This window comes from Pongo pygmaeus, chromosome X, assembly GCF_028885625.2.
Source record: "Pongo pygmaeus isolate AG05252 chromosome X, NHGRI_mPonPyg2-v2.0_pri, whole genome shotgun sequence".
NCBI lineage: Eukaryota > Metazoa > Chordata > Mammalia > Primates > Hominidae > Pongo > Pongo pygmaeus.
Genome location: NC_072396.2, coordinates 130,802,284 through 130,874,372, shown reverse-complemented (window position 1 = coordinate 130,874,372; position 72,089 = coordinate 130,802,284). Strand labels below are relative to the sequence as shown.

General features: G+C 34.9%; 1 protein-coding gene across 3 annotated transcripts; it reads left to right on the top strand.

Moving 5' to 3' along the window:
* The first annotated feature begins 17,819 nt into the window (after window positions 1-17,819).
* On the top strand, window positions 17,820-47,616 carry LOC129025308 (DDB1- and CUL4-associated factor 12-like protein 1). Of its 3 annotated transcripts, none has more exons than XR_008497205.2 (3): window positions 17,820-19,422; window positions 19,510-19,553; window positions 46,267-47,616. XR_008497205.2 is itself a non-coding variant. In XM_054473066.2 (2 exons), exon 1 carries the CDS (start codon window positions 18,009-18,011, stop codon window positions 19,398-19,400), a length of 1,392 nt encoding a protein of 463 aa, XP_054329041.1. In that variant the 5' UTR covers window positions 17,820-18,008; the 3' UTR covers window positions 19,401-19,422; window positions 19,510-21,925. The 3 variants fall into 3 exon arrangements, 1 of the variants encoding a protein (XP_054329041.1); XR_008497204.2 differs by lacking the exon at window positions 46,267-47,616 and adding an exon at window positions 20,834-21,925; XM_054473066.2 differs by lacking the exon at window positions 46,267-47,616 and having other exon boundaries at window positions 19,510-21,925.
* Window positions 47,617-72,089: the final 24,473 nt, after the last annotated feature.

Genomic DNA, 72,089 nt, shown 5'->3' with positions numbered 1-72,089 from the left:
TGTCTAATGTGTTATTGAACCCAACTAGTTAGTTCTTAATTTTAGATTTTTTTTTTTTGTTCTGGAATTTCCATTTGATCCTGTTTTCATCATTTTGAATATACCGAAGAAATTACCTATCATTTCAATTCTTTTATGCACATTCTTCATTTTCATATTAATTGAACTGTGGTTATTTTAAAATCCATGTTAGTTAAGACTAACATTGGGATCACCTATGGGTCTGTTTCTATTGGTCATTTATTTTCTTTTGTTATTTTTTGACATGTGAAGGAATATTTGAATAAATGCCAGACATTAAAAAAAAAAAAAAAAAAGAAAAGTTCTGCAGTCATCATTTTGGCTGATACAGTTTTCTATGTAACGGAGGTTTTATTTTATTGGGTAAATTCCTAGAAGTGAGATTACTGGGTAGAAGACGATATGTATTTTTAATTTCAGTAGATGGGCTGGGTTGTGTCCCCCAAAAAGATTATAATATCTTATATTTCCACCAGCAATATATCAGAGAATTTTTTTTGCATCCTTGGTAGCAACAGATGTTCTTATTCTTTATAAATTTGTATATGTCTTATAGATGAAGTGGTACTTTATTTTGTATTTACTTTGAATATTGCTATTTGTGAATGTGAACATCTTTTCATATATTTGTTGGCTGACTATATCCTTTGTCCTTTTTTACTCTTTGGTTGTTTGGTCTTTTTCTTGTCAGTGTGTTAAGACACACTTACGTATTATAGACTTTAACTTTTCGTTTGATGTATTTAGTACAGTGTTTTCCAAAACTATCATTTATCTAGTGGTTTTATTACATGAAATTTAGTTTTCAGCTTTTGTATTGTTGAATGTATATAGTGAAGGTTACTCTCGACACCTTAGATTGAATGTGATTCCATATCTACTCTGTTAGACTTTCAAGATTTTGTTTTATTTTTATATCTGTATCAGCTGGCATTATATGTTGCTATAAAAACAATAAGAAAAAACAGTGGCTTACGAAGATACCAGTTCTCTCTGGTGAGACTCTCAAGAGTATAGCTGCCTATAGACTCCAGTAGACATCTGACTCAGACATACTTTGGAGGTCAGGTGAAGGGAACCATATTCAGGTTGCCATGTTTCCAGAGTCCTCTTCTAATAGATACTCTTAGTGCCCTGCCAAGTTCCCCTTTAGGAAGCTGGTTCACTCATCCCCCAGTTATCTGGCTGTTACTATGTCAATTGCTCACAACTGCAACTTTCTCTTGAGGATTTCCCTGGGCTTAACAGGGCCACCTCACTGAAAATGACCGGATTGTCATGTCCTCAACAAGACAACTTTGGTGGTACCATTCATTCTAAATCTCCCTATGGAATTGAAGACAGGGTGAATAAACTCATATTTGTGCAGAGCTTCTTCCTCTGCCCTATCCTGTTTCCCTTGTGCCTTTATATGTCTTACCTAAGAGCACTTTCTTAATAAATCACATATAGTGTTGTCATAGTTAGCAAATAAAAATACTACACACTCATTAAAATTTTAGTTTCTAGCAAAGAAGGAATGGTTTTTAGTATAAATATGTCACATGAAATATTTGGGATGTATACGTACTGTAAAATTAATCACTGTTTATCTGAAATTCAAATTTAACTCGGCACCTTATATTTTAGCTAGCAACCTTATTTCACTTGCACAAAAATTCTCATCTCAGGCCCTGCTTCTACAGAACTCAACCTAAGTTACTGCTCACTGGTGACTATATTCAACTTTTTATACATTAGAAAATGAAATTAAGCTTCACTATTTAATATACAGATAGGTAATCTCACTAGATCCATCTGTTAGTCTGTTATATAAAGGGCTAGAGAAGCAGCCCTGAGTCAGAAGATTAGACGGTAGCACTTTAAGCCCATTTTGATATACGCAGTTTATGTAAGAGAGTAAACCCCCCTTATCCACATTTTCATTTTCCATGGTTTCAGTTACCCATGGTCAAGTGTGGCCCAAAAATATTAAATGGAAAAATCCAGAATTAAGTGATGTAAAAGTTTTAAATTACATTCCATTCTGAGTAGTGTGATGAAATCTTGCCCCTTCCCACTACATCTTGCCCTGAAAATGGATCATCCCTTGGTTTGATGTATCCACACTTTCCATGCTACTCACCTGTTAGTCATTTAGTAGCCTTCTCAGTTATCAGATTTTTAAAAATTGTAAATACAGTCATCCCTCCATATCTATGGGTTCCACATCCATGGATTCAGCCAACCTTGGATTGAAAATATTCACAAAAAAATTCTATCTGTACTGAACATGTACAGATTTTTTTTCTTGTCATTATTCCTTAAATAATTCAGTAAAACAAATTTTTTTACATAGCATTTACATTACATTAGATATTATAAGTAATCTATGCAGGACTCAAAGTATATGAGAGGATGTGTACATGTCAAATGCAAATACTACACTATTTTATGTAACGTACTTGAACATGCTCACATTTTGGTATCCCCACTGGGTTCTGTAACCAATCCCCCTGAGAAACTGAGGGACAATACAGTTTGGTCCTATGCACAGTTTCAGGCATCTGCTCACTGTGTGTCTTAGAACAGATCTCCCTCTGATAAGTTGGGGCTACTGTACTGAATATCACTGATGAAGATTTTTCCATGATAATAGATTTACAGTAACTTAAAGATGTATTATATATTTGTATTTTATTAAAAAACCAATTGTATCAAATTTGTCGACTTTTTCTTTAATGACAACTGGTTTTCAATATCATGTTAATAGATTTTTTTAAAACAAAACCAAAAAAAAAGAAACCACTTAATGTGACCCTTCTAGACATGGATAATTTACCAAAGAGTAAATTCTGATTTTGAACAAAAAGTTTTGCTATAAAGAGGGAATTTTGAAAATAAATATTTAAAATGTTTTTATCTTTATATGATTTTTCTCCTGAGTACAACTAAAGTGTATAACTTTAAAAAAAAACCTATCATTATGAGCATGTTAAAAAACAACTTTGGAAACAGTGTTTCTTTTTTTTTTTTTTTTTTTTTTTTTTCAGTGGTTGAGTGTTTTGAAGAGATCACACAGCAAACAGGTGGTGATGCGTAACATTAAACCCAGGGTGACTGCAGCAGACATATATGAAGCGGTTGGGTAAGAGGACATAAGTATTGGTTTTCCAGTGTTACTGAGAGCAATTTCAGAGGGATGGAGCTAAATAAGACACATTTATTTTTTATTTTTTAACTTTTTATTATGAAGTAACATTAGGAAAAGAACATAAGATATCATGCAACCCCAGATCTTGGTTTCTTTTTCTTTGAGACAGAATCTTATTCTGTTGCCCAGGCTGGAATGCAGTGGCACAATGCCAGCTCACTGCAACCTCAGCCTCCCAGGTTCAAGCAATTCTTCTTCTTATTATTATTATACTTTAAGTTCTGAGATACATGTGCAGAACACGCAGTCTTCTTACATAGGTATACACGTGCCATGGTGTTTTGCTGCATCCATCAACCAGTCATCTACATTAGGTATTTCTCCTAATGCTATCCTTCCCCTAGCCCCCACCCCCCGACAGGCCCAGGCATGTGATGTTCCCCTCCCTGTGTCCATGTGTTCTCATTGTTCAACTGTACTTATGAGTGAGAACTTATGAGTGAGAACTTGCAGTGTTTGGTTTTCTGTTCTTGTGTTAGTTTACTGAGAATGATGGTTTCTAGCTTCATCCATGTCCCTGCAAAGGACATGAACTCATCCTTTAGAAACAGTGTTTCTAAACTGTTTATAAAATATTCCAAATGAAGAGCTGTAGTAGATATCAATTTTTTTTTTTTGAGACAGAGTTTCACTCTGTCACCCAGTCTGGAGTGCAGTGGCACAATCTCCGCTCACCGCAACCTCTGTCTCCTGGACTCAAGTGATCCTCCCACCTCAGACTCTGGAGTAGCTGGGACTACAGTCGTGCACCACCAAGGCCTGCTAATTTTTGTATTTTTAGTAGAGGCAGGGTTTCACCATATTTCCCAGGCTGGTCTCAAACTCCTGGCCTCAAGCGATCCGCCTGCCTCCACCTCCCAAAGTGCTGGGATTACAGGAGTGAGCCACCATGCCCAGCAATAGCAAATCTTTTATAAAAGTACAAATTGCAATGCTGACCCATAAATTGGCAGGAACAACTATTGGGCTTCAAAGAAGCTGAAACTTTTTACCAGTGTTTCTTTTCAAAGTGTATGCATAACTGGTAGGTGGGATTAAAATGTGAATAATGATTTACTAAACTCAGTCAATAATACCCTTCTTCTAATTAAACCTATGTAACTTCATGAAGTGTCTTTTTCAGCTATGAAAGCCACTTAATCCAGACATGGGAAAAATAATAAACACTTTAAAAACTGAACATAAAACCAAATATTTGAATGGCTGCATCACCAAGAATAACCAAATTTTAAAATAATAATGAAGTATATTGAAACAAAAAAAAATGTTTATTTAGTTCAAAGACATTTCTTAAACCATACATTTTAAGAGTGTAATTTTCAATCATATTTATTAAATTTCATTACTCCTGGTCTAAAGAATCATGATTCCAGCACCTCACTGAAGTTATTAGCTTGCAGCCTCCTTAGGTATACTTATGAGGTGTCTGTAATGCTAAACGGGCTGCTTCTGCTAATTTATATTCAGTACCTGGCAATTGTATATGGTGGAGTGAAGAATGCAAAGGAAGTAGAATGGTGCTGCACTATATTTTTCCCTTTCTAGCACTGAAATGTTCTAATGGCCTCTGCCAAGTCAAAAAATGAGGCCTCACAATTGAAGGCACAGAGTCTTATATGTTAACGTTATGCCTACTGATAGAAGGGTGCTTATAGTTTGCGTTTTTTAATTTTCTGTCTTGATAACATATATAACTGGATATTTATGTATATTACATGGTTTCTTCCTTTTTTTATACTTTAAGTTCTAGGGTACATGTGCACAACGTGCAGGTTTGTTACATATGTATACATGTGTCATGTTGGTGTGCTGCACCCATTAACTCGTCATTTACATTAGGTATATCTCCCAATGCTATCCCGCCCCCCTCCCCTCACCCCATGACGGGGCCCGGGTGTATGATGTTCCCCACCCTGTGTCCAAGTGTTCTCATTGTTCAATTCCCACCTATGAGTGAGAACATGCGGTGTTTGGTTTTTTGTCCTTGCGATAGTATGCTGAGAATGATGGTTTCCGGCTTCATCCATGTCCCTATAAAGGACATGCACTCATCATTTTTTATGGCTGCACAGTATTCCATGGTGTGTATGTGCCACATTTTCTTAATTCAGTCTATCATTGATGGACATTTGTGTTGGTTCCAAGTCTTTGCTATTGTGAATAGTGCCACAATAAACATACGTGTGCATGTGTCTTTATAGCAGCATGATTTATAATCCTTTGGGTTTATACCCAGTAATGGGATGGCTGGGTCAGATGGTATTTCTAGTTCTAGATCCCTGAGGAATCGCCAAACTGTCTTCCACAATGGTTGAACTAGTTTACAGTCCTGCAAACAGTGTAAAAGTGTTCCTATTTCTCCACATCCTCTCCAGCACCTGTTGTTTCCTGAATTTTAATGATCACCATTCTAACTGCTGTGAGATGGTATCTCATTTTGGTTTTGATTTGCATTTCTCTGATGGCCAGTGATGATCAGCATTTTTTCATGTGTCTTTTGGCTGCATAAATGTCTTCTTTTGAGAAGTGTCTGTTCATATCCTTTGCCCACTTTTTGATGGGGTTGTTTGATTTTTTTTTGTAAATTTGTTGAAGTTCTTTGTAGATTCTGGATATTAGCCCTTTATCAGATGGGTAGATTGTAAAAATTTTCTCCCATTCTGTAGGTTGCCTGTTCACTCTGATGGTAGTTTCTTTTGCTGTGCAGAAGCTCTTTAGTTTAATTAGATCCCATTTGTCAATTTTGGCTTTTGTTGCCATTGCTTTTGGTGTTTTATTCATGAAGTCCTTGTCCATGCCTATGTCCTGAATGGTATTGCGTAGTTGAAAGTAAAGCACTCCTCAGCAAATGTAAAAGAACAGAAATTATAACAAACTGTCTCTCAGACCACATTGCAATCAAACTACAACTCTGGATTAAGAAACTCACTCAAAACTGCTCAACTACCTGGAAACTGAACAACCTCCTCCTGAATGACTACTGGGCATATAAGGAAATGAAGGCAGAAATAAAGATGTTCTTTGAAACCAATGAGAACAAAGACACAACATACCAGAATCTCTGGGACACATTTAAAACAGTGTGTAGAGGGAAATTTATAGCACTAAATGCCCACAAGAGAGAACAGGAAAGATCTAAAATTGACACCCTAACATCACAATTAAAAGAACTAGAGAAGCAAGAGCAAACACATTCAAAAGCTAGCAGAAGGCAAGAAACAACTAAGATCAGAGCAGAACTGAAGGAGATAGAGACACAAAAAACCCTTCAAAATATCAATGAATCCAGGAGCTGCTTTTTTGAAAAGATCAACAAAATTGACAGACCGCTAGCAAGACTAATAAAGAGGAAAAGAGAGAAGAATCAAATAGACGCAATAAAAAATGATAAAGGGGATATTACCACCAATCCCACAGAAATACAAACTACCATCAGAGAATACTGTAAACACCTCTATGCAAATAAACTAGAAAATCTAGAAGAAATGGACAAATTCCTGGACACATACACCCTCCCAAGACTAAACCAGGAAGAAGTTGAATCTCTGAATAGACCAATAACAGGCTATGAAATTGAGGCAATCATTAATAGCCTACCAACCAAAAAAAGCCCAGCACCAGACGGATTCACAGCCGAATTCTACTAGAGGTACAAAGAGAAGCTGGTACCATTCCTTCTGAAACTATTCCAATCAACAGAAAAAGAGGGAATCCTCCTTAACTCATTTTATGAGGCCAGCATCATCCTAATACTAAAGCCTGGCAGAGACACAACAAACAAAGAGAATTTTAGAACAGTATCCCTGATGAACATCAGTGCAAAAATTCTCAGTAAAATACTGGCAAATCGAATCCAGCAGCACATCAAAAAGCTTATCCACCATGATCAAGTGGGCTTCATCCCTGGGATGCAAGGCTGGTTCAACATATGCAAATCAATAAATGTAATCCGTCATATAAACAGAACCAAAGACAAAAACCACATGAATATCTCAATAGATGCAGAAAAGTCCTTTGACAAAATTCAACAGCGCTTCATGCTAAAAACTCTCAATAAACTAGGTACTGATGGGACTTATCTCAAAATAATAAGAGCTATTTATGGCAAACCCACAGCCAATATCATACTGAATGGGAAAAAGCTGGAAGCATTCCCTTTGAAAACTGGGCACAAGACAGGGATGCCCTCTCTCACCATTCCTATTCAACATAGTGTTGGAAGTTCTTGCCAGGGCAATCAGCCAGGAGAAAGAAATAAAGGGTACTCAATTAGGAAAAGAGGAAGTCAAATTGTCCCTGTTTGCAGATGACATGATTGTGTATTTAGAAAACCCCATTGTCTAAGCCCCAAATCTCCTTAAGCTGATAAGCAACTTCAGCAAAGCCTCAGGATACAAAATCAATGTGCAAAAATCACAAACATTCTTATACACCAATAACAGACAAACAGAGAGCCAAATCATGAGTGAACTCCCATTCACAATTGCTTCAAACAGAATAAAATACCTAGGAATCCAACTTACAAGGGATGTGAAGGACCTCTTCAAGGAGAACTACAAACCACTGCTCAACGAAATGAAAGAGGACACAAACAAATGGAAGAACATTCCATGCTCATGGATAGGAAGAATCAATATCATGAAAATGGCCACACTGCCCAAGGTAATTGATAGATTCAATGCCATCCCCATCAAGCTACCAATGACTTTCTTCACAGAATTGGAAAAAACTACTTTAAAGTTCATATGGAACCAAAAAAGAGCCCGTGTTGCCAAGACAATCCTAAGCCAAAAGAACAAAACTGGAGGCATCATGCTACCTGACTTCAAACTATACTACAAGTCTACAGTAACCAAAACAGCATGGTACTGGTACCAAAACAGAGATATAGACCAATGGAACAGAAAAGAGCCCTCAGAAATAATACCACACATCTGCAACCATCCAATCTTTGACAAACCTGACAAAAACAAGACATGGGGAAAGGATTCCCTATTTAATAAATGGTGCTGGGAAAACTGGCTAGCCATGTGTAGAAAGCTGAAACTGGATCCCTTCCTTACACCTTATACAAAAATTAATTCAAGATGGATTAAAGACATAAATGTTAGACCTAAAACCATAAAAAGCCTAGAAGAAAACATGGTTTCTTTCTTAATGGTTTTCAAACCATTTTTTAAATTTTGAAAAAAAAGTATTCATATACAATGTTTAGAAATAATATAGAGATCCAGTATACACTTTACCCAGTTTTCCACAATTAAAAAATAGCTATATATTTGGGAGCTCGAGGTGGGTGGATCACGAGGTCAGGAGATTGAGACTATCCTGGCTAACACGGTGAAACCCCGTCTCTACTAAAAACACAAAAAATTAGCCGGGCATGTTGGCAGGTGCCTGTAGTCCCAGCTACTTGGGAGGCTGAAGCAGGAGAATGGCATGAACCCGGGAGGCAGAGCTTGCAGTGAGCCAAGATCGCGCCACCGCACTCCAGCCTGGGTGACAGAGCAAGGCTCCATCTGAAAAAAACAAAACAAAACAAAACAAAAAGAAGCTATATTAAAATATCACTGTCAGAATACTGGCATTGATAAAGTTAAGATATAGAATATTTCCATCACTACAGTGGTACTATGGCCCTTTTATAGATAAACCCACTTCCCTCTCACTCCCACTCCCCTCCTTAACCCCTGTAACCAATAATTTCTTCTCTAGTTCTATAAATTTGTCATTTCCAGAATGTTATATTAATGGAATCATACTGTGCGTAACCTTCTGATATTGGCATTTTTTTAAATCAACATAGTTCCGTTGAGATTCATCTTAGTGGTAGCATGCATTGACCATGTGCTCCTTTTTGACTGCTGAGCAGTAGACAATATATGGATAAAGCAAAATTTACTTAATTATTCATCCATTGAAGGATACCAAGTTTGTTTCTAGATTTTGGCTATTACAAATAGAGCTGCTATAAACATCCATGTGTGAGATTTTGTGTGATATGTTACAATTTATTTAAGACAGATCAAGCTATAGACTGGTAGGAAATGTATGAAAACTGTATCCTCAACAACATACTAGAGTCTGACTATATAAGAACTCTTGAAACTCCTCTTTAATTAAATGTCTCTTTTTGTCATTTACCCATTTTATAATTGATTTTTTTTTTTAGGGTGTCTTGCTTTGTTGCCTGGGCTGGAGTGCAGTGGCTCGACCTTGGCTCACTGCAACCTCTGCCTCCCGGGCTCAAGCAATTTTCCTGCCTCAGCCTCCCGAGTAACTGGGATTACAGGCGCCCGCCATTACGCCTGGCTAATGTTGTATTTTTAGTAGAGGTGGGGTTTCACCATGTTGGCCAGTCTGGTCTCGAGCTCCTGACCTCAGGCGATCTGCCCGCTTTGGCCTCCCAAAGTGCTGGGATTACAGGCTTGATGTTTTGAGAGTTTTAAGAGTACTTATATATTCAAGACATGAGTCCTTTGTTCAGTATGCAGTTTTCATACATTTTCTCCCAGGCCATAGCTTGTGCTTTAGTCTCTTTAACAGGGTTTTTCACAGAGTAAAAACTTATAATTTTGATGAAGTTCCATCTATCAGTTTTTCCTTTTAAGGATGAATCTTTTGTTTCTAAGTCTACGGACTCTTTGCCTAGCACAAAGATTGCCTATATCTCAAAGATTTTAATCTGTGCTTTTTTTAAAAGAAATTTATGATTTTATGTTTTAAATCTGTGTGCAATCTATTCCTAGCTAGAGGAATCAGACAAGAGAAAGAAATAAAGGGCATCCAAATCGGAAAGGAGGAAGTCAAATTTGTTTGCAGATGATATGATCTTATATTTGGACTCCAACAAAAATCTATTAGAACTGATATATAAAAATTACCCTGAATTGTCCACTGTTGGCATATAGAAATGCTCCTGATTTTTGTACGTCGATCTTGTATCCTGCAACTTTACTGAATTTGTTTAAGAAGTGAGGTTTGGGTCAAGGTTCATTTTTTTTTTTTTTTTTGCATACATATGTTCAGTTTCTCCAGCTCTTTTTTGAAATTGCCTTTGTACCTTTGTCAAAAGTCAGCTAGGTGCATTATTGTGTGTCTACTTCTGGGTTATTTATTCAATTTTTGGATGTATCTATCACTCTGCTAATATCACACTGTCTTGATTATTGTGGCTATGTAGTAGGACTTAATGTGGCATAGAGTGATTTTTTCACCTTATTCAAGATTGCTTTAGCTATTCTGGGGCCTGTGTCTTTCCATATCAATTTTAGAACAAGCTCCAAAAATACCCTGCTGAGATTTTGGTAGGAATTGCTCTAAAACTATAAATCAGTGAGGAATGTTGACATATTTAATATGTTGTGTCTTCCAATGCATAAACATGGCATATATTTAGGTCTTAATTGATTTCATTCATTATTATTTTGTACTTTTCACCATACAGATCCTGTACATATTTTGGTAAATTTACATGTAATTATTTCATTTTATTTATGTGATTTAAATGGTATTTTGTTTTTAATGTCATTCTCTATTTGTTCATTGTCGATATATAGAAATGAAGCTGATTTCTGCGCATTCACTTTGCATCCTATGAACTTGTTGAACTCACTTATTAGTTCTAAAAATTTTGTTTTTCTTTCTCAGATTTCTTGGGATTTTCTACATAGGTAATCATTACATCTGCAAGTAGAGACAGTTTCATGTCTTTCTTTCCTATCCATACAGCTTTTATTTCTTTTTCTTGCCATATTATACTGGGTAAAAATTCCAGTTACAGTTGGGTAAAAGTGGTGAAAGCAAAAAAACCTTGTCTTATTTCTGATCTTAGACATAAGAAATATAATTCCTCACCTTTAAATATGATATTTGATGTAAATTTTTGTACATGTTCTTTACAAAGTTGATGACGTTCTCCTTTGTTCCCAGTTTGCTGAGAGTTCTAAATTACAAATGGGGGTTGGATTTTGTCAAATGCTATTCCTGTGTCAGTTGATATGATCATATTATTTACAAAATATTGTTGAGATGGTAGTTTACACTGTTTGATTTTCTAATGTTGAACCAGACTTGCATACATGGAATAAATCCAAATTGGTCATGCTGTATAATTCCTTTTATAGCTTGCTGGATTCAATTTGCTAATATTTTGTTGAGAATTACTAGCTACATAAAATTCATTGGAAAATATTCCCTCCTGCTATGGACTGAATTGTGTCTCTCTACAATTCATTATGTTAAAGCCCTAATAACCAATGTGACTGTATTTGGAGAAGGAACCCTTAAGAAATTAAATAAAGTTAAATGAGGTCATTAGGATGAACTCCTAATATGACAGTATTGGTGGCTGTATAAGAAGAGGAAGAGATGCCTCTCTCTCTCTCTCAGCCCTCAAACAAAAAAGAGGTCATGTGAGCACGCTGTGAGAAGGCAGCTATATACAAGCCAAGAAAAGGACCTCAGAATTAAACCTACCTTTCTGGCACCTTCTAGCCTCCAGAAATGTGAGAAAATTATGTTGTTTAGGCCACCCAGTCTACGTTATTTTGTTATGGCAGCCTGAACAGACTTTTTCTGGGAGAGGTTGTGTAAATTTGGTGTTAAGTCTTCTCTAAAAGTTTGTAGATTTCTCCAAAGTATTTGTGTATGGAAGTGACTTTTTATGGGGAGAATTTAAAGTATTAATTCAATTTCTTTAATAGTAATAGTGCTATCTACATTTTCTACTTAAAATTCAATAAGTTGTAGTAGTTTGTACTTTTTGAGGAATTGGTCCATTTTTTTTCTAACTTGCATTAATGTAGGTAAAAGTTGCTCATAATATTCCCTTATTATCCCTTCATGTCTGCAGGGCCTATAGTGACACCTTCTATTTCATTCCTGATGCCAGTAATTTGTGTTTTCTTTTTTCCATTCTGTCAGTCTTACTAGGTGGCTATTAATATTATTTTTTTGAAGAATCAACTCTTAGGTTCATTGGTTATCCCCATTGTTTTTTGTTTTCAATTAAATTCATTTCTGCTTATATCTTTATTAATTCTCTCCTCCTGCTTGTCTTGGATGTATTTTGCTCTTATCTGCTTTAGTTTCTTGAAATGAGAACTTATATTTCATGAGACCTTTGTTTCTACTGTAAGCATTTAATGTTACAAATTTCCCTTTCAGCACTGTGTGGTATATATTTTCATATGTTGTACTTTTACTTTCACTGAATTCTATACATTATTTCATTTCCATTGAGACTTTCCTCTTTGACCCATGGATTATTTACAAGCATGTTGTTTAGTCCTTAGAGATTTATTGTTTTTCTATTTGATTTCATTATGAGCAAAGAACATACACTGTGGTTTCAATACTTAAAATTTGTTAAGGTTGTTTTAAGGATTAGAATATGGTCTATCTTTGTGAATGTTCCATGCGTGCTTGAAAAAATAATGCGTGTTCTGCTATTGTTGAGTGGAGTGTATTATATATGTCAACTAGATCCAGTTGATTGGATTATTAAGTTCTATATGCATGCTTATTTTCTGGTTAGTAGTTCTATCAGTTACTGAGAGTAGGATCTTGATTTGTCTATTTCTCCTTTTAATTCTACTCATTTTCATTTCATTTTATTCAGAAGTCTCTTTAGTTTGGAACATAAACATTTAGGATTGTTATGTCTTCCTTAAGGATTGATCCTTCTAAAATTACGTAATGAACCTCTTTGACTCTAGTAATTTTCTTTACTTTGAAGTCCATTTTATCTGATATTTCTATAGCCTTTCCTGCTTTCTGTGATTAATGCATGCATCACATGTTTTTCTATCCTTTTACTTTTAGCCTATCAATGTCATATTTTTGGAGGTTACTTATTTACAGCATATTTTTGGATTATGTTTGCTTTTTAATCTACTCTGCCAATTTCTGTCTGTTGATTAGTATACTTAGACAATTTATACTTATGGTAAGTTTTGATATGTTTGGGCTTAAGTCTGCCACTAATTTGTTTTCTGTTTTCTCTTTCTTTTTTCTCTATCTCTTCTTTCTCACCTTCCTGTGGGTTATTTGAAATCCCCCTTTTTCTTGGATTCTATCTTCATTTTTACAGTATTTTTGAGTATATCAGTTTGTATTTTTGTAATTGCTCTAGGTATCAATATATACACATGTAATTTATCATAGTATACTGTTATCAGTGTTTTAGCACTTTGAATGAGGTGTATAGACCTTACTTTGTATAAAGTCCTTTTATTTCGCATACTTTAAAATATCATTTTCTTAAATATTCCTTCTACATACATTGAGTGCTGTATCAGATAGTGTCATAAATTTTCCTTCAATCATCAAATCTGATTTAAGAAACTCATGAGAAGTAGAAAAGCCTATTATGTTTAATTATGTTTTTACCCATTTGATATTCTTCTTTTCCTTTTAAAATTCCAAGTTTTCTTTTACGAATATCTTTCTGCTTAGACAACTTCCTTTAGCCATTTTTCAAGGGTAGTGTATTTTTTTTTTAGCAACAAATTCTTTTTCCTTCATCTGAGAATGTCTTTATTTCACCCCATTCCTGAATAATTTTGCTACATGTGGAATGTGTGGTTGGCATGTTTTATTTCAGCACTTCCTTCTGGCCTTGTGGTTTCAGATAAGAAATCTGGCGTCATTTGATCTGGTTTTGCCCTGTAGTTAATGTGCCATTTCTCTGTTTTATTTTATGATTTTTTTTTCAGAGATTTAATTATAATGTGTCTTGGTGTGGATTTATTTGGGCTTATACTATATGTGTTCACTTAGTTTCTTGAATATGTAGATGTATGTATTTCATTATTTCTTCGGAGCAAGACTTAGCCCTACTTCCCACCTCCTTATTCAGTCTTTTTTCCCGCTGAGTGTGTGTAGAGGTTCAGTTACCGCTGACACCAGGAGTCAAGGATAGTGGAGAACTGACTAGCTCTGAATCTCACTGCTTTATTCAGACTCATTGATACTAAATATGAGTGGAAGCTCAGCTTGTCACTGAGCCTTACTGAAATTGGCGAAGAGGAGGGGTGTGAAGCATAGTGGTGATGAGCCACTTCTCAAACCTTCTCCTTGCTGACCAGATGTGAGTGGAGGCTGAGTTTACTACTGGACCACATTGACACTACCCCTGCAAGGAGTATAACACCTGCTTCTGCCATGGAGAGAATGGAAGATCAGCTCCCTACTTGGCCACACACTGAAACAGTCTGTGGTAGAGTGAGGTAGGGTAGTTTTTCTGTTGATGTTTAGCTGCAGTAGGATGGGTATTGCCAAAAAAAATAAAAAATGCTTTTCTGTAATTAGGCCTCTGTTTTCCAGATCCTTTGCCTATGGACAACAGGCTTTTGTTGGAGCTTTTATTATCTGTGCCTATTCATGGTTCTGGGTTAGAGGCTCCTGCAACTTTCTGGCCAATATATATGGGACACAATAAAGACACCCAGGGAACTCACTACCCCGAATTTCCTCAAATTCTGTGGTCCTTTGTTCATCCAGCTTACTTTCACCTTTCAGAGACTTCTTAAAGTTATGCTATGTCCAGAATTTTTCTAGTTTGAAAAGGGAGGACCTTGAAAGAATGGGTTTACTCTATCTTGGCCAGAACTGGAAATCTCTTTTCTTCTATCTCCATGTTTTAGACAATTATAATATCCACACTCCACCACTACAGAAGAGCACTGCATTATGACTTGGGGACAGTGTTAAGTTTCTAAGGGGTTGCCACTCACCTATCTGTGGTACCTCATCCCCCAGAGCATAGAAAGCCCTCTCCTTTTGTAAGCCTTGGGTAATGGATATTATCGTGTTTCATAAAACATAAGAGGAATATATAGCACATTTCTTTACCTTCCTAAGTCTAATTGCATTTGAGTTCAAGCTACACACACTTGGCTGGTAGAAAGGCCAATATCAGTAAAATTTCAAAAGTTCCTTCCTTTCTCTATGGGATCCTATTAGACTTGTGATGTTTACTTGGTCCCAGGAAAAATAAGTTGATTGTGGTCCTTAGTTCTTCTTGTTTGTTATGGATACCCTTACTGTTCATCTGCTGCAAGATGACATCAAGATGACCTACACTGATCCTTCCTGCTCCTATGGAGCAGTTCTTTTCAGCAGGACTTGACACTAATCACAAAATGAATCTCCAAACCCCTGACAGCTGGCTTAGTGTTTTTACTCCTGGTACCCAACTTCAACAGATGTTCCATAGTTATATCCGATCATCTGTGCTGCAAGAAACTGAAGCTTATCAATCACTAGCAGAATCTTTTACTCAATCCCTGGAATTTCTCCAATCTCTGGGAAGTGAATAAGAACATGGAATATGGAATCAAGCTACTTGGGATGACTTAATAATTCATTTACTTTGGACAAAATCATAACCTCTCCAAGCCTCAATGTCCTCATATGGGGCTAATAATATTAGTGGTTACCACTATTATAAGGTTGGATTAAATGAGACAATATTTGTTCTTGTGTTACCGGTAGAGGGTCTTGACTGCAACTTGTCCAGGCTCTTGGCATTCTGAACAAATAATTGGACAAAACACATAGCAAAGCAAGGAAAGAATGAAGCAATGAAAGAACAAAAGCAGGGATTTATTGAAGATGAAAGTACACTCTATAGTGTGGGAGCGGGCCTCAGCAGCGACTCAAGGGCCCCGGATACAGAATCTCCTCGTGTCCAAATATGCTTTGGAGGTTTCACAATGGCTACTTGGCACTCACCTCATGTAAATGAAGGGATGACCCACAGTCAGTCTGATTAGTTGCAGAAAGTAACCAATCAGAGGCTGAAGTGAATTGTCCACTGATCATTTGCATCAAATCTTTAGGGATAGAATCAAAGGATATGCACATCTATTAAGCTGCTCCTGAGATGTTAATGTACACTAAAACTCATGAAACAATCCTTGACACTATCTGTGCCTTTTCACATATGGTTGCCTCTTTCTAAAATGTCCATTCATCCCATTTGTGTCCACGCGTGGAAACAAAATGCAGCTTCCTCTATGTACCTGTCCCTAATTTCATGTTCACTACCACCAGCAGATGCAGCCTTTCTATTGCTATAGGATGAATGATATGGGGAGGAATCAAAATTGAGGTGCAAGAGAGTGTTGGGGTGCACTGGAAGGCAGCTGCTGGATTGGAGTGGTGAGAAGGACCTATGGCTTTTACTTCGAATTTGTGCACTTGAGGCGAAGTTGCAAAAAGGGATGGGGGAAGGGGACAGAAAACCAGAAAAATAAAAAAGGAGTTGGGGAGAAGCAGCAACAAAATAACTCTTATGGTTTTCCCTGATCGGGAAGTAAATTAATCACCGCAGGTGTCAGCACCCCACGCCCTCAGGCCCGCCTGCCCACTCGCCTGCTCTTCCCACTGCCTCAGCCCCTCCCGCTCGGCCTTCCTCGTGGATCTGTCCACACACTGACTTTGTTCTCACTGCCCTCTCTCCCCAGTGTATCACTGTGTAACTGAAATCACTGGGTAACTGAGTATGCCCCGTTTGGGCCTGCCACCTGACTGGCTGCTCTGAAGCAGCAGAACTGGATACGAACTTTATGAACCCTGAGAAGTTATTCATGCACAGAACCTCTAAACTTGCATCATTGTATCCATGTTGTTGCCTTCTTCTGGAACGTTGTGTTCTCTGCACGTGAAAATCCTCTGCCTCTAGACCCTGTCCCAAGGTCCCAGGGACTCTGCTTGGGCGCCTCTGGGACTGACAACGGGGATATTAACTTTGCCTCTCAGGACTGGGGAAGAGGTCCCCCTCCCCGGATCCTTCCACTCCCTCTCCTTAGGGCTCTGAGGCTCAAAGGAAGCAAACACCTCCAAAAAGCACCTCAGGATTCCTCCCCCATTAGTACAGCCTACCATATTCTCAAGGCTGCACCAAACCAAGTGTTCGCTGATATCACCATGGGCCAAAAGTGGGTCCCAGGGATTTGCATTTGGATTGTACTCCTCAAGGGACTGTGGTGCAGTAGCTCAGAGACCTCAGTTTGAGGAGGGAAAAAATATTTGTTTGAAACTGTTTAAGACATCAACTGAGGGGCTGAAACTTGAGGGGTTGCAGGTCTGACATATGGGTAAAGGTCTCCCTGCAGCTGCCGAATCCCCCATCCCTTGCCAAGTTTAATGTCTAATCTTAGCGAAGGGTGTCCCAGGATTACACCAAGTGCACACTGGTTTCTCCAGACAGATCGTGGCCTGGGCTCCTTCTAGCCCCGTGCTTGACTATATCGTAGGTTTCAGATTTTATTGAAGTAGGGATTTTAAGAAGGGTAGTTAGCTGCTGTCCTGAGGGTAGCGAAATGCCGCGTGTCTGATACTTGGGATCCTGGCTTGGGGGCCCTCCTAGACTCTGCCCTTGCAGCTCCGCTACCCGCTCCCCGCCCTGTCCCTCCCAGCCTTCACCCGGCCCGGCCTCAGCTACTTCTCAGGCATGCCACGCGCTCACACCCGCCTGCCCGATCGCCTGCTCCTCCCACTGCCTCCGCCCCTCCCACTCGGCCCCCCGCGTCGATCTCGCCCCACACTGACTTTGCTCTCACTGCCCGGCCAGACGCACTTCCCGCCTTCGCCTAGGTCTGCACTGCCACCGCCGCCCTCTCCCGCGCGTCCCTCACCCGGTCCGCCACTGCCGCGTCTCAGAATCCGAAGGCTCAGTTCCAGCGCAGCCATCCACGCCGCCGCCACGACCAACTCCTGAGCCACGCGCCGCAACCACCACCAACGCCTTGCCGCCGCCGCCGCCGCCGCTCGCCCGCCGCCCACCATGGCCCAGCAGCAAACAGGTAGCAGGAAACGGAAAGCGCCCACGGTCGAGGCGGGCGCCGAGAGCTCGCCGTCGCAGGGCTTGGCGGCAGCGGACGGTGAGGGGCCGCTGCTACTCAAGAGGCAGAGGCGGCCGGCGACGTCTCGCTCGATGGTGCACTATCTGAAGGTTCGGGAGGTAGGCGGGTGGGGCCCCGCCAGGCTCCAGAGCTTCGATGGCGAGATGCGAGGCTACGCGGTACAGAGGCTGCCCGAGCTGCTGACGGAGCGCCAACTGGACCTGGGCACCCTCAACAAGGTGTTCGCGTCACAGTGGCTGAACGCCAGGCAGGTGGTGTGCGGCACCAAGTGTAACACGCTTTTCGTGGTGGACGTGCAGTCAGGCCACATCGCGCGCATTCCCCTCTTGCGGGACAGGGAGGCCAGGCTGGCCCAAGACCAACAGGGCTGCGGCATCCATGCCATCGAGCTGAATCCCTCCAAGACGCTTCTGGCCACCGGCGGCGAAAACCCCAACAGCCTGGCCATCTACCAGCTGCCCTCCCTGGATCCCCTGTGCCTGGGCGACCGCCATGGCCACAAGGACTGGATCTTCGCTGTCGCCTGGCTGAGTGACACCGTAGCCGTGAGCGGCTCCCGCGACGGCACAGTGGCGCTGTGGCGGATGGACCCGGACAAGTTCGATGACACTGTTGCCTGGCATAGCGAGGTGGGTCTCCCCGTATATGCCCATATCCGTCCGAGGGATGTGGAGGCCATCCCCAGGGCCATCATCAACCCCAGTAACCGCAAGGTGCGGGCCCTGGCCTGCGGCGGCAAGAACCAGGAACTGGGAGCGGTGTCCTTGGACGGCTACTTCCACCTGTGGAAAGTCCGGAGCACACTATCCAGGCTGCTGTCCATCAGGCTGCCCTACTTCCGGGATAATGTGTGCCTGACCTACTGTGATGATATGTCTGTGTACGCCGTGGGCTCCCATTCCCACGTCTCTTTCCTGGATCTGCGCCAGGACCAGCAGAACATCCGGCCCCTGTGTTCTCGAGAGGGTGGCACGGGAGTGCGGTCGCTGAGCTTCTACCGCCACATCATCACTGTGGGCACCGGTCAGGGCTCCCTGCTCTTCTATGACGTCCGGGCCCAGAAATTCCTGGAGGAAAGAGCCTCCGCCACCCTGGAGTCCTCTTCGGGACCTGCAAGGAGGAAGCTCAGGCTTGCCTGTGGCAGAGGCTGGCTCAACCACAATGATTTCTGGGTGAATTACTTTGGTGGCATGGAAGTGTTTCCCAGTGCGCTCTACACTCACTGCTACAACTGGCCTGAGATGAAGCTCTTTGTGGCTGGGGGGCCTCTCCCTGCAGGCCTCCATGGGAACTATGCAGGCCTCTGGAGCTAAGGATGACCGCCTTGTACTCCAGGTACACAGATTTACCTTTCAGTTCCGCCCGACTGTCCTTCATGCTGCGTTTTTTTGCTTTTAACTCTGTGTGTCTTTTGTTTTCCAGGTGGAACCAGCCCAGCTTAATTTGTACTCCTCCAAGCAGAGAGAGTGAGTGGTCCTTTGGTCAATGAAAACTTGGCTTTAAGACTTTTTGACTCCTTTCCAACACCATCTTTTGGAATTTTCATACAAAGAAATTTGGTTAATCTTTAGTTGCATTCTCTCTTTGAGTGATTCATACATTCTGTTTCTTTAAGGAGATGCAGTCATGGTCTTTAAGTTATGTATATTTGTTTTCCTTGTTTTTCCTCGTTACCAATATTATAACAGCATTGTTTTCAGTTATTTTTCATTGTAGATAGATGGTATACGAAGAGAAAATTTTCTAGTAAGCGAGGTGTTCCTACATCTTTTCTGGAGAGCTTACCATAGTTTTATAGCATTGTTCAATTGGAAAAGTACATTCCACGTTCTAGATTACCTACGTTTGGAAACACTTAATTTACAAATTGTGATCTTAGTGTATATAGTTTTTACATTGTTGGTGCTAAAGTGCTTTTTTGAAGTTTATTCTCTTTCAAAAGAAGTTATCATAGAATCTTGTGCTTGTATCAAACTCCTAATTGGTTGGAACACTTTAGGAGTGCAGGGGTTCTGCTTCATTGCATTTTCAGAATTAACCTGAAGTTGAAACAACCATTTTTTTTTATTTCAAAACTTATTTAAGTTGTTATCACCTGTCCTTAAATAGATAAAAGAATGTGTATTTTTTCACTTGTTGCCTTAGTACTATCAAGACTTGTGAATATATTTGAATGTATATTGTTTGAAAAACTTGCACAGGGCATTGGAGAAATGTAAATGTGGAATGTATGGCAGGCTGGGCAGAATGTATACTGATCCAGGGTATAGACTAGATATTTTTGCTGTTGCTGTTTTTATTATAAAATGTTATATTTGAGGATATTTAACATTTTCCAATTCTGCTTAAGAGGTAATTCACCATAAAAAAAACAAAAACCAAAAATAGCACATTCTGAAAAAAAGATTCTTGATAAAATTTTATTTTGTGAAGTTCAAAGATTCTTTCCTAAAGTATAATGTGTTGTTAAAAAGTAGTGGTGTTATAACTCTCAGTGTAATAGTATGCAATATCAAGAACACAGGAAGTTTGTTTCAAGATAGGTGAGATTTAAAATAAATAGGATGAGGTTGAAGAAAAGTATATTGGGGCGCAGATAAATAAAAATTGTGGACTGCTATGAAAACAGGTTGTACTTCTCCATATGTGAGACTATTGGAAGTGAGAAGCAATATTTGCCATTTCTAAAACTGGCCAGGCTGTGCTGACCTAGGATTAGTAATTTGTTATGTCTGTTTCCCCTTAGATGTTTGGGCACTCAGATGCTGTCTTGGTGTACACACACAACATTGCTGTTCAGTCACAAATCCGAACAAGTTAATAAAATAAATTATACTAAAAGTCATTTAAGAAATACCAAAAAGTAAGCTTTTGTTTTTAACCATTGTTATAAAGGCTAATATAATTGTTGTTATATAGCAGTAAGATATATTTGTGTGCATGTATGTGTCTCCAAGTCAGTTGTAAATGTCTTGAGAACAGAGAATACAATTGTCATCTTTATATTGCCTCATTTCTCCACTAATACTTAGCAAATAAAAGGCAATAAGTAAATATGTACTGGTTGAATGCCTCTGGAGACCTAGAGTTTAAAGTTTTAAGTCAATAAATAAATAAATAAATAAATATTTACTCTTAAATAATATAGAATCCTGTTGTGTTTTCCCCCCTTTTTTGGTAAACTTTGCCCTGATTTATTTCCAGGTCAGGCTATTGTGCTTATCCATTCATAAACTTACCCATATGTGATACTAGAAGAGGAAAGAACATGTATAAATCTTAGTTGACACTGGAAATTAATCTTTTCACCTGCAACCATTTAGGTTTGAAGATTTATTTAAAATATTTTGGGGGTTTTTTTCAGAAATTAGTTTTGAAACATGCTTTGTAGTTTGTCTTTTAACTTTAAAAACATATTTGCTAAAAATTTCCTTGAGTGTTACCCAATAACTTCAAAGTATTCGCTGCGTATCTTCTTGTAGGCAATCGGGAATTTTTATGGTATTCTTGCAATTATTTTGGAAATAATGTGGAAAACATTTTTAGAGGAAATAACACTTTCTACCTGGGGTGGGATTTTAGAGAAGAAATAGAAGGCATGTCTGATTTCTTCTCTGTCTTGGTCCTTAATTTCATCACTGACTCACTCTTAACTTTTGCGTATTTTAGGCTATATCTTTTTAATGCCAAATCACATGGCTTAACTTTTTAAAAACTAAATATTCTATGTGTATATTTCTATTTTGTAACCATCTAGTTATTTTGAAATATTTTCTAATTCTGACACAGTGATCTATAGAACTATGATTAATTATGTAACCTGTGACTGAAATAATTGAAAAAAAAAACAAAAAAAAAACGCCAGGCCTCCAGAAAGTCCATAAATACAACTCGCTTAAAGTACATAAGGAAGTGCAAATATTTATGTATAAATTACCTATCACTGATGTCTGAAAGGCCTCAGTTACTTATAGCTATGCATAAAAATGTGAATTATCTTTTTTTATTTTCTTCTTTTTATTATTATTATACTTCAAGTTTTAGGGTACATGTGCACAATGTGCATGTTTGTTACATATGTATACATGTGCCATGTTGGTGTGCTGCACCCATTAACTCGTCATTTAGCATTAGGTATATCTCCTAATGCTATTTCTCCCCGCTCCCCCCACCCCACAACAGTCCCCGGAGTGTGATGTTCCCCTTCCTGTGTCCATGTGTTCTCATTGTTCAATTCTCACCTATGAGTGAGAACATGTGGTGTTTGGTTTTTTGTCCTTGCAATAGTTTGCTGAGAATGATGGTTTCCAGCTTCATCCATGTCCCTACAAAGGACATGAACTCATCCTTTTTTATGGCTGCATGGTATTCCATGGTGTATATGTGCCACATTTTCTTAATCCAGTCTATCGTTGTTGTTGGACATTTGGGTTGGTTCCAAGTCTTTGCTATTGTGAGTAGTGCCGCAATAAGCATACGTGTGCATGTGTCTTTATAGCAGCATGATTTATAATCCTTTGGGTATATACCCAGTAATGGGATGGCTGGGTCAAATGGTATTTCTAGTTCTAGATCCCTGAGGAATCGCCACACTGACTTCCACAATGGTTGAACTAGTTTACAGTCCCAGCAACAGTGTAAAAGTGTTCCTATTTCTCCACATCCTCTCCAGCACCTGTTGTTTCCTGACTTTTTAATGATCGCCATAAAATGTGAATTATCTTTATCTCTAACTACCTATTCACATATTTCTCTCCAAGCATACTTCTGATCCAAAAGTTTATGTTCCTCTCCTTTACTCTTTGGAATGAGTTAATTTCTATTTTCTTTTGAAAAGGGGTGAAATAATTTACTTATCAAGGATATCTACTGGAATAAATTGAGGTGGAAAACAATCATTTGTTAAATACACTCTAGCATTAATGATAAACAAAATTGAATTTTCCAGAGGTTGATTTTTATCCACTTGTACTCAGAGTTGAACAATTTGTCAAAATTTTTCATTAATTGCTAATTTAGATTGATTTTAGAAAGCAATTCACAAAGCCCTCTTGGATGTTTTACTCACAGCTTCCTAATTTCTGCAAGTATTATTAGGTAACCCAGCTACATTAAACATGTCACTATGTGAGCTGCTCAGGGATGCAGTTCAGTGAGAATGTCATGTACTAATATGAAAGAGAGGCTGCATAAGCCACAGGTGTTTGCTTTAAGATATGTTATTGTGAGATCTGCTCAAGAAAGGGTTGCCTAAAAGTATTTCACACTACCAGTCTGCTGCAGACCCAGAGACACCTAGCATTGGAATTTGGCATCAATGTAAAGGCAATGTTTTTGCAGGAGGTTGCCATAAAATGGTCAGACTGATCCTTAGGAAGGAGGGTTCTTTCGCTGATACATATTTAGTTTGCATAGGTCTTTGCTCCATATGCCCTTTGCCTACTTTTCTATTAAACTCTCTGTGACTTCCAATACAGAATTAAGCACTTAACTTCTCCACGCTCACAGTGACGGTTTTGTTGTTTTCTTTATTATAGCATTTAGCACATTGTGATGCAGTCAGCTATGTGAGTGTTTAGCTTCCCTGCCCCTCTACTTGAATATCAGCTCTGTCACCCCAAACCTAGCATAATAGGCTACACATTCATGGCACTTAGGTGTTCAGTACAATGACTAATACATCGATTCTTTTTCATAAATTACTTTATCAGATTAGTTGACCAAAACATTAGGGAAGATGATAAAGATTAAGTTGATGAATGAAGAGTATCCTGAAACAGGCCCCATGGTAATGATCATGGTGATTCATGGCATGAAATAATGTGGGTAGAGCAGCAGAAACTTAAATTGTTTTGCCCAGGAATGATATTGGACCTGGAGTACCAAGATGAAATGGAGTATTATTTCAGAATCATAAATACCTGGATTTGAATCCCAATTCTATTATTTGTTTATAATAAGGCATGGATATGCTGTTTAACTACTCTAAACCTGTCCTTACATTACTAATTGTTCTATCCCCAGCATCTAGCATACTGCCAGATGCATAAGGCATTCAATTGATATTATTTTCCCCTCTAGAGTCCTATCAATTCTGATAGAAGGCATATGTATTTTTTTATTTGATTATTATAAAAACAGTTTATGTGCCTTGCAGAAAGTCGGACACATAAAGTAAAATATTTTTAAAAACCACCACATTTCCAGCAGCTGAAGATTACTACTGTCAGCAAGTTAGTGTACATCTTTCATGACTTTTTTGTACATATATGTACCCATCTATGCAGTTGCTACTAAAATATGAATATTTTGTAAAGGTTGTTTTGCAACCTACTTTTTTTCAGTTAATGTCTCCATCTTTTCGTCACAATATTTATCTTACCTAACATTCAGGGTGTTTTAAATGTGTACAGGCTGGGCCGGGCATGGTGGCTCACGCCTGTAATCCCAGCACTTTGGGAGGCCGAGGCGGGTGAATTACCTGAGGTCAGAAGTTGGAGACTAGCCTGGCCAACATGGTGAAACCCCGTCTCTACTAAAAATACAAAAAATTAGCTGGGCGTGCTGGCGCACACCTGTAATCCCAGCTACTCAAGAGGCTGAGGCAGGAAAATCGCTTGAACTCGGGAGGCGCGGGGTTGCAGTGAGCCGAGATGGCGCCATTGCACTCCAGCCTCGGCAACAAGGGCGAAACTCCGTCAAAACAAAACAAAACAAGAGGGGGCTGGGCGCGGTGGCTCACGCCTGTAATCCCAGCACTTTAGGAGGCCGAGGCGGGCGGATCACGAGGTCAGGAGATCGAGACCATCCTGGCTATCACGGTGAAACCCCGTCTCTACTAAAAATACAAAAAATATATATATATATATTAGCCGGGCGTGGTGGCGGGCGCCTGTAGTCCCGACTAATCGGGAGGCTGGGGCAGGAGAATGGCGTGAACCGGTGAGGTGGAGCTTGCAGTGAGCCGAGATTGTGCCACTGCACTCCAGCCCAGGCGACAGAGCGAGACTCTGTCTCAAAAAAAAAAAAGTGTGTACAGGCTCACTAGTTAGAAAATTGTTGCCATCACCAGAAATCATTAGTGACACATCAGATATTTAACCAAATATAAGAGGGTATACTTACACCTGAAGAGTTATTTTAAACATTTATTGTGTAGCAGTACTCTCTGTCTAGCTATTTGCGTAATTCAATGATTTTCAGACTTTAGAACACATTAGAGTCACTTGAACATACGTTGAAAGTAAGAGATGTTTCAGCTCATACCTACTGTAACAGAATTTTCTTGTAAAAGCATCATTTCATTTGAGTGTTTTCAGATTAATCCATTCAAAACCAAAACAAGACAGTAACAAAAACGTCATCTGCCTTGGAGGTTTATGGTGTAGTAGAAGAGAAAGATAGTTACTTCACTAATCATAACAAAAAAGTAAGTATAGTATTAAGGATATATACTAAAAATAATGAGAATATGGAGAAAATAGCAATCAATTCTGCCTGGAAAGGTTACGGAGGGCTCCCAAAAAAGGCAGTAGTTGATTTGGGTCTGGAAAGTAAAATAAGAATGAAGAAGAAGAGCCAATATTGACTTCAAAGGACCTTGTGAATGTCTGAATCGTATGGGCACATGCATATGTACAGGGCTGTTGCAATTTGGCCTTGTGGACTTTGAAGTGCCTGTGGGATTTCCTGATGGAAATGTCTGTTTTGCAGTTAAACATATGGATTTGGTCCTCATAAGAGAGGTTAGGGCTGGAAACACAAGTGTGAAGATTATCACTATACAAATAGTATTTGGGAGAGGCAAGGAGGGGTGTAGTGTGTAGTGTCGCAGAACCTAAGTGTTCTGGCTCTCATTTGAAAATTCATATATCTTTAAATAAGTCTACACATATATATGTATATATATATAGTGCACATATATATGTGTAGACGTATATAGGTCTGCACATATAATAATGCATACCTACAGGGCTGTTGCAATTTGGCCTTGTGGACTTTGAAGTGCCTGTAGGATTTCCTGATGGAAACCTCTGTTTGGCAGTTAGAAATATGGATTTGGCACTCCTAAGAGAGGTTATATATGTATATATTTATGCATTATTATATGTCTAGGACATAGTAGGTAACTAATGACTTGTAGATTGATAGCCAAATAAATGTTTGTTTAGTTGATACTCAACAGTACTTACTGCCCCCAGGAAGCAATATTTCATACTTTTATCATTTAATGATCAACTTTTTAATTTCCCTAATGCAATCACATTAATCCAAAGATGATAAAGGAAATCTGCCAAATGTTGCTGTGTTTTATGAATAAAGAAATCTATGTTTTGGTTAGATGTATTTTTTCATCTTTTATAGAATATAGGTCAATCTAGAGTTGGGCAAGAAGAAAGCTAAATATTGATGATAACTTCCTTACAAATAACCTTCTTGTTTTTCCATTTTGGAGGTACAGTTCACTGAAGCAAACACATTGATGATGTCAATGAGAGTAATGGTGCTATTTTCACCCTTTCTAATGCCATCATTGTGCCATTCTCTGTTTCAACCTAAGGCATTAATGTTTCATGTTGATTAAATTTTAACATCTAAATTGCCCTTTTATGTTACACACAAATGATAAACTTGAATGTTGTAGTCAGAGGGCAGCAACTTCAGTTTTCTCTGGGCTCTTAGTAAATTTATCAAATAACATCCCCCAGCACCTCAGAAATGGCTCATTTCTGTTTCTCTTTCTTTACTCGCCTAGGATATACTGAGTTGAGTGTGATTTTTTTTGAATCATGCCTTATATGACTAAAACTAGACCTTATTTTGCAAATAGTTGCATTCCTTGACATTTGTACGTGAAGCACATTTTTGAAAATGGAATCTATATTTCCTTATTGACCTACATTATAATTTTAGAAGTGCCACCTTTATTACAGATTGATTTCCAATTGACAGTGATTTCTAACATGTTACCACTGCCTCCACTTCTGAGACATGTGCTTTAGTCTTCAAGCAAAAGATAAGTGATATAATGGAATCTCTAATTTCAAAGGACACTAAAGGATACTTTCAGAATATGATAAATTAAACTAATTCATTTGTATAAAAAATGAAATTTCTTAAAGTAGGGCATCATGAAATTGGACTTGCTCTCTATATATTTATCACAAGCCAGAGCAAATCCTAAATGTCCTGCTTAAGGAATTCAATTTTTTCTTTTCCTCAGGTCTTTCTTTAAGAAGATTCCCCTAAGCAAAGGCTTTTGGCTTATGGATATTTCCTGAGAATGATAATAATTATTTGTTTTCCTCACTATCTTAATCTGTAAAACTTTGGATACTTACATCAGTTTTAAAAAGGCTGTTTAGGCATCATCATGCTAGATGGAAGTGTGGCACCAGAAATAACAAGAATGCAAACTTTTCCTTAACCCATATATGCCTGAGGTTGCAGTTTTTTGAATTTTTGCAATCAGACCTTGGCGATGACCTTGAGCAGTAGGGTATAAATAACTCCCACATGGTTAGTGTTCCAGTAATGGAACACTAGGCATAGATGGGTTTAATTGCTTTCTTAAAAATCAGGGGCTTTTAAAAAAATTTTTAAATCTGGTAAAATACATTTACATAAAAATTTCAACCGCCATTTTATTTTCTGTTTCTATGGCTTTGACTACTGTAGGTATCTCATATCAATAGAATAATACAGTATTTGCCTTTTTGTGTGGTTTGATGACTAGATTAATTCACTTAACGTAACGCCCTCAAGGTTCATCCCTGTTGTAGCCTGTGTCAAAATTTCCTTCCTTTCTAAGGCTGAACAAGGTTCCATTGCATGTATACACCACATTTTGTGTATCCACTGATCTGTAGATAGATGCTTAGGGTGCATCTATCTCTTAGCTCCTGTAAATAATGCTGCTATGATCACAAATATGCAAATATCTCTTTCATTCCCTGATTTCACTTATTTTGTATATATACACAGAAATGGAATTGCTGGATCATATGGCAATTTAATTTTCAATGTTTGAAGAACTGCCATTCTGTTTTTCATAGTGGCAGCACCATTTTACATCCCTACCAACGGTGAACAAGAGTTCAAATTTTTCCACATCCTCACGAACACTTGTTATTTTCTGTAATGTTTTCTATTTTGATAGTAGCCATCCTAATGGGTATGAGGTATCCAGGGCTGTTTTTAAACTTGTTTTAATTTATTACTTAATTAATACTATTTTAGTTAGCAAATGATATTTGGATACATTTGTGGTTTTCGATGTGATGTTTTCATGTATGTATATAATGCGGAATGATTAAATCAAGCTAATTAACACACTTCATCTCACTTACTTTGTGATGAGATGTTGGAAAATTTACACTCAGTTATTTTGGAACATACATTGTTTTTGATTATAGTCATCCTGCTGTGCAATAGATCTCAAAATCCTATTCCTCTTGTGTAACTGAAACTTTATACCCTTTGATGAACATGTCTCTATTTCCTCCCTTTCCCCTGGCTCCGGCCTCTGGTAACCACCATTCTCCTCTACTATGAGTTGACATTTGTACATTCCACATATAAGATATGCCATACTTGTCTTTCTGTGCCTGGCTTATTTTATGTAACATAATGTCCTCCAAGTTCATCATGTTGCTGCAAATGACAGAATTTCCTTCTTTTTAAGACTGAATAGCATTTCATTGTTTACACACCACATTTTCTTCATCCATTCATCCATTGATAGACACTTAGGTTGATTCCATATCTTTGCTATTGTGAATAGTGCTGCAATAAACAGTGGAGTGCATATATCTCTTTGACTTACTGATTTCAAATTTTTAGATCTATAACCCATAGTGAAATTGCCAAATCATGTGATAGTTCTATTTTTTGTCTTTTATGGAACCTCCAGACCGTTATTCATAATGGCTGTACTAATTTATATTTCCACCAGCAGTAAACAAGAGTTCCCTTTTCTCTCCATTCTGAAACACATATATTTCCTTTTTGATTGCAGCTATTCTAACAGGTGTGAAGTTATAGCTCATGGTGTGTTTAATTTGCATTCCTCTAATGTTTACTTATATTGAGAATTTTTCATGAACCTGTGGATTATTTGCATGTCTTATTATGATACATGTCTCTTCAGGTTTTTTGCTCATTTTCTGATCTGGTTATTTGTTTTCTTGTTATTAAGTCATTTGAGTTCCTTATATATTTTGGATATTAACCTCTTATCAGATGTATGGCTTGCAAATATTTTCTTCTACGATGTGGGTTGTGTTTTCACTCTGTTTTTTCTTTTGCTGTGAAGAAGCTTTTTCATCTGATAAAATTTCATTGTCTATTTTTGCTTTTTATTGCTTGTGCTTTCAGGGTCATATCCAAAAAAAATCTTTGCCCAAACCAACGTCAAGATAATTTTCCTCTATGTTTTCCTTTAGTAGTTTTAGAGTTTCAGGTCTTATGTTTAAGTCATATGTTATGAAAGAAAGATTCAAATTCATCCTTCTGCATATGGATATACAGTTTTCCCGACACCAGTTTTTGGAGACTGTCCTTTCCCCATTCTGTGTTTTTGGCCTCTTTGTCAAAAATCAATTGGCTATAAATTTATGGGTTTTCTTCTGAGCTCTTTATCTTGTTCTATTGTTCCATGTGTATGTTTTTCCAGTGCAATGCTATTTTGATTACTGTAGCTTTGTAGTAAATTTTAACATCAGATAGTGCGATGCTTCTAGCTTTGTTCTTTTTGATGAGGATCACTTTGGCTATTTGTGGATTTTTGTGGTTCCATATTAGTTTTAGGATTGTTTTTTCTATTTCTGTAAGAAATGGCATTGGAACTTGGATAGGGATTGCATTGAATCTGTAAATCACTTTGGTTAATATGGACTTTTCAATCCATGAACATGGGACATCTTCCTATATGTTTGTGTCTTCTTCAATTTATTTCGTTGATGTTTATAGTTTTTAATGTATATGTCTTTCACGTCCTTGGTTAAATTTACACTTACCCTTTTTTCTTAACTATTGTAAATGGAATTATTTTCTTGATTTCTGGATAGTTCACTGTTAGTGCATACAAACACTACTGATTTTTGAATGTTGATTTTGTATTCTACAGGGTATACATTTCTTACAATTGAACTTCACTTGAAATTTCTTAGGAATACATTAATAAAAAAGATTTGTTGTAAGTAGAGGCTATGTCACTTTCAGTGGCAATTGATAGATCAAAGCATCATAGAAACTTTGAACACATGAAACTAATTTTAAACTTAATATTAGAGTATACTGTGACAAAATCTGTTTTTTTTAATTATACTTTAGACAAAATCTGTTTTAAATAGTGGATGAGACAAACTACTTCTTGCTATCTACTCTATTTTATAGATCAAATTGCATAACAGCAAGTAACTAACTTCTAAACAATTTCAGAAAGGAAAATATTCTAAAATAGCCATCTTGATATTATTTGTAACTTAATATTATTTGTAACTAGAAATACCTAGTCTCATTTCAGACCCTTAAAAAATTTTGGAGTATTGATAATCAGGATAGATATATAGGAATATAAAAGTAGGATGCCAAATCATTTTTAAACTTTTTTATATACCATCTATGTTTACAAATGTTGCAACATTTTATAATGACTAGCATTTTTATTTTTCTCTTTTTTAAATATCTCTTTATATCCAATTGTGAATAAAGTATGAACTTCCGAACTCATATTTCCATGACACTTTACTCTCATTAGTGATTTGTTAATATATTCTTGTTTAGAAGCACCTTTCAATATTTTTTTTTACTTTGCACCCCTCAATAAAACGCATAGCACAATACATGCCTAAAAAACTCATATTTTGAACAAATTGATTTTCTTACTTTGTAAATAAAAATAAAATTCCTTTGATTTGACTTTCTTGTTGCTTAGGAGCATATCACTTCATTATAAATGAGAATTATGACATCTCTATATTCAATGATATCAGATAATTTTACTATACATACTTCTATTAATAGATAGTCATATTAACATTCTTTTCACCTTCCACAGTTTGTATATTGGGACTCTATTTAGTATTCTCCAATTTATATGGGCTACTAAGATGGTATCTGCTCCAAAAATTCTTGTAATATTACACACATTTCCATTCACTTCCAGTAATATTAGTACAGTACTATTAGTTACTCATCATATTCACTTCCAGATAGTTTTTCAGCGTCTTATTATGTGTAGTACTGAGAAGAGCAATGATATCCATTTATTAAAAGGATGCTTTGTCTTTCCCACCATTTTTGGCTCAGTTTTGAGAAAAGTTTTTTTAGAAATTAATTCAGAGAATTAAAATACCATTGGCTTAAGTCTTTATATTTTGCACAAGTTAGTTGCTATGTTTTTTTTTGTTTTGTTTTGTTTTTTATTCAAATATGAGGCAACCATTAAACGACTGAATCCTTTAAATGACTGAATCCTTAGGAGAAAAATCTATATTAAACCCAAACTATTATGGCATTTGAAAAGTGGCATTTTCTGTGGTACATATACAAAATGTATTATGACACAGCCATAAGAAAAAGCAAAATCATGTCTTTTGCAGCAACATGGATGAAACCGAAGCCCATTATCTTAAGTGAATAAAGAAACACTGGAACAGAAAGCCAAATAACACATGTTCTCACTTATAAGTGGGAGCTAAACATTGAGTATGGATGGACATAAAGATGGGAACAATAGACACTGGGGACTACTTGAGAGGGGAAAGCAAGAGGGGGGCAAGGGTTGAAAAACTAACTATTGAGTACTATGGCCACTATCTGGGTGATGGGATCATTCACACCTCAAACCTCAGCATCACAAAATACACCCATGTAACAAACCTGCATATGTACCCCTTGAATCGAAAGTAAAAGTTGAAATTATAAAAAAAAAAGAAAAGTGGTATTTTCATTAGCGTCACTTGCCTTTTTAAATTTCTATAAATTGAAAATCATTATGAATAATTGCACCAGCTCTGATCAAGGATTAGTTTATTCTTTGAGTATTAATTGTGATTGCTTTGAAATACAGATGATCCTGTATTGACTAAAGGCACTAAATAGTATCTTCATGGCAAGTCTGGAAAATGTTGAGGTAGATGAAGATTATCTTCAGGATGTGACATCACTTAAGCCTTACGTAGAAATTCTCTAGGTGTTTGTGTTCACCATCCTCAAATATATCTCCAAATTCTGATATCAAGGAGTGGCTTACTCTACACAGTGAATTGTAAATATTGTTTCAGATATGTCATGTTAGTTTTAATAAAGGCATAACCAAACCATTTTTTGGCCTGTTCCACAACTGAACACTGAGTGGGCTCCATTCTATAATTTCTATTTACTAAGTTCATTTGATATTGAGTATTGTTTATAAGCATTATTCACTTTTCTATGTCATTTATACTTTCAACAACTTCCTGAAATCATATTTTCTAAAAAGTAATTATAATTTTTAAAAATTATATGTAGTTTTTAAAATGACATATACAGTTATTACAATGAGAAAAAAACACTCTTGTGAATGGGAGCCAGAAGTTAGTGTAGAATATGAATGCTTAAGTATACAGCTGTACTTAGACACGATGATTACCTAAAATGTTTTCATTGGTTTTTATATTGATCTTTAATTATAATGCACAAAGTAGACACATTTTATAAACTCTTAAAATTATAAGAGTTAGAATCTATATAGAAAATAGTTATGTACTAAGCAGGGCAAGAAAAAAATATGTACCAACATACTTGATTAATCTATTTCTCTTCTCAACAACCACAAAATTCAAAAGATGAGAACTACAGCAAGAAAATAATAGTTTCAAAAGGAATGATCTTTCATTGAGCAAATATTATGATCAGATTTCAGCATAGAATTATTAAAATACTTCATGGAAGTATGTTTTCTAAGCATAAAATATCAGTCATGGTTCCATGAATTCAGAGATATAGAAAACTTGTTAAAATATGGTGGTAATTTTAAATGTTTATCATTTTCCAACAGGTAATTGCTAGTCATGACTTTTTTCCCAGACATGCCTTCTCTATATTTGTGTTTAGCTTCTCTTAAGATGGTTAGTGAAGATTATTTTTTAAGTATCATAATAAAAACCATGCCCCAGGCAAATACACAAACTACATTTTATTTATCTTCACTTTATTTTATGAGAATATCTTAATAATATTGCCTATGATTCTGTCACGAGAAAGTTATTTGTTCCTTTTGAGCTTTCAAGTGCAAACAGAGACAAAAGCTACAAAAGTTCAAATCACTTATATTTGTGTATAAATTAGGACTTAAGAGGATAAAGGAGAAAATGGAACTTAACTTTTGGTCAGTGTTTGGATACCTGATTCCTTTGGACAGGTATTTCCTAAAGTATGGTCCTAGAATTAGCTATACCACAGTCACCTGAAATCTTACCAAGCCACATCAAGTCAAACAAAACGCAGATTCCTGGCTAGCACAGAAAAACTAATTTGAACAGTGGCCCCAGTAATTTTGATGCCCTTTAAAATTTGGAAACAGCTGATTTAGTGGTTGAGCCTCCAATTATCTGGTCTCTCTTAGAGTTCAATGCATTGCATGGAATAGAGCCAGGTATGATTTAGATGCATGACATCATTTTAGACTCAAATTTTGGCTGTAATGCTTTTATTCTTGTTAGTGTGAGAGTTGGAAATTTATCCCTGTTAAATTTGCCTGTGCATCCTCAGCAACTTGAAAAGCATACACAGCATATTGTATGTTCAATGAATTTTAACTGAAATAAGAAAACTCATAATGTAAACAATGAATTGCATTCTCCTAAAATGTAAATAATCGAATATGGCTCATCACACTGTATATTAGACTTCACTGACAAATGTTATTTTATGAGGCTGGGCATGGTGGCTCAGGCCTGTAATCTCAGCACTTTGAGAGGCTAAGATGCGAGGACTGCTAAAGGCTAGGAGTTCAAGTCCAGCCCGGTCAACATAGCAGGACCCCCATCACTATAAAATAGGTTACTTTATTTGATGAGTATTACTTTTTCCTCAATAATGTAAAATCTTAGTATCTCACATTTTTTCCTCTTTGTGTGTATCGGAATTGATTTATAAAGTAATATGACATGCAATTACACATAAAGAAGTTTTTAATGTTGCTTTGTTTTACTTTCATTTGAATTTATTAAAACAATTGTGTTTCCTTTTAAAGCCAACTTTATATTTTAGAAACTATAAAACATTTTATACAGTTATTTATATCGTCCGGTGATATGCACTTTCAATGTATATTCCCAGAAACATCATAGGCACCTTGAAAACAGAAAAGCATCCTAACGTCTATGAAAGATGTATTAGAAAAATTCCCCAATCGCTTTATACTACCAGTGGAGTTAAGAGTATGTTTCCGTAAGTAGTACTTTATGATTGACGAATTGGTATGCACCTTTTATCTTCCTAATATGCTTCAAAGTCTACAGCTAGGATATACAACAATATAAGAATTATTTTCAATATGGGATACCTACACTATCCTACTTTTACTCTAGAACCATCTCAAAACGTTATATTTTCCTTTAGCTTTATGAGCTACTTAAAATGTTTTTATTGAAGTATACACAAATAGAAAAGTTCACAAATCACAAGATCAAGAATTTCTTACAAATTTGTTACACCCATATAACCAATGACCAGATGTACAACTAGGACAGTATTGGCATGTCAACACTGCCTCTGCCATGCCTCCTCTTTATGAGAGAAAGGTAACTGTCCTGATGACTTCTAACACCATAAATTAGTTTTATATGTTTTGGAATTTGATTTAAAAAATGGGGCAATGTGAGCTGCTTTGTCTTCAATTTGTTTAAGTTAGTGTTATGTTCTTTTGGTGTCAGATTTTATTAAATGCTATTGTTTGTATCTATATTGAAATAATCAAGTAATTTCTATCTTTATTCTGTTAATATGGTCTGTTACATGAAATTATGTATTGTTAATATTAAAGGAATTTTGCTTTCCTGAAATAATCCGCACTTGGTCTTCCTGGATTATCTTTTCACATATTACTTGGCTGGATTTATTACTATTTAATTTAGGATTTTTACATCTATATTATCAAGAGATACAGATCTGTGTTATTTATATTATTATTATTATTAATTTCCAGTTTGAGTATCAGTCTACACTGGCCTCTTAAAAAGTGAGAAAGTACTCCCTTTTTATTATTCTATGAGATTGTTTCAGAAAATTTGGATATGTATATGTAGTTTTTTTTCTGCCTTAAGTACTTGGAAGCATTTATCAGCAAAGCTCTCTGGCACAGAGTATTTTCTAGAAGGGTTTATCACAACAAATTAAATTTATTTAATTAATCTAAGATGGTGAAGATTTTATAGTTCTTCTCATATCAATTTTACTTAATGGCATTTTCTAAGTAGTTTGTCTATTCAAAGTGTGAATATCTACCCACTATGTGATTCTTCTTAGTGGAGAAGGAGAGTAGGAGATGGCTCTAATTAGCCATACTGAACCCCTTCCCCAACTTTTTATTTTATAGATAAGCTTATTAGATTAGTATTTTGTGAAACATTGGAAATGATGTCTAATAATTGTCTCCTGTGCGGAAGAATTCAGTACACCTTGCAATGCTGAGAGTGGCCCATGGGGCATCAGTGAATGTAATAGTCATCTAATTTTAGAGGAAGTGTCTCCAGATGAGAGCTTTACATAAGTTAATGGTAATTGGCCACATATTAAATAAACTGATATGAGGTCTTTCATCATGTGACTAGAAATAATTTGAAACTATTTACCATGTTTCCAAAGGATTGCTCTCTAAACTTGTCTTGCATGAATAACAAATCATTTGCACAGAATGGTATCCCTATATGATGTTCCCCAAATTTCTACCCAGTGTGTGATTTATATTTCAAGTGGTCTCAGAACCCAGAGATTCTGCAGTCCCTGTGGTCTGCGGGGACTGGGTGAGGTCCAGGCCACCCAGAAAAAGAAAATCAATACTGAGTAGAAAATCACTACTGGGAAAGAAAATCAATACTGAGTTGCTATCTGCTATCACTTATCTAAGATTATTTTCAGTGAAGTTCATAGGAATAGAGTGATTATTTTACTCTTGGTAAATCATGTATTATTTATTAACTGCCGGGAAATTGTAAGAATAGGAAGTTGTATAATTATAGGAAAAGTGTTCAAAATAATGTCTGCAGTTCTTTTTAATACTCCAAGCTACTAAGTACATTAATATTGGGCCTTGTTGTAATGGAAAATCTTAAGATAAATTAATCTAAAACAAAATAGTTATTTTTCAAACACATTAAATAGTATGTTACAAAATATTAGCGCATTCAAACACTCACTCACTTACCTGCAATAATATTTAATATTATGCCATTTTCATTGCAATGAAACAAGTTGTCTGATCCTTTAATGGTATGCAATCTGAAAATCAGGAGTAGCTTACTATGGTTTTTAAAATTTGTTTGTGAGTATATTTTCTTTCTCCTAAGTGAACTGCCTTTATTTTCCTGTTGATCTATTTATGCTAAATATAATATGTTTGGTTTTGTCAAAATAAGTATACTGTAAGAATATTTATGGCATGTATAATTGTGTGCATAACTCAAAATTACAAGTCTGTAGAAGGAACACGAGACATTGATGGGGAAGAACTAGTTATGACTCATTTGTTAGTATCCTGTTTACAGTTCCATCAAAATTGTTTCTTACTTCTTAAGTAAGTGTTTATACCTTGGTAAGTATATTAATTCGATGAAAAACATTACTAATGGAGGCTTCAAGCTATAAAAATAAACCTGCATACTTAATATAAGTGTATATATACATTACCACACCAGTAGATAATAATGTCTATAATAAAATAAGAGAACTTCAGTTTAAACAAACTTTTGTTATGTTCCATGATACACTCAGATATGCCACTAATTAATTTACCATAGTCGAATAGCTTTTCATTGTACATTTACATCAGTTCAAATTTGGAATAAAATCCTGCCAAATTCAGAATAATTTACCTGAAAATCTCTGAACACTTTTTGCTCAGAGCCACTCCAATACAGGAAAAAATACCCATTTAATCAGGGCACGGAGGAAATAAATGCTACTATCCTAAAATCGGACACTAAGCCTCGTTCCGTAAACACTTGTTAATTACTACTGTGTTTTATTTTCTGATCTGTCACAGTGTTTATATTTCTTTGTGTTAAATTACTTCCATAAGACACTACCCCAACCCTGATTCTATCTCCTTGCCTGCTTAGATCTTTATTTGCCATCAGATCTTATAGTTCATTTAGTAGGCTTTGTAGTCAGATATTTGCTTGCCCCATGTATATCCATGCCTCTGATTGCTTCTCTTCTTGTAGTGTGTTTGTGTGTATATTAAAGAGAGAGACAGAGAGAGAGAGAGAGAGAGAGAGAGAATGAATCTCAACCCGGGTCTCTTAGGGTAACTCATTATCTGGATAAACATAGGTCAGGGACTTTAGAACATGGATCCTGGTGGAGCTCATTGATTTTCCTGTGTCCATATTGTACTGTTTAAAAAACAGTCAACATTAACTCTTTAAAAAATGTTCAAGTAGAATTAATGTATTTGAAGCATACTTAAAATAATTTTAAAGATTTATATGATGCTTGCTTGCATGTGCATAAAGACAAACTAGAAATTATTTTTTTTCAAATAAAATTTGCTCCTGAAAAGGTACATAATATAATATGCCTTACTCTTTAACCCTTTTCCCATTTGCCCTGAGAATACTCGCCAGCGGTGCTTCCGACTGCAGCTTTTACCTCAAGGTAACTTTGCCATGGAATATATTGCTTTTATTATTTTCACATCATTCTGGTATATCGACTTTGGAAACAAGAGTAAAAATCCTGGAAAAGGTAGCATTCCTACACGTGATGTTAACATCATTCTCGAACAGTTGTTTGCTGAAGATGCATTTGATGCATCTGATTTTTCTGAAATAGATGATTCTGATGTTAGTTCTCTTTAGAAATAACTCCAAAAAGTAGTTTTAATATTTTATTTTCACATTAAAAATCAGATTTGCTTCAGCCTCAAAGAGCATGTTTATGTAAAAACAAATGAGCACTGGCAACGAGCTGCACTTTTTTTTTGTAAATGGGAAAAGGGTTAAATAGCTGTAATATCAGAAAGTCTTTCAGTAACAGGGGAAAGCAAAGGAACAAAGGGGAACAAAAAACGTTTTCTTAAAAATCCTTACTAAGTGTCTGTGTTCTGTCGTATCCCAGTTATCATTTTCATTCAATTTTAGATAATAAAGATAGCATTGTTCAATAATTGCCAATATAAGAACATATCAGTTTGACCAAAATTTTAAGGAAAAGCTCAATGAAAACAAAAAAAAACTATCATTTAAAAGAACAATGAATTATAGTGGCAAGGAATACAATTAATTATACACTGAAATTAACATAAAGCATTTTTTTTGGAAGTTGCGGTATAAGGAGTAATTTATATTTGCTTACTGTCACAGTAGTGCTTAACAAATCTAAAAAATATGGCTTTATTTACATCCAGGGTAGGTAGAAGTTCTTCAATAAACTGGCCTCTTATTTATTTTTAGTTTTAAATTTTTCGTATTTTTAATTTTTGAAATACTTATTTGACATATATTAAATAGATTTAATATATAAAATGTGTTTATTTGATATACATGTACATTGTATAAAGATAACCCCAATAAAATATATTAACACATATATCACCATCCAGGCCATACATTAGATCCCCAGAACTTGTTCATCTTATAACTAAAAGTTTGTATCTTTCATCAACATCTCATTTTCCCTATTCCTTATCCCCTAGTAACCATTATTCTACTTTCTGTTTCTGTAACTTCAACTTTTTAGATCCCACATATAAGTGAGATCATACAGTATTTGTCTTTATGTTCCTGGCTTATTTCACTTAACATAATGTCTGCCACGTTCACACATGTTGTGAATGTGGTAGAATTTCCTCCTTTTTTGGCTGAACAATATTTTATTATATATATTCACATAGGAAAATATATCACAATTTCTTAATCTATTTATCAGTTGAGGGACACTCAGTTTGGCTCATATCTTGGCTATCGTGAATAATGCTGCAATAAGAATAGAGGTGCAGATATCTCTTTGAGATATTGATTTAATGTCATTTGGATACACAGATGTGGTATTATTGGATTATAGTGAAATTCTATTTTTGATTTTTTGATTAATCTCCATATTGTTTTCCATAATGGAGATACCAATTTACATTTTCACTGGGTGCAAGGGTTCTCTTTACTCTACATCCTCTCTAAACAATTATCATCTCTTGTCTTTTTCATAATAGCCATCCTAAAACTTGTGAGATGATACTTCACTGTCATTTTGATTTACATATTCCTAATGATTAGTCATATCGAGCAGCTTTTCATATACAGTTACGAACTGTGTAATGATGTTTCAGGCCACAACAGACCCATAAGATTATAATAGAGCTGAAAAACTCCTATTGCCTAATGACAGTATAGCAATCATAGTGCAACTCATTACTCATCTTTGTGATGATGCTAGTGTAAACAAACTGCACCTGGAGTCGTGTAATAGTCTAAAATATACAGTTATATACAGTACATAACACTTGATAATGATAATGCATGCCTATGTTACTGGTTTATTTATTTACTATACCATACATTTTATCATTATTTTACAGTGTGCTTCTTCTACTTATGGAAAAAAAAAAAAAACTTTTAGGTGTAAAACATCCTCAGGCAGGTCCTTCAAGAGGTATTCCAGAAGAAGGCATTGTTATCATAGGAGATGACAGCTCCATGTGTGTGAGTGCCCCTGAAGACCTACCAGTGGGACAAAATGTGGAGGTGGAAGACAGTGATATGAATGACTCTGACCCTGTGTAGGTCTACACTAATGTGTGTGATTGTGTCTTATTTTATAAGACAAAAGTTTAAAAACTTAAAAAAAGGTAAAAGTTTAAAAGTAGAAAGAAGCATATAGAATATGAATATAAAGAAATAAAATACTTTATAGCTGTATAATGTGCTTGTGTTTTAAACTATTACAAGAGCCAAAAGCTTACAAAACTTGTAAAGTAAAAAAGTTACAGGAAGCAAAGATTAAGTTTTTATGGAAGAAACAAAAATATGTATTATAAATTTAGTGTAGCCTAAGTACAATGTTGTAAAGTCTACAGTCATATATCATAATGTCCTGGGCCTTCACATTCACTTACCACTCACTCATTGATCCACACAGAGAAACTTCTAGTCTTGCAAACTCCATTCATCGTAAGTGCCCTTACAGGTGTACATATTTTTTATCTTTTATACTGTGTTTTACTGTATATTTTCTATGGTGAGATATATTTTGATACACAAATACTTAGCACTGTGTTATCATTGCCTATAGTATTTGGTACTGTGCCATGCTGTATAGGTTTGTAGCATAGGAGCAATAGGTCATACCACGTAGCTTAGGTGTGCAGTAGACTATATCATTCAGGTTTGTGTAAGTATACTCTATGAGGTTTGCACAGTGACAAAAATGCCTAAAGACATATTTCTCAGAGGTATCTCCTTTGTTAAGCAGCACATGACTGTACCTGTTGTACGTTTCTTATGGAAAAATGTCCATTCAGATCCTTTGCCCATTTTTGTATGGATTATTCAATGTTTTATAAATATATATATTTTTATATATATTTATATATTTATAAATTTATATATTTATATATTTATATATTTATCTATATTTTTCTATATTTATCTATATTTATATATTGATATATATTGATATATATTTATATATTTATATATATAGATATATATTTATATTTATGTATATATTTATATATTTATATGTATTTATATATATATTTATGTATATTTATATATATTATATATTTATATATATTTATATATTATATATATTTATATATATTTATATATTATATATATTTATATATATTTATATATTATATATATTTATATATATTTATATATATTTATATATTATATATATTTATATATATTTATATATTATATATATTTATATATATTTGTATATCTGTATTTATACATATATTTATATATTTATATATATATTTTTATATATATTTATATATTTATATATTTATATATATTTATATATTTATATATATTGATATATATTTATATATATTTATATATTTATATATATTTATATATTTATATATATTTATATATATTTATATATTTATATATACTTATATATATTCATATTTATTTATATATTTATATATACTTATATATTTATATTTATTTATATATATATTTATATGTATCTTTATTTTTTTATATATATATTTATATATCTTTATATATTTTTATATATATTTTTATATATATTTATATATATTTATATATATTTATATATATTTATTCATATATATTTAGATATATATATTTTTATATATTTATATATATTTTTATATATTTATATATTTATATATACTTATATATTTATATATATTTATATATACTTATATATTTATATATATTTATATATACATTTATATATATTTATACACACTTATATATATATTTATACATATTTATATATGTATTTTAATATATATTTATATATTTATATATGTATATATTTTTATATATAATTATATATGTATATATTTATATATTTATATATATTTATATATTTATCTATATTTATATATTTATATATGTATACATATTTATATGTTTATATATCTTTATATAGATTTATATATTTATATATTTATATAGATTTATATATTTATATATTTATATAGATTTATATATTTATATATTCATATATATTTATATATATTTATATATTCATATATGTATATATATTTATATATTTATATATGTATATATATTTATATATTTATATATATATTTATATATATTTATATTTTATATATATATTTATATATATTTCTTTATTTATATATATTTATATATATTCATATATTTATATATATATTTATATCTGTTTATATGTTTATATATATTTATATATTTATAGATATTTATATATTTATATATTTATAAATTTATATGTATATATTTATATATATAGATCTATATTTGTATATATTTATCTATTCATATATATTTATATATATTCATCTATATTTATATATATTCATATATATTTATTTATATTTACATGTATTTATATATTTATATAGATATTTATCTATATTTATATATATTTCTATATATTTATCTACATTTATATGTATTTATATATTTATATATTTATATTCATATATTTATATATTTACATATTTATATATTTCTATTCATATCCATTTATATATATTTATATATGTTTATATAGATTTATATATATTTACATATTTTTATATAGGTTTATATATATATTTATATATTTTTATATCGATTTATATATATTTATATATATTTATATATTTATAGATTTATAGATTTATATATATATTTATAGATTTATATATTTATATATATTTATAGATTTATATATTTATATATATTTAGATATTTAGATATTTATATATTTATCTATATTTATATATTTATATAGTTGCATATATTTATATATGTATTTATATATTTATATATGTATTTATATTTATATGTATTTATATATGTATTTATATTTATATGTATTCATAGATTTATATATATTTATAGATATTTATATATTTATATATTTATATATTTATAGATATTTATATATTTATATATTTATATATTTATAGATATTTATATATTTATATATATTCATGTGTATATTTATATATTTATATATATTCATATATATGTGTATATATATTTATATATTTATATTCATATATATGTGTATATATATTTATATATTTATATACATATTCATATATTTATATATATTCATATATATTTATATATTTATATATTTATATATATTCATATATATTTATATATATTTATATATTCACATATATATTTATATATATTTTTATATATGTTTATATATTTTTATATATTTACATATTTTTATATAGATTTATATATATATTCATATATTTTTATATAGATTCATATATATATTTATATATTTTTAGATGGATTTAGATATATTTATATATTGATATATAAGTTTATATATTTATATATTTATATATGTTTGTATATTTATATATTTATATATTGATATATTTCATATACATTTATATATTTTCATATATTTACATTTTTTATATAGATTTATATATTTCTATATTGTTATATAGATTCATATATATATTTATATATTTTTAGATGGATTTAGATATATTTATATATTTATATATTCATATATATTTTTATATGTTTATATATTTATATATATTTATATGTTTATATATTTATATATATTTATATATTTATATATATATTTACATATTTACATATATATTTATATATTTATATATATTTCTATATTTACATATATTTATATATATATTTTTATATGTATATATTTACATATGTATATATTTTTATATATTTATATATGAATACATATTTTTATATATTTATATATAAATATATATTTTTATATTTATATATAAATATAAATATTTTTATATATTTATATATAAATAGATATATTTATATATATATAGATTTTTATATATTTATATATAAGTATAAATATTTTTATATATTTATATATAAAGATAGATATTTTTATATATTTATATATAAAGATAGATATTTTTATATATTTATATTTAGATATTTTCATATAGTTATATATATATTTTCATATATATAAATATATATATTTTATATATATAATATATATTTTTATATATTTATATAAATATATATTTTTATATATATTTATATATATTTAGATATAGTTATATATTTATATATATTTATATATATTTGTACATTTATATATTTATATATATTGATATATTCATATATATTTGTATACATGTAAATATTTTTATATATATATTGATATATTTTTTATGTATATATATTTATATATATTTTTATGTATATATATTTATATATATACATTTTATATATATATATTTACTATTGAGTTGTATGAGTTCCTTATATATTTTAAATATTCATCTCCTAACAGATGTATGGTTCCATACATGCTTTCACATTTCGTGGCTTTCTTTCTCATTTTGATGATGTTTTCCCAGTGTTACACTAAAACTTTTTAGTTTTATATAGTCTTACTTGCTTATTTTGCCTTCTGTTGCTTGTGTTTTGGTGTTATATAAAAAAAATCATGGAATTCGGGGTGAGCAAGCATTCTTCAATATATCGCCTTCCTTTACACAAATGCAGTGTATTTGTATTGAAAAATAATTATTAACATTAATTTTTTCAGCAAAGAGGATTCATAACTACTTGAAATGATATTAATTTTTGGTAATAATTTCCCTAATAAATAGATTTTTCCACAAGGGTTGAACTAGTTTACAGTCCCACCAACAGTGTAAAAGTGTTCCTATTTCTCCACATCCTCTCCAGCACCTGTTGTTTCCTGACATTTTAATGATTGCCATTCTAACTGGTGTGAGATGGTATCTCATTGTGGTTTTGATTTGCATTTCTCTGATGGCCAGTGATGGTGAGCATTTTTTCATGTGTTTTTTGGCTGCATAAATATCTTCTTTTGAGAAGTGTCTGTTCATGTCCTTCGCCCACTTTTTGATGGAGTTGTTTGTTTTTTTCTTGTAAATTTGTTGGAGTTCATTGTAGATTCTGGATATTAGCCCTTTGTCAGATGAGTAGGTTGCGAAAATTTTCTCCCATTTTGTAGGTTGCCTGTTCACTCTGATGGTAGTTTCCTTTGCTGTGCAGAAGCTCTTCAGTTTAATGAGATCCCATTTGTCAATTTTGGCTTTTGTTGCCATTGGAAGTCATTGTGGCCATTCCTCAGGGATCTAGAACTAGAAATTCCATTTGACCCAGCCATCCCATTACTGGGTATATACCCAAAGGATTATAAATCGTGCTGCTATAAAGACACATGCACACGTATGTTTATTGCAGCATTATTCACAATAGCAAAGACTTGGAACCAACCCAAATGTCCAACAATGATAGACTGGATTGAGAAAATGTGGCACATATACACCATGGAATACTATGCAGCCATAAAAAATGATGAGTTCCTGTCCTTTGTAGGGACATGGATGAAATTGGAAATCATCATTCTCAGTAAACTATCGCAAGAACAAAAAACCAAACACCGCATATTCTCACTCATAGGTGGGAATTGAACAATGAGAACACATGGACACAGGAAGGGGAACATCACACTTCGGGGACTGTTGTGGGGTGGGGGGAGGGGGGAGGGATAGCATTGGGAGATGACGAGTTGGTGGGTGCAGTGCATCAGCATGGCACATGTATACATATGTAACTTACCTGCACGTTGCACACATGTACCATAGAGCCTAAAGTATAATAATAATAAGAAGAAGAAGAAGAAGAAGAAGAATAAAAATAAAAATAAAAAATAAAAAAATAGTAGATTTTTTATAGCATATATTTCCTGATTTTATTATGATTACATTCAGGTGCTATTGTTATAACTTTGTCAAGATTATTAACCATTATTTATAACCTTAGTGTTGTCATTGTTACTCATTTATTGACTGCTGGAAGAACATGAAACGCTACAAACTCTGTAGTCCAAACCCACATAGGCATATTTACCATTTTATTCCACATAATCCAGTTTAAATGAATAATGTAAAGTGAAATTAAACTTTTAACTTTAACTACATTCAAAAGGCATCATCCATAGATGAAAGTAGATTTACCACTGAAAATACATTTTTTTTACTTGAGGCTAATTCAATCTATCTATAAACACTTCTACTTCTGACATAATTAAAATATGAAAGAGCCATTTACTATGAGTACCTACAGAGAATGCGAAAATGAAATTGTAAAAGAACACCCACAGCCCCTAACTTAGTTGTTTTTGATGACACTGATTTTTGTTGAAAAAAAATATGTTTAGTGTCTAGATTGCTAAATAAGAATGAAATCACAATTTTTCTACTTTTTTTTTTTTTTTTGGCAGGGTCTCACTCTGTTGCACAGGCTGGAGTGCAGTGGCAGGATCGTGGCTCACTACAACCTCCACCTTCTGGGTTCAAGCTATCCTCCCACCTCAGCCTCCTGAGTAGCTGGGACTACAGGTGCACGCCACCATGCCTGGCTAATTGTTATATTTTTTGGTAGAGGCGGGGTTTCACCATGTTGCCCAGGCTGGTCTCGAACTCCTGAGCTCAAGCAATCCACCCATTTCAACCTCCCAAATTGCTGGGATTACAGGCATGAGTCACCGTGCCCGGCCTGAATCTAAGTTTTGTTGATAAAAATCAATAATATGTGCCATGTAAAGATGTCCTGTAATATTGTGATATAAAATAGTCATTGCAGAAGTTTATTTTTATTCAATAGGTGTATACTTCATGTCTGTAAGATGATGACTCATTATTTATATGTATTTTGGTAATGCTTTTTGAAATTATCTTGTTAACTGATATAACAGAAAGGAGAAACTGCTTTCCAAATTAAGTATATGTTAAATTCAAAAGAAAGGCATTCTTTAAAACAATCTCACCCAGCTTTACGTGATTGCTATGGTGGTATCAGGTTGATATATAAACTTAGAAAAAAAAAATCTACACAAGTAATTCCATTCCTTTGAAAACAAAAATCCATTATTAACAACCATTTTACTTTAGTACATTTTTTAATACAGGCATACCTGGTTTTATTGTGCTTTGTCTTTGTGTTTTGCAGATATTGCAGTGTTTTTTTTGGGGGGGGGTTGTTTATTGTTTTGTTTTGTTTTTAAGTTGAAGGTTTGTGGCAACTCTGCATCCAGCAAGTCTAGCAGCACCATTTTTTTTCATCAGTATGTGTTCACTTCATGTTTCTGTGTCACATTTTGGTAATTCTGACTGTATTTCAAAATTTTTATCACTATTATGTCTGTAATAGTGATCTGTAAACAGTAATCTTTGATGTTACTATTGTAATTGTTTTAGGGCACCAGGAACCACACCCATATAAGATGGTGAACTTAATGAATGTTATACATGTTCTCACTGCCTCACCAATTGGCCCTTTCCCTGTCTCTCTGTTTTCTTGGGGCTCCCTATTCCGTCAGAGGCAACAATATTGAAGTTAGGTCAATTAATAAATATACAATGGGCTCTAAGTGTTCAAGTGAAAGAAATAATTTGTACAACACTCACTTTAAATCAAAACCTAGAAATAATTAAGTTTAGTCACAAAGGCCCATCAAAAGCCAAGACAGGCCAAAAGCTAAGGCACTTATGGCAGTTAGCCAAGTTGTGCATGCAAAGGAAAAGTTCTCAAAGGAAATTAAACGTGCTACACCACTGAACACAAGAATGATAAAAAAGCAAGGCAGCTTTATTACTGATATGGAGAAAGTTTTAATGGTCTAGATAAAAGATCAAACCAGCTACATTACTCTTTTAAGCCAAAACCTAATCCAGAGCAATGTCTTAACTCTCTTCAATTCTATGAAGGCTGAGAGGTGAGGGGGCTGCAGAAGAAAAGCTTGAAGGTAGCAGAGGTTGATTCACAAGGTTTAAGGAAAGAAACCATCTCCAAAATTAAAAGTTCAAGGTGAAGTGACAAGTGCTGATGTGAAAATTCAGCAAGTTATCCTTATTAACTAGTTAGATAACTGATGAAGGTGGCTACACTAAATAACATATTTTCCATGTGGATGAAATAGCTTGATAATGGAAAAAGGTGCCATCTAGGACTTTCATATCTAGAGAGGAGAAGTCCATACCTGGCTTCAAAGCTTGAAAGGTCAGGCTGACTCTCTTGTCAGGGGCTAATGCTGTTGGTGACTTTAAGTTGAAGCCAATGTTCATTTACCATTCTGAAAATCCTAGGGCCTTAAGAATTATGCTGAATCTACTCTGCCTGTGCTCTATAAAAGAAACAACAAAGCCTGGATGACGGCACATTTATTTACTTCATGGTTTACTGAATATTTTAAGCCCACAGTTGAAATCTACTGCTCAGGGAAAAACAAAAACAAAAACAGTTCCTTTCAAATATTACTATTCATTTACAATACACCTGGTCACCCAATAGCTCTAATGGTGACGAGTAAGAAGATTAATGTTGTTTTCATGATTGCTGATATAACATTTATTACGCAGTCCATGGATCCACAAGTCATTTTGATTTTCAAGTGTTATTGTTTAAGAAATACATTTAATAAGACCGTAGCTGAAATGGTGATTCCTCTGAGATATGTGGGAAAAGTAAACTGAAAACCTTGCAGAAAGGATTTGCCATTCAAGATGCCATTAAGAACATTTGTGATTCATGGAAGGAGGTCAAAATATCAACATTTTGATAGGAGTTTGGAGGAAGTTGATTCCAACTCTCATGGATGACATGAAGGTTTCAAGACTTCATTAGAGTAAGAAACCTGCAGATGTGGTGAAAATAGCAAGATAACTGGAATTAGAAGTGAACCCTGAATATGTGAATGAATCCCTGCAATCTCATGATAAGACTTGAACATATGAGGAAATGCTTTTTATAGATGATCAAAGAAAGTGGTCTCTTGAGATGGAATTTGCTCCTGATGAAGATGCTGTGAAAATTGTTGAAATGTAAACAAATGATTTGTAATATTACGTAATCTCAGTTTATAAAGCAGCAAAGGCATTTGAGAGGATTGATTCCAATTATAAAAGAAGTTCTACTATCTTTAAAATGCTATCAAACGCATCATATGCTGTAGAGAAATATTTTGTGAAAGAATCAATCAATGCAACAAACTTCATTGTTGTCTTATTTTAAGAAATTGCCACAGCCACCCCAACCTTCAGCAAACACCACTCTGATCAGTCAGCAGCCACCAGCATTGAGGCAAAACTCTCCACCAGAAAAAAGCATATGAATAGCTGAAGGCTCAGTTTAGTTTTAGCATTTTTAACAATAAAGGATTTTAACTGAGGTATGTGCATTGTTATTTTAGACATAATGCTATCATACACTTAATAAACTACAGTATAGTGTATACATAACTTTTTTTTGGAGACCTGGTCTCTCTCTGTCACCCAGGCTGGAGTGCAGTGTCACGATCATGGCTCACTGCAGCATTGACCTCCTGGGCTCAAGCCATCTTCCTACCTCAGCCTCCTGAGTAGCTGGGAATACAGGCATGCAGTATGGTGCCTGGCTAATGTTTTTCAGATGTTTTTGTAGAGATATGGACTCCCTATGTTGCCCAGGCTGGCCTTAAACTCCTGGGCTCAAACAACCCATTCATCCTGGCCTCCCAAAGTGCTGGGGTTAAAGGCAAGAGCTAGTGCTCTTCACAGCAACATAACCTTTATGTGCACTGGAAAACCAAAAAAGAAAAAAAAAGCGTTACTTGCTTTATTGTGATATTTGTTTTATGGCAGTGGTCTGGAACTGAACCCACATTATCTCCAGGATATTCCTCTAATAGCAGATATATTAAAGGTATAATATTTCTACATTTTAAAAACTAGAATTCAGATTTCTTTATGAATTTAAACTGTCTAATACATTTGTTTGGAATTTAAGTGTTTGGTATACTGTAGAAATTGAGGCACACTTAATTTGTTGTTAATGTATATACAAAAGCCCCTCAATATTGTCATCTAGCTCTGAAGGAGTGACAATATAAATCATAATTCATGGTCATACTGCCAAAAGAACTTTGCAGAGTTTATCTATTTGTAAACAATTTTTTCCATATTTAGTGAAAAAAAGGGTGTTTCACAAGTCGAAGCAAAAAATATAAAAGGTGAAGCAATCATTGTTTAAATTTGAGATGAATCCTATTATTGAATGTTCATTTTCTTTTTTTTATTATACTTTAAGTTTTAGGGTACATGTGCACAACATGCAGGTTTGTTACATATGTATACATGTGCCATGTTGGTGTGCTGCACCCATTAACTCGTCATTTACATTAGGTATATCTCCTAAAGCTATTCCTCCCCCCTCCCCTCACCCCACAACAGGCCCCGGTGTGTGATGTTCCCCTTCCTGTGTCCAGGTGTTCTCATTGTTCAATTCCCACCTATGAGTGAGAACATGTGGTGTTTGGTTTTCTGTCCTTGCGATAGTTTGCTGAGAATGATGATTTCCAGCTTTATCCGTGTCCCTACAAAGGACATGAACTCATCATTTTTTATGGCTGCATAGTATTCCATGGTGTATATGTGCCACATTTTCTTAATCCAGTCTATCATTGTTGGACATTTGGGTTGGTTCCAAGTCTTTGCTATTGTGAATAGTGCCACGATAAACATATGTGTGTATGTGTCTTTATAGCAGCATGATTTATAATCCTTTGGGTATATACCCAGTAATGGGATGGCTGGGTCAAATGGTATTTCTAGTTCTATATCCCTGAGGAATCGCCACACTGACTTCCACAATGGTTGAACTAGTTTACAGTCCCATCAACAGTGTAAAAGTGTTCCTGTTTCTCCATATCCTCTCTAGCACCTGTTGTTTCCTGATTTTTTAATGATCGCCATTCTAACTGCTGTGAGATGGTATCTTATTGTGGTTTTGATTTGCATTTCTTTGATGGCCAGTGATGATGAGCATTTTTTCATGTGTCTTTTGGCTGCATAAATGTCTTCTTTTGAGAAGTGTCCATTCATATCCTTTGCCCACTTTTTGATGGGGTTGTTTGTTTTTTTCTTGTAAATTTGTTTGAGTTCTTTGTAGATTCTGGATATTAGCCCTTTGTCAGATGAGTAGATTGTGAAAATTTTCTCCCAGTCTGTAGGTTGCCTGTTAATTCTGATGATAGTTTCTTTTGCTGTGCAGAAGCTCTTTAGTTTAATTAGATCCCATTTGTCAATTTTGGCTTTTGTTGCCATTGCTTTTGGTGTTTTATTCATGAAGTCCTTGCCCATGCCTATGTCCTGAATGGTATTGCCTAGGTTTTCTTCTAGGGTTTTTATGGTTTTAGGTCTAACATTTAAGTCTTTAATCCATCTTGAATTAATTTTTGTATAAGGTGTAAGGAAGGGATCCAGTTTCAGCTTTCTACATGTGGCTAGCTAGTTTTCCCAGCACCATTTATTAAGTAGGGAATCCTTTCCCCATTGCTTGTTTTTGTCAGGTTTGTCAAAGATCAGATAGTTGTAGATGTGTGGCATTATTTCTAAGGGCTCTGTTCTGTTCCATTGATCTATATCTCTGTTTTGGTACCAGTACCATGCTGTTTTGGTTACTGTAGCCTTGTAGTATAGTTTGAAGTCAGGTAGCATGATGCCTCCAGCTTTGTTCTTTCAGCTTAGGATTGACTTGGCAATGTGGGCTCTTTTTTGGTTCCATATGAACTTTAAAGTAGTTTTTTCCAATTCTGTGAAGAAAGTCATTGGTAGCTCGATGGGGATGGCATTGAATCTATATATTACCTTGGGCAGTATGGCCATTTTCACGATATTGATTCTTCCTATCCATGAGCATGGAATGTTCATTTTCATGCAGAAAATTGTACTCACTATGTATGTAGCTATGTGTCAGATACACTTTCTGCCTTTATGCCTCACAGAAATCCATAATATTGCAGAGCAACCTACCTGTAGACACATATTTGGATTGTGGCTTGAATGGTGGTGACGCAAAACATGGAATATTCATTTATTTTTGGAGTATGTGATGAGAAGGAATAACTGCTTTTGCCAAAGCTTAGGGGAACACAGATATTAAAGAAGACTTTCATGAAAAGGGGTAATTGAGATGGTTTTAGCAAGAATATCTCAGACAATATAGGAAGGGAATTCTAGACATAATGAACACAACATAGAAGTGCATAGAAATGAGAAAAAGTAGCAAGTGGCATTCAGGTCAGGCTCTAATGAGGAGACAGAGAGAAACAGGAATGAGGAAGTTTATGGCACACTACTACAGAGGATTTATATGCCATTCAAATGAGTTTAATACTAGAGTAATAAAAAGCTAATGAGGGATAATTTAGCTTCCAGCCATGTTCCCTAAAGAATGTTAATATTCTTAGTCAACAGGTACTTTGTATATAGACTTCTGAAATTTTAGGGGAAACCAAATAGCAAGCCCTTCTACATGTTTAATTGCAGATTAAATTCAACATTACTTTTCAAGGATTGGTCTGAAAAGAGCAAGTTTTTAATCATTGTGGCTGGCATGGAAGGAGTGACATCAGAACTCATATTTTTAGGGTAAGGTTTGCTAAACAAATATGTGAACAATAACATCTTTTCCACCTCAGCAAAAATGGGTAGTCAATTCTAACTTGTTATTTTCTGTGAGCCTTCCCATCCTTGATGATTATTGTATAATATCCTTCATATCGACTTCTTGCAGTCACAAAGTGAGTTAAATATTGAAAGGGGAAAAAGATTGAAATATTCTGTCAACTTCAAAAGTTGGGAACTCGAGAATGAAGATGCATAATTAGGATACCATAGTGTCTTTCCTTCAGACTCAAAAAGAATTCTTCTAATTCTTCTAGGTTTCAAGTCTAGAGTGCTGTCAAGCTACATTCCAATATTCTATGTTATATGACATTATTCATGTGCTCTTATAAAGTCATTCCCTAATTAATAATCTAAATATTGAAGCAATATTGCACATCACAGGATTTAAAAAAAAAAAAAGAGCCTTAGTCTAAGGGTGTTGTTTTGATCAGTGATGGAAATAAAGGGTGATTTGTGGCAGTGAAGTTCTGGGGCTGCCCAACTTGCATGTCAGTAATTTAAGAGGCAGAACACAATGACACTTCCCAAATAAATATTCATCAGTAGACATTTATTAGCTACCTGTCATTGCTTAGCTCTATATACTTGGCTCGGTGAAAAGTTTAAAGCAGGAGAAAACACAACATATGCCTGCCTAAACTGGAGGAGCTTATGCGCTAGCTGGGAAGACAATATGTATATTCACAAAAAAGGCCAGGCAACAAGGTGCGATAAGTATATGAGGTAATATAGTACAGATGATCCTATGGAAGTTTACGCAGCTTTATGATTTCCTCTATTAACCATCACTTTTCCCCACTGTTCTTCCTTTCATAGAAATGGTGATGATAACCTAGTGTCTTCCTGTAAGGGGACATTGTAAAGATATACTAAGTAACTTTTGGAAAGGAATTTGAGCTCAGAGAGAAGGCATCAGAAGAGTATAATGAAAAGAACCTTATCGTAAACCAAGGTAGAGTTGGTTATAACAGAAAGACTAATAAATCATTCCTTTGTTTACTTTCTTCTTCTTCCGTATTTGACAATTAAGCCTTTTAAAATTCCTGGTGTTTAAACTGACAAAAAATAACTGTGAATTGCCATGAAACAACCTAATGCACAAGATTTTAAGCATACACACTGCCTATTTTTGGCCAGGTCTTTATTTTTAACAGGGGCCTTTAAAAAACGTCTTTAGCAACAGTCTGTAATAATAGAGAAAACCACTAAATGTATCTATTTGTCAGTAATCCTAAGGCATTATTTTGCGAGGAGAGGAGAAGAAGAAAATGGTTTGGTTTTAAATTTTTGAAAGTTCTAAAATATGTTTTTTTATTAGAAACAAATATGAATGTTTATTTTATTGCTTCCTTGTTAAAGTAATTATACACTGACTTTTTTTCCTTTCCAGGGTGTTATTCAAGGACCTTAGACTAATATCTCCAACAGTTCTTTTAATTACTCAGGAAGGATGATTTATATAAACAGATATGAAGGTACTGAACCTGATTTTCTTTATCAGCTTAAGTCGTGTGTTCCACAGACTTCAAAACTCTAAATGATATCTTTGAACTGCATATTTTTAAACCTGAGGGCTTCGGTTTATGTAGACTGGAACTGGAAAACTTCTCTTCCTTTCTCCAATCCTCTCTTCCTTTCTTTCTTCTTGACTTTTTTCCTTTCTTTTCCTTTCGTAACTCAGATAAAGAATATCCATTTAATCATATTCCTCAGTTCATAGCACATTATTAATCACCCACTGATGTAAAGCCCCTCTTGTGTTTGTAATTCCATCCATCCATCCATTTCTTTTTATCTTTTCTACTTCCATTCCCCTTTATTCATAGGCAATCATTACAATGTGTATACATAGTGTATTTTTTTTTAATTTGAGTGCATGCTTTGAACATGTATGTTGTTATTTTGGGTTATGTCTTTGTAATTTATATAAATGGCATAAATAGTAATTGTAGGTATTACTGACATAGTACTTTCTATAAGCCAGACACTGTTCTAAACACCTTTTTATGTACTGACTTAGTTAATCTTTGCAATAACCTAATGATATGGGTACATTTTTTTTTTCTTTTTTAAAGGCATTTTTACTATTTTCACATTACATAAAGTAATGTAGACAACCTTAGGAGAATCTTTCAAGATAATGATTGTGTTTAGGACCAAATAAATCTACATCTGATTAGCAGGATTAATTTGTTTTCAAACAATGACTATGTTTTTAAGAGTTCTTCCCTTAAGTAAATTCACTATTTTTTTATTATTATTTGTTTTTCTAGCTTTATTAGGGTATGATATCATATAAATATAAGTTTTTAAGGTGTATAATATATTTTTATATTACCTTGTGAAATTATATTACCTTGTGAAATGATTCCCTCAATCACATTAATCAAACTATCCATCACCTCACAGTTATTTTACGGAGGTGAGGTTGAGAACATTTAAGATATACTCTGTTAGCAAATTTTAAGTATACATTATTAATAACTATAGTTATCATGGTGTTCATTAGATTTTCAGGACTTACTCATTTGATAACTGAAACTTTAGAAGAGGAAACTAAGGCACAAATTGGCCTGTGCCGCACAGCTAGAAAGTGAAAAAGCTGAGATAAAAACCCGTACATCTGGCTTTGGAATCCACACTTTTAATCACTAGTCAAACTGTCTCTTGCTATGCAATATCACTGTATTTTTTAAATTTTTTACTAAACACTGTCTTGAAAATTCATGTGTCTTGCTATGTACACAGCTAATTAATTCTTTTTAATTTGTGGGAGGCCTCTTTTGTAGGTTTTAGCAACTTCTTGCCTTAACTCTCACCAATGTTTCCAAGTGTATTGTGAGTACACTAGCATCTATGAGTCTGGACAGAGAAGGAGATCAGGATGAGTGTAGCAAAAAGGGTGGTAAAAAATAATCTACAGGTATGTGTCAGTTCCTGTTCGGTCATATTTCTTAATTTTACCTAAATATGATTATCCCTTATAACAAAATATTTGAAAATAGGGAATTTCTGGTAATCTATGCACAACTGAAAAAAATCTGAATTAGTTTGCCAGGGCTGCTATAACAAAGTACCTCAGTCTGAGTGGCTCATAGAACAGATATTTATTTTTTCACCTTACTGGAGGCAAATTGTCCAAGATAAAGGTGGCCACAGTGTTGGTTTCCTCTGAGGTCTGTCTTCTCGGCTGGTTGATGGCCATGTTCTTCCTATGACTTTAAATATCCTTCCCTCTCTAAGTGTCTGTGTCATAATATCTTTCCTATAAGGACACCTGTCATATTGGATTACATCCCATCCTAATGACTACACTTTGACCTAATTTCCATTTTATAGTCCGTATCTGCAAATATGGTCACAATCTGTGGTACTGAGGGTCAGGACATCAGTCTATGATTTTTTTTGTGTGTGTGGTGTAAGGAGACATAATTGAGCCCATAACAATGGCTAAGGGACATAGTGAGACCATGGATTGACTATGTGTTAAAGCTAATGTTTCTTTTAGGAAAACATAAGAAGATTATTTTGATAATTATATACTGATCATCTGTTATGTGTCAAGAACTAAGATAAGATGCCATAGAGTGAGAGTTTGGTGAACAAGTACTTTTCAGATGATAAAGGTGGCTAAATGGTGCTGTTATTACCTAGGAAGGTTTTAGAACCATATTCGATAGTGTTTTCAAAGAATATATTTTCACATGGTGAGACAAGCCTATTGTACACATGCTAGAAGGCAGATCGTCATTTCTTTCTGATGCCATATTTATTTAAAATCAGGCTTTCTTTCTCCTTCTACCCCTTCTAGATCTTTTTAAACTTTTCCTTATGTGCCATGTTTACTACAGTAATACTGATTCCCAGTCCAATGTCACACCATTTATATCACTTACTATGGCACTGTTCTTTTACCAATTACCCTGGTGATAGTTGATTAATTCATACGTGCCCAGGTTATACTTTAGCTCTGTATGAACAGAAGCACACTGTGTCCAGCATATGTAAGGTAAAGATGCAAACATACACCATAGATCTAAAAGAGCAATGAGTGAGAGCAAAAGGCTGAACTTAATATTCCAAGACAATAAATTTTCATAGCATTTAATCTGTTTCATGATTTGGTATTTCTGAAGTTAACAGGAGCCATAAACAAGAAAGAAGGAGTTTTTGTGTGCTGAGGGATGAATTAGAAATAATGTGAACAAAGCAGAATACCTCATAGTTGTATATTCCATGTGGAATAGTCAATCTGCTATTGGCTTAGTTCTTCAGCTGAGTGGACTGGTATGTTGAGACAAATTCCTACATTTCTCACAGAATGGTGTTCCCATGTGTTTTACTGGACTCATGATTGTTGAAATGTCCATGGAATCCTGACTTTCATAATTTAAAAAAAATGCACATACATAAAAATATCAATGCCAAGTTGAATTATTGATATTAAACCTATAAAACAGGTTATTCTCAACAGAGTAAAGTATTTTTTTGGTTTTATTATTTCCTGCCAATTTATAAAGAATAGATATTCTGCTTTTAACTTCTCTCAAAGAGGATACACTGCATTGAGCTACTTTTGTTAACACTTAGTGTAGCTGTATTCCATTTAAAGAAAAGGCGGGTAATAAATGTTTTCCAGCTGTGCAATATTTATAATATGACATGATTTCAAATACAAGCGTTACATTATCTGTGTTTTTTTTTTTTTTTAAAGAAACTCTTTAAATAAACCTAATTATGTGTTATACATCTCAGAACTGGCTTGTTTTTAAACCCAACCATTTGCTTACACCTTTCATACTACAAAAATGCTTGTTCTGTAATAGATATTATTTTTTATGTAACCTTGATTTAAAGGAAATGTAAACATTAAAAATATTTAAGAATCAAAAATATTTGAGTTATTGAAGAGTATTTTTAAACTTTAATATGAAAGTTATATTGGAATTGAGCAGGAGGAAGTTGTAATTAAAGGAGCATTTAAATAAAAATGAAATGTCTTAGTTAGACTTGTTATGCTTTATATTGCAATCCTTATCAGAAATACCTTATAGATATGAGATAAGATAACAATGATTTCCACCAGGGATACTAAACACATTATCAATAATTATTTTAAATGTCTGAATTCAGTAAAAATAAAATAAACTACCTGAAACATGTTCAAGCAAGGAAGATGTTTGTAACTATTCTCATTCTAGCCTTTAACACTTATTTTAATATCTAACATACCCACTCTCTAGGGTTGGTAATACCCCTAGAATGGATTAACTGTTATGATTGTTTAAATTGATTTTGCTGTTTATCAGCTCTTATTCAGCAAATGGCAAGTTTGCTGACATAGCAGTGTACCGTAGATTCATTCTCCCAGATTCTATCAGTCCTGTAATTCAGTGCAGGTGTATCATTGGCGGTCCAATATAAAGAACTTAATGCAGGACTTTAAAACTTCTAGAAATTACATTAAGGACTTTCTTTGATTTTGAGGATTTCGAAGGAAACAACCAATAAGGATAAAACACAAATAGCCTCATTTATTATTTGAAGACGTTTTTACATGATTTTTACCTATGAAAACAGGAATGTATTAGAAGTTGGAATACTACTGCACACATGTAATTTTAACACTTCTGAATGACTTTTCAAAAAGGTTGACTTCTGCATATGGTTTGTTTCTTATTCTAAGTTTCTTAATTCAAAACAATCAATTCTCTTTCATTTCTTTTAAAAGTCTGCTTTGATTAATAAAGGCTACAATTTTTTCCACCCTGTGATTTATCTTTACCACCATTCTTCTGTGCCCATGTTCTCAACCTGTTGTTGACCATGAGGAAGACAGATGTTTATATTAAAATTTGGATTCCCTTTACTTTTCTCTTTTCTATAACAGATAATTGAAAATTGTCAGTAATAACATGATATAATGGACTAAGTGTAATAAATTCTTTAAATGTCTTTATTTTCATGTGGAGTGAGAAAGAAATGCTGTCTTTTCACAGTTATTCCTAACATGTTTTTTTCTGATTCCCTCAAGCCTACTCCAGAACTTTTGCTAAACTGTCACGCCTTCCTACTTTCAATTTCCTCCTTTCAACTGATTTCCTCTCTTTGGCATATAGAAAAACATAGGACTGCCCATTTAGTAAAGGCTTCTCTCAAGTTACTAATTCCCTTAAACTAGCAATTTCTTTAATCTACTGCCCTAGGATCCTCTTTTCTCTCATCACTAAATTTTTTCAAAAGTATTCATTCAGTTCTAGCTAACAACCCTATTTTATTCCCCAATCCACTACAGTACTTTTTGTTCCAATTACTTTACAGACTGTTAAAGTCATCCTTAACTTCCTTTTTTTGTTGTTTGGTTTTAAACCAATGACCTCTCAATTGCTAAATCAATTGGCTCCTCAAGTAACTTCCCTACTTCTATCTTGAGCAGTTGATTAAAAAAAACTATTTCTATCAGAAAGTCCATCTCTCATACATTTTTTTTCAGGTTGCCACTTTCAACTTCACTCTCCTACTATTCCACCTTCCCAATCTTCTTTGCTGACCTCTTTTTCTCCAACCGTTACATGCTAATGTTTCCCAAAATTCTTATGTTTGGCCATCTCTTTTTGTTCTCTGTGTTTTTCCAAGTAAATTAAACCATGCAAATGATTTTATATACAATTTATGCAGAGATAACTTCACAATCTGTGTCTTTCAGCTTGATCTGTATTTTATACATATACTTACACAAACTTACTAGAAGTATTCACGAGGTACTTCAAGCATAGCATACCTTAAATTAAGCACATTATATTTACTCTTAAATCAAAATCCATTTTTACTCCTGTATTCTGCATCTTGTTGAATTACATCTATTTCTTCCCCTCTCGAGCTCCTAGAGTTAACATTGACTCTTCACTACCCTTCAATATCCACATCTAATACCTCATCTAGATAAATTATGCCTCCAAAATATCTTTTAAATATTTTTATCCTGTCCATTCCTACCTTTAGTATCTTACCATTTCTCCACTGAACTATTTATGAAAATACCCTCATTATTGGTTCTCTTACAAATATATTGTATTTTCTTTAACTTTTTCCCAATTATTGCCACAGTTATATTTTTAAATACAATTGGGGTTATGGGACTTGCCTACTTAGGGTACAAGTATGTAAAGCACTGAGACAACACTCTTCAAATCTGGGGTCCAATCCTTCAACATGTCTAATTACACTTGCCATATAATAAATAAATATATATGTATGTTATGTATATATCATACATATTATGATATATAATAAATATAGATAATAAATAGATTATATTATATAGAGATATTATATATATATATACATATTTAGTCATTTTCACTAGTTCTTACCACAGAATTCCTCAAAATATTGGAATTTCCTGAGTGATACAAATGTCTTTTGTTATTTACCACAAACACCTTTTTACCATACCTGAGTTTATGCAAAAGAAGTGACTCCTAGTGGTCCTAAGATAGCTTCACGATAGTAGCTGGTTGCCAGAGGAACCAAACACATGATTAGAAATTGCAACTTTCAGCCTCACCATCCATACCCTGTCCAGGGAAGAAAAAAAGGCTGGAGATTTCGTACAATCACCAGTGGCCAATGATTTAATCAATCATGCCTACATAATGAAACCTTCTTAAATACTCTTGAACAACAAAATTTGGCAAGCTTTTGGGTTGGTGAACATAATGATGTGCTGAGATGGTGGCACGTCTAAGAGAGGGCATGGAAACTCTTCACACCTCTACTCCTCCATACTAGCTCAATGCATTTCTTCTATTTGGTGATTCTTGAGTTGTAGTCATAATAATAATACTTTAATCATAAGTATAGCACTTTCCATTGTTTTGTGAGTCATTCTAGCAAATTATCAAATATGAAGGGGTGAAAGGAACCCCTACATTTATAGTCTGTGTGGTCCGAAGTAAGGTGGCCCCTGGGACTTGCAATTGGCATTTGAAATAAGGCCAGTCTTGAAGGACTGAAGTCTTGAGTTGTAGGGTCTATGGTAACTCTAGGTAGTTAGTGTCAGAATTCAACTGACTTCTGGGAAAGCCAGGTGGTGTCAGAGAATTGAAAATTTTGTTTGAATAACAACATATGTGGTGTCAGAAAAAAAAAAAGCATTCATTGCTAGAAAACCTTATATTGCTAAAAGGGGCCTGACCCATGGAGACATGGTTTGAGACAAGAAAGGATGAGGAACCTTTGATCTTGGAATGAATTAAGACTTTTTGGCTGTTGAGATGAGGGGAGAGGGTGTGAATGTATTTTGCATGTAAGAAAGACATGAATTTGGAGGGCCCAAAGGGCAGAGTGTTATAGGCTGAATTGTTTTTGCACAAAACTAAAATGTTGAAGCCCTAACCCCTCAATACTTCAGAATGTGACTGTATTTGGAGGTGGAGCCATTAAAGAGATAATTGAGGTTAAATGAGATCATACGCATGGGCCTCAATCCAATCTGAGTGGCATAAGAAGAGAAAATTTAGGCAAAGAAAGACATCAAGTGTACCAAGGAAGAGAAAAGACCATGTGAGGACACAATGAGAAGGCAACCATCTACAAGCCAAGGAGAGAGGCCTCAGAAGAAATCAAACTTGGCTAGTACCTTGATCTTGAAATTACAGTCTCTAGATCAGTGCAATAATAAATTTCTGCTGTATAAATCACCTTTTCTGTGTTATTTTGTTATGGCAACACTAGCAAACTAACACAGCAGGTTATTCTTGAGGGAACAGTAAGTCTTATGCACTGTATGAAACTGAAACCTGTTTGATAAAGCCTTAATGTAGGCTCAAGTTAGGGATGTATGTGTTGATGGAATTAAAGTGAAAGTTTAGATGAAAATTGATATGTGATATGGTTTGGTTTTGTCCCCAGCCAAATCTCATCTTGAGTTGTACCTCTCATGATTTCCACAAGTTGTGGGAGGGACCCAGTGGATGAATATGACCTGGTGGGAGATAATTGAATTATGGGGGCGGTTCCCCCCATACTGTTCTCATGGTAGTGATTAAGTCTCATGAGACCTGATGGTTTTATAGGGGGTTTCCCCTTTCACTTGGCTCTCAGTCTCTCTTGTCTGCCGCCATGTAAGATGTGCCTTTGACTTATACCATGATTGTGAGGTCTCCCCAGCCACGTGGAAGTGTGAGTCCATTAGACCTTATTTTTTTCTTTATAAATTGCCCAGTCTTAAGTATGCCTGTATCAGCAGCATGAAAACAGACTAATACAGTAAATTGGTACTGGTAGAGTGGGGTGCTGCTGTAAAGATACCCGAAAATGTGGAAGTGACTTTGGCACTAGGTAAGAGACAGAGGTTGGAATAGTTTGGAGGGTTCAGAAGAAGACAAGAAAATGTGGGAAAGTTTGGAACTTCCTAGAGACTTGTTGAATAGTTTTGACCAAAATGCTGATAGTGATATGAACAACAAAATCCAAGCTGAGGTGGTCTCAGATGGAGATAAGAAACTTGTTGGAAAATGGAGTAAAGGTGACCCTTGCTATGTTTTAGCAAAGAGACTGGCAGTATTTTGCCCCTACCCTAGAGATTTGTGGAACTTTGAACTTGAGGGAGATGATTTAGGGTATCTGGTGGAAGAAATTTCTAAGCAGCAAAGCATTCAAGAAGTGACTTGGGTGCTGTTAAAATCATTCAGTTTTAAAAGGGAAACAGAGCATAAAAGTTTGGAAAATTTGAAGCCTGACGTGAGGAAAAGAAAAACCCATTTTCTGAGGAGAAATTCAAGCCAGCTGCAGAAATTTGCATAAGTAACAAGGAGCCAAATGTTAATCCCCAAGACAAGGGGGGAAATGTCTCCAAGGTATGTCAAGGGGCTCCTTGCAGCAGCCCCTCCCATCACAGGTCTGGAGGCCTAGGAGAAAAAATGGTTTCCTGGACTGGGCCCAGGGTTCCCCTGCTATGTGCAGCCTAGAGACGTGGTGCCCTATGTCTGAGCCACTCTAACCATGGCTAAAAGGGGCCAAAGTACAGCTTGGGCCATGGCTTCAGAGGGTGCAAGCCCCAAGTTTTGCCAGCTTACACATGGTGTTGAGCCTGGGGGTGCACAGAAGTCAAGAATTGAGGTTAGGCAACCTCCACCTCGATTTCAGAGGATGTATGGAAATGGCTGGACATCCAGGCCAGTTTGCTGCAGGGGAAGGGCCCTCATGGAGAACCTCTGCTACGGCAGTGTGGAAGGAAAATGTGAAATACAAGTCCCCACATAGATATGAGTCCCAACTCATGCACTGCCTAGTGGAGCAGTGAGAAGAGGGCTATGGTCCTCCTGACCCCAAAATGGTAGATCCATTGACAACTAGCACCATGTGCCTGGAAAAGCCACAGACAACACCAGCCTGTGAAAACAGCCGGGAGGGAGGCTGTACCCTGCAAAGCCATGGGACAGAGCTGCCCAAGACCTTGGGAACCCACTTATTGCATCAGCATGACCTGAATGTAAGACATGGAGTCAAAGGAGATCATTTTGGAGTTTTAAGATTTGACTGCCCTACTAGATTTTGGACTTTCATGGGACCTTTAGCCCCTTTGATTTGACCAATTTCTTCCATTTGGAATGGTTGTATTTACCCAATACCTGGACCCCCAAAGTATCTAGGAAGTAACTAACATGCTTTTGATTTTATGAGCTCATAGGCAAAAGGGACTTGCTTTCTCTCAGATGAGACTTTGGACTGTGGACTTTTGAATTAATGCTGAAATGAGTTAAAACTTTGGGAGACTGCTGGGAAGGCATGATTGGTTTTGAAATGTGAGGATATGAGATTTTGGAGGGGCCAAGGGTGAAATGATATGGTTTGGCTGTGTCCCTATCCAAATCTCATCTTGAATAAGACTGCTCGTATTTCCCACATGCTGTGGGAAGGACCCAGTGGGAGATAATAGAATCATGGGGCCAGTTTCCCCCATACTCTTCTTGTGGTAGTGAATAGGTATCATGAGATCTGATGGTTTTATAAGGGCTTTCCTCTTTTGCTCGGCTCTCATTGTCTCTTGTCTGCCACCATGTAAGACATGCCTTTCACCTTCTGTCATGATTGTGAGGCCTCTCCAGCTACGTGGAACTGTGAGTCCATTAAACCTCTTTTTCTTTATAAATTACCCAGTTTTGTGTATGTCTTTTTCAGCAGTGTGAAAACAGACTAATACAATATGTTTGAACAGGATTTATATAAAGTGGTTATTGTTTCTGTTTTACCTATTTATTTTTAAACATTTATGTCAGAATTCCTAAGGTCCTTATGGGGCAGCTTATGCTTTGACCCCTTCTGGCAAAATTGGGTTTTATAGTACAGCAGTCCCCAACCTTTTGGCACCAAGGACCAGTTTTGTGGAATAAAATTTTTCCATGGACTGAGGTGGGGGGCATGGTTTTAAGATGAAGCTGTTCTACCTGGGATAATCAGCCATTAGTTAGATTCTCACAGAAGCACACAATCTAGATCTCATGTGTGCAGTTCATAATAGGGTTCATGCTCCTGTGAGAATCTAATGTCACCACTGATCTAACAGGAGGTGGAGCTCAGGCAGAAATGCTGGCACTCCACTCACCTTCTGCTGCGTGGCCTGGTTCCTAACAGGCTGGACCTCTACTGGGTCCATGGTCAAGGGGTTGGGGATACCTGTTACAGTGAGTGCAGCTATATTGCCTAGTGATAAAAATAGCCTACGAGTGGGACAGAATACGAGTGGGATTTGGCTCCTTTTTCAAATTTCTTTTTCTTTTGTCCCACTGATCACAAAACCCATGTCATTACCTCTCTGACACTATACCCGCTATCCTGGAGGCTTTAGTCATACAAATAAAATAAACATTATTTTGTGCTCTCATAGTATTTAGCCATGCCTTTTACTGAAAGAATTTCAGAAACTGGCCTTAGGGGATCCAAATATCCAACTAAGATTGCAGAGTGTCCCACCTCTGGTAGGAATGCTGAACAATTGATTTACAACCTTGTTGCCACTAGCCACACCATTAGGTGGCCCGTTACTCAAGATAACCATCACAACAGGATATGCTGACCCACATACCCTTCCTCTTATGTGCTTTTCCCAGCCTAGCCTGCATACCCTATCCCTGATATAAATTCCTTTCTTTTCCTAATAAAAAAAAATCCCTATAGGCTCGTTTCAGGGAACCAACTGGGGAATCTTTGTACCCCCTCTGTTTCCCTTGCCCTCAAGCACAAAAGCCAGAAGACTTGTCTTGGAAAACTGCTTGGCCCTGTGTTAATTTCCATTATATGGGGAGCCTAGAAGCCTGTGGTTTTTAATACTAGCTCTATCCCAATATAAATGTAACCTATTGAAGTGGGAGTGGATTGATGGGAAGGTACTTGCTTAGAATAGTATTGCTGCTGGCAATCAAGACCAGCACAGTGATCAAACGTAATATCCCTTCCAAAGGTAGAAAATTCTGGGTACAAATGGAGAAAAGGAAGAACAGTAGCTGAGGGTAAATGAATAAATAAATGGGATGTGTGATAAAATAAATTCAATATTAGATTAACACTTCGAAAAAGGCACAAAGCAAAAGATGATACTGTCTCTTAGCTCATTTATACCAGATGCCTGAAAGGGTGAAGCCATATATTACTGAGACTACTTCTGCTTTTTGAATCTCCCAATATCAAATGAAAGCCTGCAAACTTGAATTCCCTGCCCTAGTAGGCAATTTTATACAATATAAAGATGGATTGGTCTAATTATTAATGATGGAATAGACTCCTAATGTGCCAGTAATTTTTGATGTTTATAAATCTTTTCTCATAAGGTATCTGTGGTCACAGGCCAGGGTGTTGCCTGTGCTATAATAAAAAATGCACACTTGGTCTTTGTTCCTGGTTCCTGAGCTCTTCAAACCCTTGGAATTTCCTGAGTGATAGGAAGGACTTTCGTTAAACCTGAGTTTATGCAAATAAGGTCACTCTCAGTGGCTTCTAGGTAGCTTCAGAATAGGGCTGCTTGCCATTGGAACCAAGCACGTAATCGGAGAGTTGGAACTTTTAGACTCATTGTACCCCCAACATCTGGGGTGGAGGGGACCTGATGATTGAGTTCAGTCACCAATCGCCAATGATTTAATCAATCATGCCTACATACTTCATTAAATATTCTTGAACAGTAAAGTTTGGAGAGCTTCTGGGTTGGTGAGCACATCAATGTCCTGGGAAGGTGGTATGCCTGGAGACAGCATGGAAGCTCTGTACGCTTTTAGCCCCACCCCTCCATACTTTGCCCTATGCATCTCTTCCATTTGGCTGTTTCTGAGTTTTATCCTTTATGATATTACTATAATCATAAGTATAGTAGTATTATACTATTATACTGAGTTCCTGAATTATTCTAGTAAATTATCAAAGTGGAGGAGTGGGTTCCAGGAATTCTTAAATTTCAAGTTGATTGATCTAGAAGTGTAGGCGGCCCCGAAGACTTGTGACTGGCATCAGAAGTGAGGGCAATCCTCTGGGACTGAACCCTTTCCTTGTGGGTTCTGCGTTTAAGTAGTTGCTATCAGAATCAAAAGACTTTGTCCTTAACTTGTGGGGCCTGTATAAACTCTGAGTGCTTAGTGTCATAATTCATTTGAATTTTGGGACACCCAGTTAGTTAGTGTCAAAGAATTGATAATTTTTAGAATGACAATGTATGCGGTGTCTGCTATGGACTGAATCTTTGTGTCCTCTTCAAAATTTATATGCTGAAACCGTAATCCCCAAAGTAATGGTCTTTGGAGGCAGGGCCTTTGATAGTAATTAAGGTTTGACTAAGTCATGAGGGTGGGTGTCCCCTGAGTAGATTAGTGCTCTTTTGAAGAAATGAAGGGACCAGAGGTTTCTCTCTTTGACATGTAAGGATACAGTGAGAAGGCAACTGTCTGTTATAAAAGGGAAAACCCTTACCAAGAACCTGACAATGGTGGCACCTTGATCTCAGACTTCTAGCTTCAGGACTCTGAAAAATAAATATTTGTTGTTTAAGCCACTCAATCTATGGTATTCTGTCACGGCAGCCTGAACTGACTAAGATGGTGTCAGAAAAACAAACAACCAAAAACAAAACAAAACAAAATGCTAAACAGGAGAATTGTTTGTGGCACTGTGTCCTCAGTAGAAAGAATACATGGGTTCAGGAACCACAGGGTAGAATCAGGGTGGCGTCACTTATTGTCATTTCCAATGTCCCTCTGGGAGACTTTGTATTTTCTGTCACTGCAATTTTGGGGTTTGTAGAGAGACAGATACTATAAAGTGGGCACACTTTTGTTGTGTGCCAATAAGTTATAATCTACAGCTGCTACCAGGACACTTAGGACTCCTTGTGTTCAGAGAATAGCAGGGTGGAAGAAAAGCTATTATTTTTAACAGGGGTAATTGACTTTGATTGCAGGAGTGAGGAAGTAGGACTACTCCCACACAGTGGGGGCAGGGAGAATTATAGCTAAAATCCAGATGATCTATTAGAGTTTCTCTTGGTATTTCCTTGCCCCACTGTAACTGTGAATGGACACATGCAGCAACCTAAAATCAATTAATTAATTATATTTTTTGAGATGGAGTCTTGTTCTGTCACCCAAGCTGGAGTACAATGGCACGATCTTGGCTGGCTGCAACCTCCGCCTCCCGGGCTCAAGCGATTTTCCTGCCTCAGCCTCCCGAGTAGCTGTGATTACAGGCATCCGCCACCCCACCTGGCTAATTTTTGTATTTTTAGTAGAGATGAGGTTTCACTATGTTGGTCAGGCTGCTCTTGAACTCCTGACGTCAGGTAATCCACCTGCCTCGATCTCCCAAAGCACTGGGATTACAGGCATGAGCCATCACGCCCAGCCCTAAAATTATTTTATTACAAAAATCAATATAAAATTACATCAATGAACAGGGTGCATTCCAAAGATTTCAGAATAAAAGGAAACAAGTGACCATTTTGAAATATTGAATACCTTCTGATATGATTAAGTTTATTTTGAAATACAGGTCCTAACTTTTAAAAATATGGCTTATGAAAGAAAACTAAAATGAGCATGTAGTAATAGGTATAGAGCACAGTGAAATATAAGTTTTTTTTTAAGTTACGCTAAGTTGCTCTACACCTTTGTATGGTATATTAAGACAATATTTAGGAAGAGTCAAAGTGAAAATGCAGATAAACATAATAAATCAAAATCTTCTCTTGTTCTTTGTTGTCAGATTATATAATTTCTTTTTGATTCAGTATTGGATATGGTGTTAATTTTAAGGATATTTAGTATATTGAATAATTAAGTAATAAAATAAAGGTTAATCTTTAAAATGATGTTATCAATCATAGATGTATAGGAAGATTGAACTACACATACATTTAAATATACTTGAAGAGACAGAAATGTTGGGTTTATAGGTTTCTTAATTCTGTCTTAATAAAATATAAATAATAAATTGAAGTCATTAAAAACTGACATATTTTGATATCACTAGAAATGATAGTTTTAGATGTTTCGTGCATAATTTGACAACATGCAATCAATCAATCAATCAAAATTATTCCAAACTCAACAATTAATTCAACGAATGAACCTTTGTCAGAGTACACATTGGAAAGGTAAAGATGGAGAGATACATACTGGTCATAATAGATTACTGTTCTAAAATTCAAATGAAAACTTCCAGTTAAGCATTGAAATTTGAGTAGGGACATTTTAAATCCTCTAATCCTACTATAGACTGAATATTTGTGTTCCCCTCAAAATTCATATGTTGAAACCTAATGTCCAATGTGATGGTATTTGGAGGTGCTGCTTTTGGAAGGTGATTAGCACATGCAGGAAGAGCTCTCATGAATGGGATTAATGTTCATATACTAATGCCTCGATCTTGGACATCCCAATCTCCATAACTATGAGAAATAAATTTATGTTTTTTTTATAAGTCACCTAGTCTAGTATTTTTGTTATAGCTGTCCAAATAGACTAAGACAGAAAATTGGTAATGAGAATGGGGTGCTGTTATAGCAATTACCTACAAATGTGAAAGCAGCTTTAGAATTGAGCAATGAGTATATCCTGGCAGAGTTTTGAGGTACATGCTAGAAAGAGACTACATTACTATGAATGAAACAGTAAGATAAATTCTGGTGAAAGTTCAAATGGAAATGAGGAACATGTTATTGTGAAATGGAGGAAATGCAATCGTTTTTTAAAGAACTTGCCTAGACTGTGTATGTATCTTAGTGGTTTGTGGAAAGTTGAACTTGGGAGTAATGCAATTGGATATTTAGCTAAAACAATTTTTAAGCAAAGTGTAGAAGAAGGAGCCTCATTTCTCCATACTGCTTGTAGTAAAATGTGAGATAGAAATAATTTAAAGACAGAACTGTTAATCAGAAAAGAAATAGAAATTAAAGATTTTGGGGAAAATTAGCTTACGCATATTTTAAAGAATAGGAAATCCTGTTTAGGAGAAAACTCTTAGAGTATGGCAAACACCCGTTTGATTTTATTTTTTTACTTCATTGAGATTTGCTTATTGAGATTTTAGTATTTATTATCATTTATCATTTAGACTTTATTCAGATTTATTATTATTATTGAGATTTTATTATTTGATATTTTATTAATATTATTTTTTATTTGTTTGAGATTAGTCACTTATCTCAACAGAAGCCAAGAGCTATTCATCAAGGTAATGGATGAATGCAAAGGAGGGGCTGCTGGTGCCTGTGGTACCTTGGTGTACATGTGCTGCCCAGCTGCCCGGTGCTGCCTCTCATCATAGGCTCTGCTTCACATCCTCTGGTGCTACACTCTTTGGCTGCCCCTGCTGTTGTTACAAGGGCCTGCTGTGCATTGTGGGCTGCAGTGGCCTCCTCTGACGGGGACACAGGCAGCCAGCTTTGGCTGTCTCCACATGATGCTATCTCCATCAGCACGCAGAATCCATGAGTCATGAGGCAAGCTGCCTCCAACTAGATTTCAAAGTATAGAACCAAATTCCTGCAGAGCTGTTGGAGCAGAGCTGAGACAGACGGCTTCTGTGGGGCCATTTAGACAAGCTGTGGGATGGAGCCACCCAAAGCCTTGGAGACAGGGTAGCTCAGAACCTTGGAGGCCCAGCAAAGCTGTAGCAACAGAACCACTACCCCAGTAGATATGGAAGTTATTATTTCAGGTCTGTCCCTTCAGGGTGTCTGAAAATTGGGACCTATGTCCCAGTGGGCCTGAAGGGCAGAACATCAAGTCAAAGATAATTATTTTCAAATCTTAAGGTCCAGTGGAATTTGCCCTATTGAGTTTTGGACTTGCTCAGGATTTGTCACTCCTTCCTTATTTCCTATTTCTCCTGTTTGGAATGAAAATGGCTATCCTATGCCTGCATCACCATTGTATTTTTGGAAGCACATGTCTCATTTTATTTCACAGGTTCACAACTGGAGCAGAATTTTGCCTCAGGAGGAATATTACCTTGAGTTTTATCTAGATCTGATTTAAATGAAACTTTGACATTAGACCTTAAAGCTGGTGCTGGAGCAAGTTAAGAACTTTGGGGCTATTGAAATGAAATGAATATATTTTGCATGCAAGAAGGACATAAATTTTTGGAAGTCAGGTGTGGAATGTTATAGACTGAATATTTGTTTCTCCCAAAAAATAATATGTTGAAACTTCATCCCCAATGTGATTGTATTTGGAGATGGGGCCTTTGGGATGTGACTAGGTCTAGTCTTTTAACACCTGTGATCTTTTTCAGTATTAGTGTTTCTTTGAGACCAAAAAATAAAAAAGGGGGAAAGTACATAATATATACAGAAGGGAGAGTAGTTCTATCACTATTTTTCTACAAAAATAGTAAAAGTTTACCTTGAAATATACTTCATTGAATATTTTACATAATTTTAAAATGTAAAATACCTATTAAAGTAGGTTGTAGATAGGAAAGAATAAATTAGACACATATCTATGTGAAATTTTATTCTGATCACTCATTTGCCTTTGTGTTCTTGTGTGATTTAGCTGTGGTGTGGCTTTCTTTTACATTTCAGATTAAAGTAAATTTTATATTGGTTTAAATTTAGTATATTTTCACTTTCCTATTTACTTTCTCTGGTAATCTTCAATTTTTTAATCTTTTTAAAATGGAACTTGACTTTCGTCTGGGGCATGAAAAGACTTATTTAAATATTATTAAGTCATTAATATAAATAGCATATTTTAGACAGTCTGGATGATAAATTTTCTGCTCACTGACCATTTTACTGAATTAATGTATGACCTGACATGGAACTAACAATAAGAAATGGAAATTACATTTACCTCAGATCATTCTGGTTTTAACTAAATTTATTAAGCTTTAGAAATGTAAATTATGCATATTTATTGAGTACTTAATACACCAAGATGATGGAGAAAGTGCATATTTGTATTATAGTGTAGCTTTCAACTAATGTTTGGATGAATTCATGGAAACTTACTCAAACTTCGATGTCAGATTTTACTTTAAATAAACACAAGTTTAATATTAGAATAAAAGAGTGCCTTGGTCAAATGTGAGTTGAATTCTGCCAGAGTGAAAACTCCTGATTACTACATAGAAGACTGTGTTATTTGCTAAACATCCCTAACATCTCATCTCAAGCATCAAAGAATAAAATTCAACGGTAATGTCATGTATCTTCCTATCTTTTCTCTTGTCACAGTGTGGTTCACATAAAAGTCAAATAGAATGATTTCCCTGGGAAATGATTCCTTCTGTAAAATGAGACTAATGATCATTCCTGCCAGAGTCAACTTACAGAACAACTATGAAGCAAAAATGACTTGTGTATGAAAGCACCTTGAACACTGTTGCATAAACAGTATTATTAAAGATCAATTGGTTTGAAAAACATAAATTATATTTTGAAATAGAAATAGCTTTATTTCTGATTAAAGTAATATATGTTATCATTGTTTCAAAAAGCCAGTCAATGAAAGAGATAAACATTGTTAACATCTTGTCACATTCTCTTATTACGTATGTGTGTATATATAGCTATCTCTAGTGTGGAAATGTTTCTATGTTGAAAATTAAAAGCTACATAAATATTTTGAATATCTGGATTTTTTTATTTTATATCCATGCTACAATTTATAAAACCGACTGCCATTGAAAGAGTTTATTTTCTATATTTTATAAATTGCAATAAAATAAATATCCTCCTGTATTAACATGTACAACTATTGATTTAAGATGATATAATAAATGTAGATTAAGATAAATTGCTCTCCCTAAAATTCTTACCAATTTGCTCTCCCACCAACAATGAATTTCTGCTTCTTTCCACACTTGACAATATATATTATTTGATCAATTTTTAAATGCTTTGAAAGTGCAATAAATTTTTAAAAGGCATCCTATATTTTTAATTTATAGTGAAGTGAAACTTTTTTCATATGTTTAGTGACCATTTGCATTTTTGTCTGAAATGTTTCTCTTCCCATTTTTTTTCTTTCCCATTTTTTTCTTTCCCATTTCCCTGTTTCTTTCTCATTTTTCTCATTGTTTTGTAGGCTTTCTGCATGCATTAAAA

Bases quoted from the DNA above. Each gene is read 5' to 3' on its own strand.
- LOC129025308 (XM_054473066.2), top strand. From the start codon at position 18,009: ATGGCCCAGCAGCAAACAGGTAGCAGGAAACGGAAAGCGCCCACGGTC.